The sequence below is a fragment of the Crinia signifera genome, chromosome 3, assembly GCF_055691185.1.
Source record: "Crinia signifera chromosome 3, ASM5569118v1, whole genome shotgun sequence".
Classification (NCBI taxonomy): Eukaryota; Metazoa; Chordata; class Amphibia; order Anura; family Myobatrachidae; genus Crinia; species Crinia signifera.
The window spans coordinates 52,598,933-52,671,021 of NC_139219.1; the positions used below are offsets into that span (position 1 = coordinate 52,598,933).

The 72,089-nt window shown below is 43.7% G+C and overlaps 2 protein-coding genes across 3 annotated transcripts in view; one reads left to right on the forward strand and one right to left on the reverse strand.

The window, feature by feature from the left end:
• The first annotated feature begins 4,852 nt into the window (after positions 1 to 4,852).
• Positions 4,853 to 44,647, forward strand: XPO1 (exportin 1). 2 transcript variants are annotated; one of them, XM_083175810.1, is made up of 25 exons: positions 4,853 to 5,328; positions 14,573 to 14,704; positions 16,076 to 16,177; positions 21,554 to 21,626; positions 22,657 to 22,718; positions 22,824 to 22,868; positions 22,965 to 23,146; positions 23,574 to 23,622; positions 24,156 to 24,275; positions 24,375 to 24,503; positions 25,482 to 25,640; positions 27,077 to 27,274; positions 29,249 to 29,387; positions 32,319 to 32,500; positions 32,797 to 32,953; positions 33,086 to 33,249; positions 34,490 to 34,624; positions 35,697 to 35,880; positions 35,966 to 36,072; positions 36,876 to 37,070; positions 38,990 to 39,158; positions 39,787 to 39,921; positions 40,947 to 41,106; positions 43,194 to 43,290; positions 43,582 to 44,647. In XM_083175810.1, exons 2-25 carry the CDS (start codon positions 14,579 to 14,581, stop codon positions 43,726 to 43,728), a joined length of 3,216 nt encoding a protein of 1,071 aa, XP_083031936.1. In that variant the 5' UTR covers positions 4,853 to 5,328; positions 14,573 to 14,578; the 3' UTR covers positions 43,729 to 44,647. The 2 variants fall into 2 exon arrangements, with proteins under 2 accessions (XP_083031936.1, XP_083031937.1); XM_083175811.1 differs by having other exon boundaries at positions 16,079 to 16,177.
• Positions 44,648 to 62,406: 17,759 nt separating this feature from the next.
• Positions 62,407 to 72,089, reverse strand: part of FBXO48 (F-box protein 48) — a 21,715-nt gene continuing 12,032 nt past the window's right edge. Inside the window, exons 2-3 of the mRNA XM_083175812.1 lie at positions 67,495 to 67,783; positions 62,407 to 63,379 (exon numbers count right to left, since the gene is read on the reverse strand). Of these exons, the coding sequence (XP_083031938.1) occupies positions 63,197 to 63,379; positions 67,495 to 67,758 (447 nt within the window). The 5' untranslated portion in view covers positions 67,759 to 67,783 and the 3' untranslated portion in view covers positions 62,407 to 63,196. The remainder of the gene's footprint in view (positions 63,380 to 67,494; positions 67,784 to 72,089) is intronic.

Sequence of the window (72,089 nt, forward strand, 5' to 3'; positions counted from 1 at the left end):
CTGGCTCCCCATTCCTTTCCGAGTTCTCTTTAAACTCCTCACCACCACCTACAAGGCTCTCTCCTCCTCCACCGCTCCTTACCTCTCTTCACTGATCTCAATCCACACTCCCTCCCTTCCTCTTCGCTCCACCACTGACCGCCGCCTGACCTCTCACCTATTCACCTCCTACCACTCCCGTGTCCAAGAATTCTCTCGCGCTGCCCGCCTGCACTGGAACAACCTCCCACTACCCATCAGGCTTTCTGATTCCCTTACCTCCTTCAGGCGCTCCCTCAAAACTCACTTCTTCCGACTAGCCTATCCCTCCTCCTCCTAACCTCTTTCGCTCCTCCTATCCTGCCTACCCTACCCCTCCATCTGTTCCTACTTATCCTATTGTTTTTTGTTCGTCCCCCCACCCCCTTTTAGTCTGTTAACTCTTAACAGTAGGGCCCTCCTTCCTCACATACTCACCCAACCTCTTTACCTCACCAGCGCTCCTACCCTGTTCTTCCCTTCCTCTACTTCATCTTCAGTCTCCTCGACAATTTCGACACCTACTTCAGAACTGATGCTGATTTTAGTTCTACCAGCTATACCCCTATTTATGCTGTATTTTATCAACACACCCTGTACGTTACCTGGTAATTATTATTTTTTTTGCTATGTACGGCGGTGCGGACACTTTGTGGCGCCTTACAAATAAACAAACTACTACTACTTGACAATCCTGCGGGGAAGCCCGCTCATCCTGTCTTATAACTAGTGCAGCGGCCTCGGAGACGTTGTTGGAGTATTCCATGGGGTCAATCCTATTAACCCCGAAGGGTGCGTTTTGCTGTTCGGGTGCAGTTTTAATGCTGAAAACGGCACCCGATTTAACCCTAACTTGCAGGTAATAACTTATTCTACTTTATTCTACTATATTTCACCGATAACCGGCCAAAGTGGATTATAGATATGCGATGCATCTCGTTTAATCTTGCATATACAACAAAATATCTTCATTGAACATTTTTTGAAAAAGAGAGATTTTTAATAAAGATATATCTTTTATATGGACTTCTGTGTGTTAAACATTATTGGAGATACCAATAGCGGTGTCTAAAGGACTCACAAGTATATGGGGTGCCACCCCACAATTGTGTTGTGCATATATATATATATATACTAGGTGATTCATCGCGCCCTACGGGTGCTCTTCACACCGTCGTAAGGGGCTGCGCCCCCCTAATTTGTGAACGTTTGTATATGAGAAATATGGTTAGAATTGTATGAAAGATGCCCTGTATTGCAACTTAGGTGTCCGCGAATCGCGGGAGGGGGGGGGTCGCGGAGGGTGCCGCGAATTGCAGGAGTGGGGGTCGCGGGGGGTGCCGCGAATTGCAGGAGGGGGGGTTGTGGGGGGGTGGATGCTGCGAATCGCGGGAGGGGAGGGATTGCAGAAAATCGCGGGAGGGGGGTCGCGGGGTGGGTTGCCGCAAATCGCGGGAGGGGGGTGTGTGTGCCGTGAATCGCGAATCATGGTAGGGGGGGTCGCGGGGGGTGTGCCGTGAATCACGGGAGGGGGGGTCACAGGGTGGGGTGCCGAGAATCGCGGGGGGGTGTGTGTGTGCCGTGAATCGCGGGAGTGGGGGTTGCGGGGGGGGTGGGGGGTGTGACGCGAATCGCCACAAGAAAAAATCAACACAGAAAGGTCAACACATGTAAATGTTGACATAAGTGTGGCACTTCATTGGTGTCCATGTCGACACATGAGAATGAATATGAAAACATTCAAAAAATGAAAAAAAAAACGTCAAAAACTCATGTCAACCTTTTTCATTGTCGACCATAGCCATGTCAGTGTTTTCCATGTGCAATTTAATTCTGGTGCTGCCGCGAATCGCTGGGGGGTGCCGCGAATTGCGGGAGGGGGGGTCGCGGGGGTGGGTGCCACGAATCGCGGGAGGGGGGGTTACGGGGCGGGGGTTGCGGCGAATCATGGGAGGGGGGGTCGCGGGGGTGTGCCGTGAATCACGGGAGGGGGGGGTCACGGGGTGGGGTGCCGAGAATCGCGGGGGAGGTGTGTGTGTGTGTGTGCCGTGAATCGCGGGAGTGGGGGTTGTGGGGGGGGTGGGGGGGGGTGTGACGCAAATCGCCACAAGAAAAAAATCAACACAGAAAGGTCAACACATGTAAATGTTGACATAAGTGTGGCACTTCATTGGTGTCCATGTCGACACATGAGAATGAATATGAAAATATTCAAAAAATGAAAAAAAAAAACTTCAAAAACTCATGTCAACCTTTTTCATTGTCGACCATAGCCATGTCAGTGTTTTCCATGTGCAATTTAATTCTGGAGCTGCCGCGAATCACGGGGGGTGCCGCGAATTGCGGGAGGGGGGGGGGGGGGCGCGGGGTTGGGTGCCGCGAATCGCGGGAGGGCGGGGTTCACAGGGGTTCCGGTGGGGGTTGCCGCGAATTGCGGGAGGTGGGGGGTCACGGGGGTGCCGCGAATCGCGGGAGGGGGGGTTGCGGGGGGGTGTGATGCGAATCGCCACAAGAAAAAATCAACACATGTAAATGTTGACATAAATGTGCCACTTCATTGGTATCCATGTTGACACATGACAATGAATATGAAAACATTCAAAAAATGAAATAAATCTTCAAAAACTCATGTCAACCTTTTTCATTGTCGACTATAGCCGTGCCAGTGTTTTGCATGTGCCATTTAATCCTGGGGCTGCCGCGAATCGCGGGGGGTGCCACGATTTGTGGGAGGGGGGGGGGTTGCGGGGGGTGGGTGCCGCGAATCGCGGGAGAGCGGGGTTCATGGGGGTTCCGGTGGGGGGTTGCCGTGAATTGCGGGAGGGGGGTCGCGGGGGGGTGCCGCGAATCGCCGGAGGGGGGGTTGCGGGGGGTGTGACGCGAATCGCCACCATAAAAAAATCAACACAGAAAGGTCAACACATGTAAATGTTGACATAAGTGTGGCACTTCATTGGTGTCCATGTCGACACATGAGAATGAATATGAAAATATTCAAAAAATGACAAAAAAACTTCAAAAACTCATGTCAACCTTTTTCATTGTCGACCATAGCCATGTCAGTGTTTTCCATGTGCAATTTAATTCTGGAGCTGCCGCGAATCACGGGGGGGGGTGCCGCGAATTGCGGGAGGGGGGGTCGCGGGGGTGGGTGCCACGAATCGCGGGAGAGCGGGGTTCACAGGGGTTCCGGTGGGGGGTTGCCGCGAATTGCGGGAGGTGGGGGGTCACGGGGGGTGCCGCGAATCGCGGGAGGGGGGGTGTGACGCGAATCGCCACAAGAAAAAATCAACACAGAAAGGTCAACACATGTAAATGTTGACATAAGTGTGCCACTTCATTGGTGTCCATGTCGACACATGACAATGAATATGAAAAAATTTAAAAAATTAAAAATAAATCTTCAAAAACTCATGTCAACCTTTTTCATTGTCGACCATAGCCATGTCAGTGTTTTGCATGTGCCATTTAATCCTGGGGCTGCTGCGAATTGCGGGGGGGGGGGGGGGGGGGGTGCCGTGAATCGCGGGAGGGGGGTCACAGGGGGGGTGCCGCCAATCGTGCAAGGGGGGGTCGCGGGGGGGTTCTTTTTGCCGCGAATCGCGGGAGGGAGGTCGTGGGGGGGGGGTGTTTTTTCCGCAAATCGGGGGGGGGGGGTCACGGGGGAGGGTTTGCCGCGATTCGCGGGAGGGGGGGGTCGCGGGGTGGTGTTTATGCCGCGAATTGCGGGAGGGGTCGTGGGGGGGTTCTTTTTGCAGCGAATCGCGGGAGGGGGGGTCGCGGGGGTGTTTTTGCTGCGAATCGCGGTAGGGGGGTCGCGGGGGAGCGGGTGTTTTTGCCGCGAATCGCGGGAGGGGGGGGGGCGCGCGGGGGGGGAGGTTTTGCCGCAAATCGCGGGAGGGGGGCGCTCACCTGGTGGCTGTGGAGTAGCAGTGCTGGGCAACATGGGAAGGCAGTGGGAGTCTGGCACTGTCTGTGGGCTCACTGGGCTGGTTCTCTGTCACATACCTCCCAACATGACCCTCTCCAGGAGGGACACAATGCTCTGTTTCTAGACTTCCCCTTAATGTATGATTGCCATTACCTGTTTTAAACAGGTTAATTTCTCAGAAAGGTGTTCAGCACAGATGAAGGCAATCACACATTAAGAGGAAAGTCCAGGAACAGAGCGTTATAGACACAGACACCCACTTTGAGTGACAGATGTAGCCAAATATATAGGAGATATATATATATATATATATATATATATATATATATAGAGATGAGCTACACGTCTGCGGGCTTGTGAGACACGAGGTAGCTGCATGCACTATGGAACAAGATACACTGGGACCTACTATGCTGTGTACGTCTATGCCTTAACCCTCATGAGGGGGGCAATGTTGGGCTAGTGCATGGCTGTTGGGTGGGCATGTTAATGCCAGAGGGTAATAAGGCTCAGTATGGTGCTAATGAGGTAAGTGTTGTATAATAGCACATGTAACACTTGTTAATCACTGGGCGCCAAAGCTCCACATTGGCAGCTGCATACAGCACACACAGCGGCGGGGAAAAGGTTCTGTCTCCACAGTAACCAAACCTTTCCCCCCATGAGTGACAGACCACCACAGCCAACCAGCGGACGGAGCCCACCCCGCACGTCATCGCTGCCTCTTCCACAGTCGCTTCGCGGCAATGAGCTGAAATGAAATAAAAAAAAAAAAACAGAAAAAGCAGAGGGGGCGGTGACCTGTTGTACGTTGACGGGCACTTCCTCCGACCAACCCGCGCCCGGCCCTTTCCGTCCTTGTCCAATCGGCGCACGCCAGGGGCGGAGTTGCCCAGGTTTCCAAACGCTCGGCGGCGTCATGGGCTTGAGAACTCAACGGAGATGGAATGTCCCAGTCTGAACCGGTTTCAGCCGGTTGCGAGTGTGTGGCTGCGCTAGAGCTGAAGCAGCGCCCGTCTCTCGCTCCGCCTCAACCGCGTTCCCGGATCACACAGGCCGCCTCGCCGCCCGGACCATGCGCTAAGTGCCCCGGGGAGATCATCAGCCATTCATTCCCCGAGCCGTGCGCGGGAGTTACAGTGTGTGAGCTGGGCCCAGGGCCTGGAGACTGCCCCCCTCTTTTCTCTGTCTCTATCCCACCCCCATTCATTGGCGTGTTACTCTATATCCTATACCGCAGCACCGGGGCTCCGCGGCCTCGCCACACCGCTCCTCCGGGCGCCGGATCAGGGGAGGGGGGTCTCACCACCGCCGCCGCCACCACCGGCTGTCACCGTACACTACTACTGGCGCTGAGGAAGAGGCAGCTCCCGCTCTCGGTAAGTACCGGGGAGGGGTGTGTGTGTGTGTGTGACTGTCCACACGTGTGGTGCTGGGGGTGTAGTGGGTGTGCAGCCCCCGGGTGTAGCAGCACTCTGCGTGTTACAGGGGGAACAGTGCCCTGCTAGGCCTCAGGCTTCCAGGGCGCTTTCCTGCCGCCGCGCTCCCGCTGGGGGTGCCTGGGAGCCGGGCAGGGGCAGATGGGGCCGGCCCCGTGTTTTGGCGACTTGCTGGCGGAGTGGAAATTTCCAGAAATGTGAATGCGAGGAGGAGAAGCAGGTCCGCCAGCATCACGTGCTGCTGCTGCTGGAAAGGGAGGGAGGGGCGGGGAGGCCGAGGCTCAGGCTACTACTACTGCTGCTGGGTAAGGGCAGGAGGCTTGGGGGGCCTCACCCACCTGCCCGTCAACTACCTGCCCCTCCTGTGTGCTGGTCACAGCAATGTCCCCCTCCCTGCACGCAGGGGTAGAATGCCACTGTATAGCCTTACATACTTCCAGCAGCCAGCCAGCATATCATGTTCTACCAGCATCTCATCTGCAGATGACTTGTATTTGTCACCTTCATAAGGGTAGTAGTACCCTTGGGCTAGGGGTAACAGATGATGCAGCAAGCATACATCTGTCCTACAGCATGTAGTATCTACAATACACACATGCTCTAGTGATTATGAAACCAGCATGGCTTTGTTGGTGTTCTGTATGCAAGAGTAGTTAAAGATCTGACATACGGTGGACCGGAACTGGGGATTGCACTTTTAAAAGATTGCTTTATAGTACAGCTTGAATGACTGTAAACATGTACGCTTTGCACATATTCTTATGTTAGCATGAAATAGCAGAAAGAAAATGTGCAAGTAGCCTTAGTGCTGTACCTGTGGCCCTGTGTACAGCAGGATCTGGCGATTAGTGGTGTAGCTGACTAGTTGTACATGTTACAGTTTTTCGTCTTGGTAAAAAAAAAAAGGGCCTACTGCATGTGCTGATCATGTTTGTCCTTTTGAGTCAAAATGTAACTTAATTATGGTCTATGGTGTTGCTGGTTTGTTCGCGGTGCACCTGTGATTTGCCCACTCCCATTTTTGTTTGTCTTCTGGGCGGCTTTATTGTAGTGTTAATTTGAAGACTGCTAGTATTGCTGTGCTGTCAAATGCAGCATGGCATCCCCTGTCATATGCGCTTGGCGATGCATGGTCTCATTGCTCACCGGTTTTGGTACTGGCCTGGTACACACTGTTCTACCATGTGTTATGCTCGTCTTCTGGTGTCTATTCCATGAAGAGCAACATACTGTTTTGACAGCATTTAAATGCTGGAGACCGCAACCTTCGTTGCCCACACGTTGGTTCCGATACATTTGCTGCCAACGTCTATGCAAATGAGCATCTTTCAGAGCTGTTCAATTGTAGTTCCAGTGGGACGACTATTGGCATGTTACGGGGTTGAAAGCAACAGGTTTCGTAGTGTTCATTCTACCACCTGCTATCTTTGAAAATCCATGCAGTTCCACTTCCCTGCCTGGAGTGTCGCTGTGTACTGTGGTGTTTCTAGCACAGGTCTGGTTTGCATATAAGGGCTGATATACAGACTGCACGGTACTAGAAGCACCACAGCAGACAGCGACACCCCAGGCAGGGAAGAGGAACTGCATGGGTCTTCAAAGATAGCGGGTGCTAGAATGAACACTAGGTTTCGCAGCACAAAGTGGCTAATGTTGCTGCATGGGCATCTAAATGTCTGTTTGGGCACCCATTTTCTTCCACTTACAGCGGCTACATGGAAAAAGTGTGTGTCGTGGGTAAAAGGCACCTTTCGGAGCAACAACGAAATAGCTCCGAAATGAGGTGAGATGGCGCTCCGCAATACAATGGAATACAACGTTGTGCGTTTTATTTTGCAGCCCCATAGTAATATAAAAACAGATTTATCGACTATTATACATGCACTGTACAAGGAGTTGTAAAGAACCTGTGTTGAATCACTATAGATATAGAATTGTATTTCTTTTGTGTTTAAGTCTTATGATTTTATCCTAATTATTAGCCACAGCAATAGTTTTACAGCCGGTTCTGTTAGAGATTTCCTAGTTCGCTGTCAGTACTAAGGACCACGTGTTAGTGATTTGCACTTGCTGACCAGTTTGTCACATGCTGTTGCTTTCTGGTTTAGGATCTCTATGTGAAACCATTGTTTTATTTACTTAATACGTTAGTGGCTGTAAGTTGGTGTGTTGCTAAATTCCACCTGTCAGTCACTGAACTAAGGATATGGTAAGGCTTTATATTTGTTACTAGCTCTGCGTGAAAATATGGGGGCAAATTCTTGGTTTTTAGGGGCAAAATCTCCAGCCACTATAGATCGGGCAATATTTGAGTGTGACAGTAGGCCTTAGAGCAGGCCTGGCCAACCTGTGGCTCTCCAGATGTTGGGAAACGACACAAACCAGCATGCTTTGCCATCGTTCTAGCATTCTATAATAGCAAAACTGTTGCAAGGTATGCTTGCAACATTGCTTTTTGTGCATTTTATGCCAAATAGACCACTCTATTCCTTTTTAAAAATATGGGTGTTCTTCCCAAAATGTGCACAATGCTGGACTTCTAGCGCACTTTTGCTCATCTTCTTAGGAGGGTATTAGCAGAAATAAGCATCAATGGCGTTCATGGTCTATTGGGCAAACGATGGCGTCCGTCTGAGTGCTATTTAAGTAACGAAATAGAAATGCTCTGAAAATGATTTCTTCTTACAGTCTCTATAAGCACATAATGCTCTTGTCCTGGTCAGCTTGGGAGAGAACTTTTTGAAAAGCAATACATGGGATGGTATTCAATGAGGGGTTCGAGCAGTGCCGAAAGCTCGCCGTCCGAGTATTTAACCACTCCCAGTTTCCACCTCGCCTGCTTCCTGAGGCGAGGTGGAAACAGCAAGTGCAGCTGTCAAAACAGCAAGGCTCGCCACTATATGCAGCTGGCTCCCTGCATTTGCGGGGTGCCTCGCGGTTCCGGGAAATCCTTACTACCCTGTGACGGGCGGATGGCTTTTCCTCACTTAAAATTGATTACCGAGGTGGTGTTGTACTACGAAGTGGTTACCTGTTTACCTTGTAAGTGCTGCTGATGGAGTGAATCTGTTATATACAGGTAGGAAGCTGGTAAGGGTGTAGCGGTGTCACTGTCACACCTCGCTGGAGACTTGATTGTTTTATTTGGCCCTGTCCCTCATCTTTAGTGATTGGAGATCTCGGGCGCTCCAGAATATGTATCTCTATGTAAATAATTGGTGATAAATAAGTTGGATTTAGCTGCCTAAACCTGACCGAAGTTACTGGCCATGACAAGTGCTGCGGGGACCTAAAAATAATCCTCATGTTTAACGGAGCACTAACTGAATGCTCTGTTGGGCAGCATCTTTTGGCAGCTGCAGTAAAAATTGAATTGTAGATGGCACCCAACAGAGCAATTCAATTGTTGCTACGCCGTTCAGACACATTTCAGCTTGCATCACCCGTTTTGGTGAGCTAAAGTGTGCAATAAGTGATCCATTTGGTCTTTGAAATGGGTACTTTCCATGTCGTTCCCAGTCCTGTACCTGGGTTTAGCTGTTTCTTGTGTCTTAAGCTGGAGTCCATACACATACAGATTTATTGTCCAATCTGGCTGGTTGGAACAAAAACCTGGTAATGGAGGAAAGTATGACAGTTGATCATTTTCTTTGAACTGCTGACAAGCGGTTACTCAGATATTACCAGGTTTTTGTTCCAGCCAGATCTGACAATAAATCAGTCATGCCTTCCTGTCTGGTCATGATTAATGTAATTCCAAAAACACTTTAATATCATACCCATGGTCTCTGCAGATGGGAGTTTGGGTGTGATAAACGGTTGAATTGCCCGCAATGTATGATGAGGTTTTTCCTGTGTGCTCTAATTGGTGGTGGGAGCATAGACTCTTTAGGGGTTATTCAAATACTCCATGGCTGTCACTAGGGCACAAAATGGAGCAATGAAGTTGTTGCTCCTTTTGGCCGTGCTAAACACACTTTTACTCACAGCCAGCAAAGGTGGCAAGAAGAAACGTTCTGGTGTGGTTTGATCACCCTAACCAGGACTTTAGACAGGTGCGTTAACATAGAAAGGTAACTGATTTGGAGCATCAATTGAATTGCTACAGTTTGAGATGATTACTGACACAGCCAAAAAAAAATATGTGATCACTTGTGAATGGTAATTGTAATCCTGAAATCCGGACATGTCGGGGGTACTTGAGTTGAAAATCCTTGTCCTCGAGTACGTGATGGTTGAGCAGGGCCAAGCCAAAGTTGCCAAATCTTCTCGGCACAATATTAGCTTGCGTTGCATTTCTGGTGCGTCTCTGGTATCGACACTTAAGCTGTAACAGCAGTCACAGGGGAACATTTTTCTTCGATGACAAACTCCCCTTCGTGTTCACATCTCCGAGTGCACTAACACTCCATGAACTAAGAATAGACATTGTTCTTTAGTGCAGTATTACCTGTAAAAAGCTTCACTTATACTGCAATTTAAACGTGGCTCCTGAATGGATATTACTGGCCAGTCTGTGTACCCGTAGTGCTGCCCTATTAGTTGCTGTTCCTCCATTGCGCGTCCCCTTTATTTTGGGATCCTACAAAGCCATTGAATTCCTCCCATATGTGGCTAACCCTAGTGAAGTGTGATTTAGTGATCTCCCATCAGCACAAATAATTGAATACTCTTAAGGTGCTTACACACTGGACGTTTTTGCCCATAAATGATGTCATGAAAATCGCTGAGTGCATACACACTGAGCGATTTATTCACAAGGGTAAACCACTTTCCAAAAAGTGGGTCACTTGTGCTGTAATGCAGGGCACTGGATGGCCCATGCACACTAGGAGATTTTGCGCTCAAAGTAGCTCAAGATGGGAAAAGTGAGCTCCCTTTTTTTTTTTTTTTTTTTTAGCTCAACCTTAGCCTTTAAGCTAAGGGTGAGAGCAAATAATGGGTAACCCCTTAGACTACAGACACAATAACTTGGCTTTTGGCTCTTGCCCTATACTGTAGGGTTGATTACATTCAGCATGCAGTGGATAGCGACCTGAAGAAGCTAACACAGCTATTCAATTCATTGTGCTACCAAGTCAGAGAATGCCAGTACTCTGGACTTAACTGGGTGGTTTACTTGTGAGAACCAGCATTCTTCAACTTAATTGCCCTGTCGCCTTGCTGTTTGCGCAGAGTACAGATGGAGCCCCTATCATTCAGGCAGGGGCTGGTGGTAGATTCGCCAGCCACCGGAAGGAGATGCGCGCGCATGAGACGCACACGCATCCCCTTCAACCGGAGCTCCCCCGGGTCCCTGCTGCCTCGTCGCCGTCCTTCAGTGGGTTGATATTAAAATTTTTACTTCACGTTGAAATTAAATATTTGCTTGGCTTCTTTCAGCCATGTCATCTGATCCTCCTTAAGGGTACATTTATTAAAATCTGGATCTATTTTGAAACATTAAGAAGCCTTCTTTAATTTGACATGAAGTTAAATAAACTTTAACCAGATTTGTACTGTAATTCAATTGTGCTGTGTGCTCCCTGCCGGCAGTCTATAGTAAAGACCGTCTGTCAGAGCAATTCAATTGTTGCTCTGACCAGATGCTTATTAGTACTGAACACGGCCAAAAGCCCCAGGTTTAGCTGCACTGAGCCATCTAATGTTTCCTTTACTGTGCACCTTTCCACCCCCACCGCGCTGACAACACCGCTCAAATTGTCTTAGACTGGCGTGTCAGCACTACCAGAAGCAAAACACCCCCCCCCCCCCCCGCCGCGCTCGGTGTCTGCTCAACCACTCTGCTGAGAGCAGTGTGACAGCTCTTCCAGCATGTAATACTCCCCTGTGGGCAATGAGCATGAAGGTAAGGGGCACTTATGTGTGGTAAGTTGTGTAATGGGCATTACAGTGGTCTACATCCTGCCCTAAAAAAATCCTAGGGTGAACACTATCCTTCCAATTGCTATTCAATGCACGCTGAATTAAATCAACATCCAATATAATTTCTTTCTATAGGCCATATTTTGTGCGCCAAATCTCCCAACTTAAGCGACAAGAGAACCTGGGGCGATTTGCAGTTGATTATTTTTTTCGCACTCGTTTAGCGCTCCTACAGGTAACTTTTCAGCCACTTTCGCCACCCACAAGGGGTTACATTAGACTGGCTCTATTGGGTGCCCTTTATTGGCTGCTGGTGACGCCAACATTTGAATATGGCTCTATGCATCTTTGTGCGTTTTGTCTTTAAAAAAATATATATCTTTTTACATATTATATTCATATATTTTGCCATGCTTGTACTTATTACTATATGGCTGGACACATTTATGCATCTGTATCTTCTAATACCCTTTTCCTGGCACACTTAAACTTCTGGCAGACATCCAGCTTTGTTTTATTGGTTTCGGAAGACTCGCTCTTACTTTATTCCTTTTGTAATGTCTGATAGCGCTGAAGTAATGTTACATAATTCGCTATTTAAGTTAACTAATATTATCCAATGGAATATTCATACAAACGTATTAGTAAAAAGTAAACGGTTTATAGTGAAAACCACCTACTGATTAACCCACATAGTGTTTGAAGTTACCTATTTGCAATAGGGAATATTCTGCTGTTTTATGCAAAAATAAAGACTGTTGTACTTGCACAGCAGTAAAATAGACCAATTGTGTGGGGTTTTTCTTTTTAAATGATCATCTATGTAGTGCCTATGGTTCATGTGTGCCATGGACAAGCTACGCAGTAATGGTACTCAAATGATCAACCCCCCCCTCTTGTTACATGATGAAATATTCCCCTTTCTGATGACAGTAAGTGTCACCTACTAAAAATGAATTGGTTCTCTGTTCACATTTTTTAGGGGGTAATACTGTATCTTTGCAAAAAGGCTTTGGGCCTACTCCATGTAATGGTGACTCACAATCACTGTAGATTGATAATTGGCAAGTCACCTTAGACCGGGCGTGAGGGCAGATTAAAAAAAACAAACGTTGAAATCTCGTCCTTATGGGGGATGCGCTTTCAATTATAAGCAGAAAGATTTAACACCAGAATAAGGGCGCAGAGCTATTGAATTGACTGCCTCGCGCCCATTGGTTCACTGCGACTCATACACAAGGCTTCGTCATGGTTATCTGAAAGTGTACGGTGTGATGCTGTTACCACGTGTGACAAGCACCTAGGCACCTGTTAGCCCAAATTTCTTCTTGCCCATCAGGGTGATGTAATAAAAAAAACTCTAGTCACAGGTTTACACCTTTTTGTATAATTAAATCACCCTAAATAATTGAAAACTTGTTAGTTACCAAATGTAAATACTTCTGTTTTGGTGAAAGTGCATGACCATTGCTCAAACTAGTGAAATGATTAGATGTATGAACTTAGTGTTCATTCTAGCACCGTCCAACTTTGAAAACCCATGCAGTTCCTCTTCCCTGCCTGGGGTGTCGCTGTCTGCTTTGGTGCTTCTAGCACAGTGTGGTCTTTATATCGGCACTAAAATGCAAACCAGACCTGTGCTAGAAACACCACAGCAGACAGCGACACCCCAGGCAGGGAAGAGGAACTGCATGGGTTTTCAAAAGTTGGTGGGTGCTAGAATGAACACTATGAACTGTATCATTTTAAGGTTATATTTAGCACATGAATAGTTTTATTAAAGTATGCATGTATCATATCTTCCACTTAAAGTTGCTGGCAGCATTTCCAGCTTCGTTTCTGACTGCTGTGTGTAGAGAGAGGGGTAACGTACATAACTTTGTCAGATCTCTTATCAGTTACACAGATCTCTTATCAGTTACAAAGTTGCTCCCTGTTATCTGTATATTGGTTGTCTCTAGTTCCGTGTGTATGTATGGAATATTATTCCATCTCTTTGTATTTTGCCAAAAAGTCTAGTTTATGGGCACCCAAACCAGATTAGTCCCATTGTGTGGCTAAAATCGGTCTCTTGGTTTGTGACGTGACAACAAAACCCCATTATCGATCGGACCACGTACACCCAATCCAACGTCTGTTCGTCTGAGGTCCAAAGACCGGCCAGACAATTGTATAGATTTGTACCCAGCTTAAGTGTCACACATAGCTCTTTAAACCAGCACAAATACTGTTCTATAGCTGTTTTATTGCTCCGCAAAGGACTCTTAATCTATTCTCTTAAATAAATTCTGTATTTTCTGCACTGCTGAAGCTAAACTTATGGCGCATCTACTTGTGAAATATTGTTTAATAAAAACTTGTATTTGGGGGTTGAAGGGGTACTCCCTCTTATATCTAGTAACTGACCTCGGGGTGCTCTAACAATTCTCATTTAAGGAAATACAATCTTGATGAACAAACAGTACAAATGCATAGATTTCCTTAAAACCTAACCAGTCAGCTGCTTTGAGGTAAGCGTTTGAAATCCCGTCCCTGAAGTGAACAAGTGGGGCTAGATGGAGTTGCAAAATATCATTATTCTGTAGCAAATGTGCATAATACGTTTCTCTTTGTAATCTATGTAGTTTCAGTATTTGGATCATGTTCCATAGCTTAAAATAGATTAATAATGTAGATAAAGGCAAAGACTTTCTAACAGGTCACGGACAGTGCACTTACTCATGCACCAAAGGAAGCTACCCATTGTTAATCTTGCACTTTGCCAACAGTGTAGAGCAGGGCTGGGCAACACCGGCCCTCCAGATGTTGATGAACTACACATCCCAGGATGCTTTGCATTAGTTTTGCTATGTGGCCATGCCGAAACTGATGCAAAGCATGCTGGGATGTGTAGCTCATCAACATCTGGAGGGCCACAATTGCCCTGCCCTGGGTAATTTGCTGAATAACACTGGTATTTCTTCTGTGTGAAAGGGTCAACCCGGGTCATAAATCCTGTGTCCTCGACCTAGGTCAATTTCAGGGTCGGAGTAACGGGATTTACGACACGGGTGTGCCCTTCCACACAGAAAAAGGACCAGTGTTATTCACAAAATTACCGGGTGGAGCTGCTTCACCCGGCAATTTTTTTGTTTTCGGTCTGAAAGGGGTATTAGTTGCTGGATAGCAGGATGCAGGCAATTTAGAATCACTAATCTAAATATTAGTCTTCAAACATACCCTCCTATATATAGTCTTTCCTGTTACATTTAGGAAGTAATCTTGAATTCCATGTATACAGTATTTCTCTAGTTTAACATGAAATGTGTTATATTTTCAGTAATCTATGCCAGCAATTATGACCATGCTAGCAGACCATGCAGCGCGGCAGCTGCTGGATTTCAGCCAGAAACTGGACATAAACCTATTGGACAATGTGGTGAATTGTTTATACCATGGAGAAGGAGCGCAGGTAACGTATATTTTTTTTTCAAATACGATAACTAAAAACCCTAAATCCCTTGTTTCCAATAAAAATGTGTTTTATTGGAAACAAGATCTAACTATGTATTTTTTGACTGGCTGGACCTAACCTGTTAATATATGGGAAGTATACTCCTTTGTTCAAACCAGCCAACCCTGTTGTGTTACTATAAAGTACTGTACAGGTGACTACTCTGAAGGCAAGCACACACAATTTAGCGCAATATAAATAGTGCCAGGAATGAGGTCCTGAGCTATTCAATTGAGCTCGCTGTTATGCGCGGTCAGCCGGCTTCCTCTGCACCCGTACGGAGTTGGAAACCGAAATCTGACTACACTTAATCCGCAATGACACTTTTGGAGGATGAGTTCTCCTTTTGTATATTTTGTTTAATAGCTTTTCTTGGCCCTTCATTGGCATATATTCAATTGAGGCCGGATCCATTCTGACATTCTTTTGCCCAAATGGAGCCGGCATTCATTATTCAATCCAGCAGCCAAATCCGAATGTCTGATTTGGTTGATGATTGACTCTCACCCACCCGGTGTTCGGACTGGGTGAGGCAGCGGGGACCCGAGACAGAGCCTGGATGGGGCATGGTGAGCTGCTCTTACCTGATACGGTGGTGGGTAGGTACGTGAGGGTGCGAGCAGCGGCTTGAGGCGGCGGCGGACAGGAGGATGGCGCTGTGTAAGCTGCTGCTGCTCACCCGGCGCCATCCTCCCTGCCTCAATCCGGCATCTTATGTCGGATTGAAAATGATGGAAACACAGCCAAAACCTTTCGGTTCCGTCAAAAGCAGGTGGATTAGCGGCTATTCGTCAATCCACCTGCTTTTCGGCATATCAAAACATTTCGACATGCCGAAAATAAACAGCTAGCATTGAACAGATTGGAACCCCTTCCTATATATTCATTTCGAAAACTGCCTCCATTAAGTGGTCAGTGGTTTATAAATAACATAATTGTTTCTAGTTATGGTGGAGAATTCTGTTATACCCCTTTCAAGTTGCACGGACAACCTGGGTAATTGCCGAATTGCTACCTGGCCGACCTGTTGCGGTGCAAAAGCACCACACTGAAAAACCCAGATTGACCAGCCAACTTGGTTATAAGAAGGGTTAAACCCAGGTTGTTCCTGAAAGACACATTGTACTCCCTGGCATCACAAGTTTTTAGTCTTGCTGTCAGCGCCATAGAGGTGCGAGGGGGAAGTTAGTGATTCGTAAATGGCTGATACGCGCAACATCACTTTCAATTGAATCTGAAACATGACCAGGGCGCATGTACAGTATGTCCTGCAGATTTTATCATGTCCACGTGATCTGATCATTTTTGTTTTTCACACCATTTCCACAGCAGAGAATGGCGCAGGAAGTGTTGACACACTTAAAAGAACATCCTGATGCTTGGACAAGAGTTGACACTATTCTCGAGTTTTCGCAGAACATGAACACCAAAGTAAGACCATAAGCTTATTTTAAGATGACTGTTCCTCCCCCACCCCTTTTTCCCCTGTCCCCTCTCCCCTCAACCTGGCTGCTTTGAGGAAGATGAATTAATTGCTTATCTGCAGCTTTATCATTATTTGAAATTTGATTACTTGTATAACGAAGTGATTTTTACTATTTAATAATAGAAAGTTTGTGTAAACAAAGTCGATTAAGTTTTATTTCATTAGTATTGTTCTGAAAGGCTTTCTGATTTTAAGGGAGGGAAAATAGTCTATGATAAGTCCTGGATTCAAGTAGAATTTTCATACCCTGCATTGATCTAGAGCAGCGGTTCTCAAACTGTGGGTCCCGACCTTCTCAGCATGGGGTCACGAATCCATGTTTCTGACCATCAGGCTGATGACTTTTCTAATCTCAGTCAGTGATTCAAGGAGTCTGAAAAATCTGTTGAATTGTCTGTTATTTTACACTCACATCATTGAGTTCCTCCACAATGCTGCCATGTATGTGCTGTCTGCTGACTACACATGTGATCTGATGACCTTCTGCAGTAACTTTCTGGGGTCCCGTAATTTTTATTGTTTGTTTGGGGTCCCAGAGCAAATAGTTTGAGGACCCCAGATCTAGAGGATTTGGGTTCTTATCTTAAAAATCCTCTCCGGTTTGTTTTTTATTCCTCCCCCCCCCCCCCCCTTAAACGGCTTCATCCCTATTAATCCGTTTTCAGAGTATACATATACTACTACCAATAATAATTATAGTATTATACATCTGCACTGCAAAAGGACTGGGTTGTCACCTCTGCAGGCTAGATGCTACACTAGTTTGGGGGTAATTTATGTAAAGGCAAATTTGGTTGCACGGACTGTGATTCTCCACTTTGAACATTGTTCGATTGATAAGAGGTGTAAATAGCTGTACGTGTTGCTATGTTACATGTACAACGTTTTACCAGTCTTCTATGAGGAGTAATGAATGTGAGTTTTCACTTACTGACCTCATCTACTTATCGTGAGTGCGATGTTTCAGTACAAAATGACCTGCCTCTGGCACCACATGGCGATTCCACCTGTAGATGTACAGCGCTAGATCCTGTCTTAGTTCAAGCTTTGTTTATTTATTTTGCCATATCTGCATTAATGCAATATATGCAAATGTTCCTTTGTGTTTCATTTGGAGAAATTTTCATGTCAAATGATGCATATTAAGTCTCGCAGTCTTAACTGCACAAATTTAAAAAGCATTAATTTTCAAGGTGTCTTGTTGGCAAAAACTGATTTTTCTGAACTTCCTCAAAGTGCTGAAGCTTAGTAACGGTATTTGCTTGCCTGGTCTTTTTTCTTTCTTTGCTTGTTACATACTGACAGACGTTACTAATGTTTAAGTTGATTTATCAACAGTATATTTTTTAAAAAATCAAAATTGTCTTGTGAAAAAAATTGACATGATTAGCGGAACAGAAAGAAAGCAACAGGTAAAAAAAATTACACTCTCTTCAATTTACATAAACTGCAAATGATTTGGTGCTAAATTTTCTGCACTATTACATTTGGCTTTTATGCAATTTTTTTAATTATTTTTGTTTGTAAAGCTGTTAACGCTACCTGATATTAATCATAATGTTCCATTATGTTGATTGCTTGTAATAGGAAGAAAAGGGGTGTCTTCCTGTGCAACTGACACAGCTAGGCTTTGACGGCAGGCCTCCACAAGGTCTACCCTTTTCATTCCCTTTAACTGAATTCTGTTCATCAATTGTTTTTTGTTTCGTGGGTTTGTGGGAGGGGGACGGGCATTAAAGGGTGGGGGTGCTAAGGGATCAACGGGTAGAATTCCTTAATAATAAGGGTACATAGAAACTTCAGCCACATGGATCATGTCATTACACACACAATACTTATTTGCTATTACCAAACACGCTCACTTTATTTAGTGCTCCCTGTACCGAGAGGGTGAGATGTATGTAACGTTTTAAGTTACCTTTCGTTTTAGTTATAATAGGTTTACTTGCCAAGGTTCCAGAAGGAAAGCCACTCCTGGGCATTGATGAACAGTGTCTACAAAATAAAAACCCATTTCTTATTCTTTTGATTAGGTTTCTAGTCTAGACGGAAACGTGTTTAACTAAACCTAACAAAAAATTATGGTATTAGGGTTTTAAGCTTTACTTTTTTTGCTGCAAATAAGTTTTTCATATGGTATCTTTTGATATGAGAATCGTTTGAGGCAAAAATGTTCTACAACGGCAAATATACCTTTAAATTATTTGTACAGTGTGTAAAAACTCTTACATGATCCGTTTGGTTGAAGTTGTATTGATCGACTTTGTTGTATATTGACTAACCTTTTTGTTCTAAAAAATTTAAATTACCATGACAACTTTTATCCTTGGTCAAACTGCATATTGAAAGGCAGTCTGAAAAGTTTACCTTTCAGGTATCCGGTTAACAATGGTATTTGGGGTTTTTCTTTCTTAGAGGTTGTTTGAGTACCTTGATTTGGGATCTAATTTTGTAACCAATATTTTTTTTTCCTTCAGTTTTAACATCTACCGCTCAAAACATCCTTGAAAGTCCATAGGATTATGAAAGGAGTGTGTTAATTTTAAAATTAACTTTATCTATACTCTTGACTTTCTGGGAGTGATTCAATTTATGTGTGTCCGTTATAGAAAGTCAATTGTTGCTGTGATAACCTGCCTAATTTGATTGTGTTTAGATGGCATTTCCCACAATTAGCAGCTAAAGTAGTCCCCATATGGCAAAAAGTCCTATTTGGGCTTGAATAAGGGACACTTTGTGCACATTTCTTCTCGCCATTGGGAGACTCAACAGAAATGTTGGCACTAGCGGTTATGGTGTCTGAGTGGCAGAACAATTTAATTTCCACTGTTAGGTGCCTCTTAGCAGCCAGAGCCTGAACTATATATATTATATACACGTATACATACCTGGACATTTTGGGGATAAATCACATCTTCTGGACACCAGGATCATTAAGTGTCATGCTTGCTACCATTAATCAGTTGAAAATAGCTTAACGTGAAGAATCTGCAAAAGTACACCCCATGATGCGGTAGCTTGTAGGGTCACCTTTAGCAGCAATAACTATGTAGGGTCACCTTTAGCAGCAATAACTATCTAGCATCTCTGTCTTGCATTGTATTTGGACAGTGGTTTGGTGTATAGAGATCATGATCTTCATGATTGAGGACTTTAAGTAGTTTGGTGGGAAATGGCTGCATTTTCCCTTCCCCACTGAGATTGGCAGCTACTTATACATTCAAACAGACACTTGTTACACATTCAAACTGTATTAATAGGTATCAATTGTTTTTTCCACGCCCTTTCACGTCTTGTTTCACCTCCAAATTGGGGTGATAGAAGTCTTCTTGATGAGCAGCTCTTAGTTCAAATTACCTTTTTCACATGTTTCAATTAGGCAACTATTAATGGCAGGGAAGGTAAAGGATTGCACAAGAACTTTGGGTGTTTGAGAAATTGGCATGAAGTCTGAGCTTCTCACCCTTTATTCCAAACGTACTGTTCTAATGTGGGCAGATTGCTTCATATTTGTGGCCTGTAGCATATTTTCGGTTTCATTTTTAGATTATACTGTAGGTTGTGTTACAGGTTAAAAAAATTAATTAATTGGTAATCCTATTATTCTCTCATGGCTCACGGTTACCAATTGATTGCATGCTTGTCAAAGAGGGAGGTTCAATTGTTTTTTTTTGGGGGGGGGGGGGGGGGGGGGGGGTGTCCGACCGAGCTATTGAATTGCTACTACGAATATTAGCAGAAGTCTGTCTTTTGGGCACCCAAATTGTAGTTGTACGCCCCACATTGTACTTTAGGCACGTCGCCCTTGACTTGCTGAATGATGGCTGCGTGCAATAGTCAGTGAGTGTTGTTCCATCAAAACTTACTCAGTGGGAAGATAATTAAACTGGGCACAATTTATTTTTTATTTTTTTGTATGCTAGTTTCAATTTAGTCTGATCGGGTGCCCATTATTTATTAAGCCACCATGTTTGGATGTTCATAGAGGGCTAAACCCGACTGAAATAGTGGCTGCACCGCAAAAGTTCCCTTTTCAATTCTCCTGCCACCTCAGGATGCGGTGAGCTAAAATTTTGGAGATGAACACGCCCAAATGGCAAAGAACTTGAATTGCTGTCACTGGGTGCCAACTAGTGGTTTGTACCTTTAAAAAAAAAAAAAAAAAGAAAACCTGCATCACACTACTAAGTTGGTAAAGTAAGAAAATGTACAATATGTCCTTCTCGTTATTGGGCACTGCTCCTTCAATATTGAGTTGTATAAAGTAGACGTGTGAGTTTGGATTTACTCAAATCCAGATCTTATTGCCTAGCCAAAACCATGTAACAGCCGATAGCCATTAAAATCTGGATTTGAGAACTACGTAAAACCAAACCCGCCCATCTCTAGTATAAAGAACTAATTCCAGGTTATGTGATGAATTTTGTCCTTTTATTTTAGCATTGTTTTGGTTACAAGGCAGTCTGTTGAATTGACAGTTGATCATTTGGAGAGTGTCGTAACCAAGCAATTAATAGATATGATAAAGCGAAATTCAGTGGGATAATTGTGAGATGTTGTTTTGAGCGGTTAATGTATTTTTATTTAGTTTCTTGTGAAGTGCAGCATACTCCGTTGCGCTATGTTAAACAATTGTATACACAAATATACCTGAAAGGTAAATAATGGTGACCAGATACTGCAATTTATTTGGTTTGACAGTATAAAAGTTAATCTAAAACCGTGTAAATATTACATATGCTGTGGGGAGGGATTGTATGTGTGGGATGGGGTTTAGTCTATTTGTAGGCTTTTCTACTGAGCTTGTATAGTCACACCAGTTGCCAATGGCAACGTCCTTTTATATTGTGGAGGTTCATGCCACACTAGAACTTGTATTTGCATTTCTAAATATTCTTGTATGGCGACATGTACGAATTCTTGAAAAGTGATCTAACAACGAATCGGCTCCTTCCTGTCATTTAAAACACAGCCTGAGACATGACAGTTAGGAGCTGGTTGTTTATCACTCTCCATTTGATCACTTTTTAAGCTTTGTACATCTAGCCCCCAATCTTTTTTAGTAGCCTCTCCGGCTACAAGTGTGTTACCCAATACATCTTCCTGCTGTGAGCATGACCAAATAGTAGGGATACTTGTTTAAATTAAGAGCAATTATTGTGCATGAAAACTGATGGGATTGTAGCTTATTTACATGTTTTAGTTAAATTGTCTTCAATGTTCTTGTGTGAATGAGTTGGCTGGGAGAGTATTGTGAGTGATTACAGTTGATTGATTTGTGACTATGGAATGCTCACACAGTTCTGTTCTCCGATTTTTAGTATTATGGACTTCAAATCCTGGAAAATGTGATCAAAACTCGATGGAAAATTCTTCCTCGAAATCAGTGTGAAGGTAAATATTCCCTGTATATCTGCATTATATGTAAAACATAGGATACTGGGCTTTTAACATCTTCTGTACACTGCCATCCTTGTGGTATAAAGCAGTTGTGTCGCAACTCTCCTCATGAAATGTGAAGAGTGTTTTCATATCAGATTTCCTGTCTAAAGTGTTGGCGTGCACGGGGTGTTACATATATTTTTTTTGAACTTGTCATACCCAAACATTTTGTTTGGAAGCCCTGCATCAAGCTTGCATCTCCCCCCTACAGTTATTCTTGCCTGAATGGAGCAACAATTGACAGTAGTCAGTGCCACCTTCTGCAAGGCCTCTGATATCAAAATCTGGAAGACCTGTTGATGTTTCAAAATCGCAGGAGCTGATTCCTACTCCATGTTTCTCTGGCTGGAGCCGAACCTTCTCATATAGTTTACATTTAGTCAGTCTTGACCTAGATTGCTATCTGGTCATGCCTACTTACCCATTTGGTTAATCCTGTACCAGGAAAAGTTTCTTGCATGTTTTCAAACCGAAGTCTACATCGGGGTATTTAAGCCAGATTGTTTGACAGTTCTGCCCATCCCGAGAGTCTGGACTGGTTGAGAATACCCCCATCAGTCAATGCACAACTTGGCTTGTTCACTGCAGTGCTGAAGTTCAGTGTGGTCCACCAACGTTGAGCACATGAATTGGTTCTCCATCCTTGGTTTCCAATCCGTTTGTTTGACCAGGGGCCGCTGTGAAAGTTAACTGAGTAGTTGTTGCTGCTGTCCGAGGAAGCGGGTACATTTCCTTTAATAAAGTTAAAACGGAGTACATTCACTGCCTGGGCATTCAATGCATAGTGTCAAACTAAAGAAACTGCAAGAACTTGGAATGTTTGCAGCATTTCATTTAGTGACTATTCCAGCTCCTGATGTACCCCAAAAGTGTATTGCTTTCAATCAATTGTTGATCGACTTTTATTTGTAATATTTTTTGTGTGTGTTTAAAAATTATATCTATCATACTTCAAAATGTATTTCTGAACTTTTCATGTTAGGCATAAAGAAATATGTTGTTGGACTGATAATCAAGACCTCTTCAGATGCAACGTGTGTTGAGGTAAGTCCACACCTGGATCATTACCTAGAAATTGGTACTAAGCGAGTATTGTACAGTTATAACATTGATGGAATCATTACTTGTTTTTTGTTTTTTTTCTTCTAGAAAGAGAATGTGTACATAGGTAAACTGAACATGATCCTCGTTCAGGTGAGTTATTAATGTGTACAAAGATTGGTGTTGTAGGCCTTAACAAAAATGTCATCCACATTAAACGTGCCAAATAAAACGCCATGTAACTTGCAGATTCTGAAACAAGAATGGCCTAAGCACTGGCCCACATTCATCAGCGATATTGTAGGAGCCAGTAAAACCAGCGAGAGTCTCTGCCAGAACAATATGGTCATTTTGAAACTTTTAAGTGAAGAAGTTTTTGACTTTTCCAGTGGACAAATCACCCAAGTAAAAGCAAAACATTTAAAAGACAGGTAAATATGTGAATAAAGTTTTTCCACTTAACTGAAATTCTTAAATAGTGAATGGTGGTTATTCTGCTTGATAATCTCAGTGATTTCATTGCCTATATGGTGCATAAAATGTGATCTAAACCTTGGTTTTATCAGGGTTTCTATTCATTGAATTTATTTGACTTTTTTAACCAAATGTGCTTTACTTTTAAACTATCGGCTAATAAAAAAACAAAAAATTCTAGTTCTGAATTCTTTACTTTGGAATATATATAGATTCCTTTGAATTAATTGAATAGCTTTTTGCTAATTAATGCTGCGACCTCCAAAAATCTGCTGATCTGATATCCTCTTTGAGAGCAGACCATTACAGAATATAGATCTAGCCATTCATTCTGCTTATTCCAATTCTTAATGGCCTTTTTTTTTATGCTTTTTTTTTTTGCAGCATGTGTAATGAATTTTCAAAGATTTTTCAACTTTGCCAGTTTGTAATGGTAAGTGTCTTGACAGTGTAAGTAACCAAATATTTGCTTTTTAATTGTTTAGGAATTCTGGTTCTTCATAACGAACAGTATGTCTTTTGGATCTGAGAATTTAACATACCTTGCATTTAAAATAAATAAATTATGCTCTTGTGGCTGTATTCAGGGTATGGGGAAGGGTTGCAGTGAGAGCTCCCTAATCCGTGTGCTGCTAAATTGGCGAATGCCAGTACTCATGGGTGTTAAGTCACGAGTAGCGGCATTTTCTGGCCAGTGGCGATACTGTTTCTGCCATGCTAGGGCTTAAAACAGCATTGCAGCCCTTGTCAAACTCCCAGGACAGGTTTGAGCAGAAATCCATTAGTCGGCAATTCACAGCACAGATAATAGAACTGAGGTCTATTATTATTACTATTATAGCCAATGTAACTCATGGCTGCATTCATTGTAGCATTTTTTAAATTTTGTAACTAATGGCAATATGGATTTTGGGAAGTGTTTCTGACTCTTGATTTAATGTTATGTTTCCTCTCATTTCTATAAAGGAAAACTCACAAAATGCGCCACTTGTTCATGCAACTTTGGAAACCCTTCTTCGATTTCTTAACTGGATACCACTGGGATACATATTTGAAACCAAACTGATCAGCACACTAATATATAAGGTAAGCTTAATGCTAAAATAAAGATGTGTTTTTTTTAATTTAATGTAAGCTGATTAGAAGTAAACTAATGTGTGTTTTTTTTTTTTTTTCCCCTTTTAGTTTTTAAATGTTCCAATGTTCAGAAACGTGTCTTTAAAGTGTCTCACTGAAATAGCTGGCGTCAGTGTTAGCCAATATGAAGAGCAGTTTGTAACACTTTTTACACTGACCATGATGCAATTAAAGCAGGTAAGACGTGTACATTATCCGTGTAAGCTACTGTAATCAGATTTCCATCCATGAATGATGTAGGTAATGTTTTTAGAGTAAAATACCTTTTTTTATTATGTTTTTATTTAAGAAAATTGCCTAGATAATTAGATTATGAATTTGCCATTTATAGCAAGACTATTTTTACTATTAAGAACCACTTATCCCTCATTTCCCTAAAATACTGGTGGCTCTCAACCTCGGTCCTCAAGTACCCCCAACAGGTCATGTTTGTCAGGTCTCCAAAAAGAATCACAGGTGAAATAATGAGCTCCACCTATGGATCTTTTAAAATGTCAGTGAAGGACTAACAGTCTAGACTAACTTCTCATATTGTTTGGACATGCACATTGATGCGGCTGCCCTGAAGTATTTTCCCTTGCAGAAGATGTGCTGAGAGTACCTGTCCCTGTTGACCGTGTAGTAGCCCTATTTCCCCTTGCTATTTAGAACAGCTAATTGTGAATACTCTTTTTTGCCTTTTTGATACACCAAGTGGTTTAAATGGAGTGAGTACCGGTAAAGACTGCAACAGTATTTCCAGTGAACCCCTAGACTTGGTTGTTTCACACTCCCCTGGAGAAGATCTGGTCCCATATAATTAGGTCTCCACTTTTTAATATTCTCTAGTTGACCTGTGTAAAGTAATCTCCTAGTCTGTCCTTGTTTTTCTTTGTCTATCCTCTTGTCCCCCCCCCTTATTTTAGTGTTCAACTTATTCAGTTTCTCTCAATGCTATGTCCTTTCGCATTCTTTAAATTATGACCTTGTGAAACACTCTTGCATTTATTGTATGTTTTTACATTCATTTTTAAAATCAATGAAAATGTATTTATTAAAAAAAAAAAACAAGACCCACTTAGTCACTTTATTCATACTAATAACTTCTGGAAAGCAATTAAAAATATATATATTTTAACAATTTTGATTGTTGCAACACCTTTTGTTTGTGCTTAGATGCTGCCTTTAAACACAAATATTCGTCTTGCGTATTCCAATGGAAAAGACGATGAGCAGAATTTCATCCAGAACCTCAGCTTGTTCCTCTGTACTTTCCTCAAAGAACATGGACAACTCATTGAAAAGCGTCTCAACTTAAGAGAAACTCTGATGGAGGTCCGTTCGTTTTTGGGAATATTTGTTGTTGATTGTTTTGTTCCAAATTAAGGGCAGCACCTTTATTTTATCTATAACATGGCAAACTATTGGCTGTATACAAATACATGGCTTTCCATTAATGCCTTTGATTATATTATGGTTTTGTACGCTGAAGGGAAACTTTGGGGAGGTTTCTTACAAGGATTAAATGAATTGTGGGTTTTGTATATACAGATGGAGCGTCTCTCAGCCAGCGCTCACCAGAATGCCCCCGCAGGTGATTGCTGGCAGAGAGGCGCCCCATCTGACTGGGACACGCGAGCATCTCTGTTTTCGGGGGACGGGAACCCTGTCCGTCTTTGCTTCAGGGTTAGGGAGGTGGTGGGGACCGGTGGACGGGGACCGACTGTGAGTTCTGTCGGAAGGGGATGCTCCAACCGCCAGACCCCCTCTGAATGAGCCCGGCTCAATCTGTATGATTGATACACTAACTCATATTGCCTGTAGCACACTGATAAAATATGTGGGTTACAATACAACATGTAATCATCTTAAGTCATAATATAACCAAAGACAGTAGCAGAGTAGAGGGAGTAGTGACCAAAACAACAATGGCATGTGGTCCTCATACTGAGAAGACCATTGAGCAAAATGGGGATATGGCATGGTGCTAGGAGGGTTGAATAAGGGAGGAAAATAACACTGCGGGCGTTATTCAATTGCTTATAACCCCATCTCATTTTTAAAGTGTTGGAAGATTGCGTTGTGATGTTCAATTGGTGCTTTTTATCGCGCTGATCGCTCATTGTGGTTGGGTTTTGCTGTGTAAAGCCGCTAAATCTGACTAAAGTAATGGGTGCAACACAAAATATCCATTTGAGGGCTCAAACGGGTCACCTGTGGGGGGTGTGAGCTTAAATGGCAGCGCTGGGAGCCGATCGTGCAACAATTGAATATCACGGGTGCTGGCTGCTGGTGCACTAATAATTGAATAACCTGAAAGTGCAGGTAGATGAATGATCAGAGAAATTAGGTCTTATGTATGCTGAAAATATTGGGTACAGGGTGATGGGAGATCATCATAGTGGAGGTTGGGTGGCAAGTGGGCAGATGTAGGAAGGGAGAGGACAGACTGGGCTTTATAAGTGAACGTGAAGTGTTCACATATTCTGTGGATGATGTGAAACAGTTTATAGAAGGGGAGGAGCCTACAGACCGGCTAATCGGTAATGGCTACTTTTTTTTTGTCTTGGGGGGGGGGGGGGCAGTTAATGGTCAAAGAATGCGAGAGCTATTTGGATGGCATTAACGGTCAGTGCAAGTATAGGTTTGGAAGCTGAATTTCTGATGAGTAGAACTTTTCCACGTACTGTAGTTAATGTGCAGTGTGTTATGCAGAATCATTTTATACTGAAAACCTTTTCTTACTCATGGCTTTCTGCGTCCAAATCCAGGCTCTGCACTACATGCTGCTGGTGTCAGAGGTAGAGGAAACGGAAATCTTTAAAATTTGCCTTGAGTATTGGAACCATCTAGCAGCAGAGTTGTATAGAGAGAGTCCGTTTTCAACATCGACGTCGCCTCTTCTTTCTGGCAGTCAGCATTTCGATGTTCCCCCTAGAAGACAGCTGTACCTGCCAGTTCTGTCAAAGGTATTTTTCTTCCTCCTGGTTTTTCATTCATACTGCTTTCCTATGCTGATACTGTAGATGCACGCAAACAATATATTGCGGAAAGAACAGCTGGTCTGTTTAATCTTTCATTTTCTAGATATAATTTTGACCTAAGGTGCAGAACCATTATTTTTATTTTCTTTAATACACAACTAAACTAAATTGAAATTCAGTTTATTAAATTAAAAGTATATAGATCAATCTCTCCCTCTCTAACTTTATATATCTGCAAAGAAGTAGCAGAGAGCACTCACCAGGCTTGTAGAAATCAAACTCTTTATTCAGACATCTTTAAAAAGTAGGGTATTTGAACAACGTTCCGGTCTAATGGGGAACCTTTTGTCAAGACACCAAAAACAGAAAAGCAGCATACCCATACGGGTGTCTACCCGATCTTTATATACCTGCTGGCGCAATGACCAGCACCTGCCATCAAACTCAACTGAAAATTACATAATTTACCGGCTTTATTATATGTATACAGCACGTGTTTAAAATCCAAACTAAATACTATACACATTACTGATTAGTTCAGTATTTATATACTTTCTTCGTAGCTGCTAAGAAAGCCAATGCTGCAAGGACTGCTACATGGTTCTGTTTATTCTATATCCTTGCTGTACGTTCCGTTACTTTGGAGCGCAAGCACCCGGAAGCGCGTCACACCACCCATTTCCGCCACTGTTAAAACAGCGTTTTCCACATGTCGCCACAATGGAAAGGACTCTCCCTGAAGTAGTGTTCCTTCTAGGAACTGGGCAGGTCAGGGTGGTGCTGCAAGGGGGCAGCATAAAGGGGGCGGACTGGGCCTTTCCAAAGTCGGTGCCAGGGAAGTGCTGGCATCTAAGGCGGTGCTGGGCTTCCCTGTGCACTCCGGTGGGGACAGTCAGCAGGCTGTTCTAGCAGGGCGCCGCCTGAAGGGATCTGGCAGTGCGCTGCACCCCGCTAAAACAGCCTAGCGTGAACACTACGGAAATGCGTCACTCAATCTTCCACTACTACTGTTTTACATGGTTACGGTGTACCAACCTAATGGAACGCATAACAGAACACCATGAACACTGCCATCTAGTGGACTCGTGTAGAAACACAACCACAGTCCCTTTTAGACAACTGTCCCAGCCAGACTTATCAACTTTTAAGGCATATTCACAGATCTTCGGTATGCTGATCTGTTTTAGAATTTTATTATAGCAGTCATGGGCAGAGCAACCATATAAGAGCAATCCAAACCTATAAAACACATATTTAAAACCAGAAGAATACTATACATAACAATACTAAACCAGAAAAAAGTGACCACCATACATGTACCAAAATTATCTGATTAGTCATCGTCAACTGGAGGGGGTGGGCCCAGGGGGGGACCATTTTCCTTAAAGAAATATATTAAGATGATTAGTCCAGTTGGTGAATCCGTTTGCTTCATTTTTTTGGTAGGACCAGTCCCCTATCACCCCCTCTAGCTGCTTTGCACTAATGCAGGCCTCGCATAATCGCCGACTGCCCCTGGTCATCTGCTGGTATTATTACTAACGGATGGACTGCTTTCCATAGCGCCCTGATAGGCAAAGCCGCCCACCCTTGCGAAAATCACTTGGACGTGTGAAAATCGTTCTGTTTGTATCTTTAAGGATGCTGGGAAAGAATTTTGTAACAGTTTGGTGCACAGACTCTCCTAAAAAGGCTATATCCATAGTTCCTGGTTCCCCCTATGGACGCAGACGAAAAAGACAAGCTAAAAATCAGGGGAGCCAGGGGCTGCTGCAGAAGACCAGCGGCAGCAGCTTGAGTGGTATTTCTGGGGCAGAAGAAACCTACTCTGGTAGGTTTCTCCTGCCCCAGGAAAACCCACCACTCAAGGGGTTAAATACATACCAGTCTATTATCTGTACTATTATTGTAATTGGTTTCCACGAAGTTTTTTGACTGTTCACCGTTCCTTTTCTGCAGGTGCGTCTGTTGATGGTTAGTCGAATGGCTAAACCAGAGGAAGTTTTAGTTGTAGAAAATGATCAGGGTGAAGTGGTTCGAGAATTCATGAAGGACACAGATTCTATTAATCTCTATAAGAACATGAGGGAAACGCTGGGTAACTATTTTTCAGTCTGTGTTTTCTTTGTTTTTGTTTTTTTTACTGCAAATTTGCATAAGAGCAATGTTGGTGGTTTTTTTTTTTTTGCAACACCTTATGCAAAAGTGCTAACCATGGGCCTGATTCAGACCTGACTTCTAATTTATAGAATTTGCAAATTGAGCAGCAGCGCATGTGTACCGTTCGCATGACACATACAGACATATAAGCCACAGAATATGCATTTGGATTGTAAACGCAATGTGGCCGGACTCTGAAGGGAAGCCAGAGTTTGGTAACCTGCCATTTTCCCAGATGTATATGGAAAGAAAAGCGCTGTTTTTGAGTATGGTCTGTAACATCAGCGATGACCGCGGTCTTAGTTACAGATTAGTGGAAGCCTCAGGCCTACTCACAATTGCACAGATGGCAAAACTGTGCGTTGTTTCCGGTATTGCGTATGGATTCGTGAGTGGATTCGCCATTTCATTCTCAATTCTCACCCGAGAATTAGTTCAGGCCCTATATACATTATTGTTTTCAATCAGTATTTTGAGAATTGAAACAAGTCCAGGTTATAGATCATTGTCTACATTTGTTGCAAAGAATTGTATTTTATTAGTAGGACCCTGTACTAACTTGGGGGTATGGATTATTGTGTCGGCTCTCTAATTAGATTGGCAGTCAGTAGCTCGACATGGCATAGGTTAACTGTGCTGAAAGATCTACAGGGTCATTTAGGTAGACGTGGAAATCGATAGACAAGTGATAAGGTCGACATGGAAATGTTTATTGAAGAATCGTTTTATCGTTGCCCTTTGTAACTAAGCCACATGTGACCACAATTAGTGTCCCGCATTACTCGCATCCCTAGTCAGGCTTCAGGCAAGGTGCTATGATCCAGCTAGTGGTGTGCTTGGCTCAGGTTACTGTTCCAGATCATAGTCCGCATGTACGGTAATGGATAAAAGGTTGGAGGTAAAACCCAAACCACTTGTGTTGACCTAAACAGGGTCGTCCTATTATTTTCAAACTTTCAGTTTGTTTTTCCACTTGAACTTCTATTCCTTTAAGCAGCTGGGTGTGCATCTAGATGCCTTTTGAATTACCCAACAAGTAATGTTCACTAACTTGCCACTAGACATCCCAATAAGCTGGCAGGGGAGCCGAGGGGGTATTTTGCTGTGACTACTAATGGTTTTCAGAACCTCCGGTGCTGTCCCGCATACTGTTACCCTGAAGTGGTTGCTCATTGCCCAAGGTATGTTGCATGCTCGTTGCCCAGGTGTCTGGACTCGCTGCTCTGGGTTGAGCAGGGTGTCGGCTCTTCCAGCTGCATCCCGTCTCCTGCTGCACAGACCGGCCACTCATTACCTCTGCTGAGTGTGGCAGTCAGCTCTTCCAGCTGCTCTCAGCAGAGCACTGGACTTCAAAAGCACGGTGGAGGGTTGCACAGTAAAACAGGCTTGAGAGGTAAAATAACAAACAAAAAACGGGCAGGGTGCAGCGCCCTGTCAAACCAACCTAGAGTCAACACAAATACAGTTGTAAGCAAAAGAAGTGGTAGATGCTATATTAAGTATTGTGCTAAAACTGTGTACGGTCGCATCTCACTCGAGGCTAGAGCCTTGTTTAATTGTGTACACTGAACCTTGGGCAGTATAAGCAGACTTTCCAGGAATTATTAGAAGTCTGTCTTAAATATTCAGTTTGCACAGAAAAGCTGTAGATGTATCTTTCATTTTGTAGCGGGTGGTGGATGGCCCTGTCATGAAGGTGTCTGTAAGCTCAAGTATACATTTTCAATTTGTTTTCTTTTTTTTTCGGTTTAATTGCCCATACACTAGTAAGATTTATCTTGAGATCTGGCTGGTTGGAACAAAAACATGGTTATGGATGAGTCAGTTTTCCAGCATTTCCAAGCAAATGGTCATCTGTCATGTGCTCTCATCCATAACCATGTTTTTGTTCCAACCAGACAGATCTGCAGATAAATCTGCATGTGTATGGCCACCTTTAGAGTTTGAAGCTCTTAATCCTCTTCTAACCCTTATGTTGGCACCAAGCTACTAGGAGTAGGGTGCTGTCTACTAGTGTGGCATTTGTCGCATTCTTTTATTTCACTTCTGCCACCTTGTGGCCAGCAGCTTTCATACAATGTCGTTTTTTTTTTTTTTTTTTAATATATAGTAAATTTTGTTGAAGGTTTAGTATTTATCCGATATTCTAAAAAGAATACATTTTGCTCATGTGACTGACAATCTTCTAGTTATCATTTATAAAATCGTACAAATCAATTATCTATACTTTTTTTTTTTTTTTTTGGTTGATCCATTAGAACCTGGGCCTTCTGTCTAAAACTTTTTGCTGCGAGTCATGCCTGTGCAACCTCCATAGTTTGTGTGGTTTTTTTTTTTTTTTTTTCCTCCAATGACTCGTTTTGACTTGACTTCTATTTAGTCTTGTGAGGGTGTAGTAGGGGAGTGATCAGTTACCTGATAGCGCTGACTTACTCAGTATGGTATCTCTTAGAGCAGGCATATCTAAACTGTGGCCCTCCAGATGTTGTGAAACTACACACCCCAGCATGCCTTGCCAGTCTTTGCATTCCCTAATAGCAAAACTGTGTCAAGGCATGATGGAACTTGTAGTTTCACAACAGCTGGAGGGCCGTAGTTATGACATGCCTGTCTTAGAGGTTTCCATTGGTCTCGAGAGTCTTGCAAATAGGTGGCCTTTTGATTCATTATGTCTTCAAGAAAGGTTGGCCTTCAACTTGGCACATTGTAGCATGATGGGTTTCTTAAGTCATTGAATAGGGTTCCTTTTATGCTCCGCAGGAACCTACCTGGTACAGACTAGTTGCAGCTCATTATTCTGTGCATTTGCCAGCCTTAATATGTTATGCGTTGCTAATCGCTTTTGTTCATGTGAAATGTTTTCTTCCAGTATACCTTACTCACCTGGATTATGCAGACACAGAAAGAATTATGACCGAGAAACTTCACAACCAAGTTAATGGGACAGAATGGTCTTGGAAGAATCTGAACACCTTGTGTTGGGCTATCGGGTCTATTAGCGGAGCCATGCACGAAGAGGACGAGAAGAGGTTTCTGGTGACAGTTATCAAGGTAAGGACTCTATTATTTCAGGGGGTAGGAAAGGGCAAACTACAAAGGGTAAATAGCCCAATGAGTTTATTCTATTTACCTGAACTTATGCAAAGCACAATGAAATCTGTGAATGAATGGACTGATAAGATACCGTGGAGACCACCCATATTTACTTATCTGCTTATTTCAGAATTAAAATAACCATTTTGGTAGAGGGTCAATCACTTTTTAGAGTCAGAATGTAGCTATCAAATCAAACTACTTTGTAGATGACATTCGAGGAATTGTATCACAATATAGGTCTTTTATTGCAGGATCTACTTGGTCTCTGTGAGCAGAAGCGTGGAAAGGACAATAAAGCCATTATTGCATCCAACATTATGTACATCGTGGGCCAATATCCAAGGTTTTTGAGAGCCCATTGGAAATTCCTGAAGACGGTTGTCAACAAGCTGTTTGAATTCATGCATGGTATGCTGACTCGTTTATAGGAACACTGCGGATTATCCTGTATGGGTTTTTGTTCTTTTGTGTCCTAGTTGTAGGTTCAAATGTTTTTTTTTTGTTTAAATGTCGATGTTAAAGCTGCGCCATTCTTTTCAGAGACCCACGATGGAGTGCAGGACATGGCCTGTGATACCTTCATTAAGATTGCACAGAAATGTCGCAGGCATTTTGTTCAGGTGCAAGTAGGAGAAGTAATGCCATTCATCGATGAAATCTTAAACAACATCAATACGATTATATGTGATCTCCAACCGCAGCAGGTAAAATTAAGCTGGTTATCTAATGCGAAACTGGGGAACCTCTCGATTAGGAACAGATTGCAGTCATTCATTTGGTTGTGGCTAATGGGTTTTTCTTTTGACCAAGGTAGTCACAGACTCTTCAGCAAATGTCTCCAAGACTATTTTGTTAAATATTTTAACAAAAGGAATTTGAGGGAATAGATCCGTGTTATAGATGTGCTTTACAGGAAAGTATCCGTCCAGATCCATTGGCCTAAATGGATAAACTGCTGTGCATGGATATGAAAAATGGTTTATCCATACAGTCCAATCGGCCACATAATGCTGTTGTAGGGATTGTGCTGTGGATCATACATAGGAATTATTAACTTCAAGTTGTGCTCACAGTTCTAAATGACATGTGATGTCCGATGCCAATGAAATCGCAACATCTAGTCATGTCTGTAGCATCGGATTTCCAGATTCTGTGACTTTGTCTATTGTGAAATGCTCAACGAGGAAACCTGTCACTCTGAAATTCTATTGCTGTAGTTCCAGATAAACCTTTATGCATACAAGGGAAACATACATTAATGTGGATGGTATAATGTGTTAGGCTATTATCCTTGCAGCTGTTTTATTTGCTATATAGGTGGTTATTCATGTATTTTAAAACTTTTGGTCTGAGCTGGTGTTTTTGTTCCTTCCTTCCTTCGCCTTTGTTGGTACCCAAATTGAAATGCATTTGATTAAAGAGCCTACTTACAAGTACCTCGGAGCTTCTTCACTTTCTGTATTGTCAGAATGTTCACTTCTGGCTCCTCCTGCTTTGGTCTAACCACAGCACATGTTTTTTTTAACAAAAATTAGGCGATTGCCGCACTGCTCCAATTTTGGCGATTTTTATGCTCAATTTTGGGCCTATATATTAAGCCTTGAAGAGGTATAAAGCACCAACCTCTCCACTCCTAACTGCAATGTTACAGGTTGTGTCTGAATGATTGCTACTTTTTATCTCTCCAAAACTTGGCTCATAGGACCCTTAGTTGGTTGCAAAATAAACCGACATTCCAATGACTAATTGGGTATTAAGATGGGGAAGAGCCATGGTTCCAGCTAAAACTTTGACTGCCCAAGCTCTATCACAGCGTTCCAATGTCACCCATGGAAGCACGGGAAAGGACTGAATAACTACAAAAATCCATATTCTACAGTATAACATTTTAGTTTATACTAGAAGTACTGTATTTTACTTATATCTGACTTTCCACTGATTTAGGTGCACACGTTCTATGAAGCAGTCGGGTATATGATTGGAGCCCAGACGGATCAACCTGTACAAGAGCATTTGATAGAGAAATACATGTTGCTTCCTAATCAAGTGTGGGACAGTATTATTCAGCAGGCGACTAAGGTAGGTAATGCTGCAACACTTGTTAGCTCTGTTTTGCCCTTAGGTGAATACGCTTTGAAGCTAATTTATGTAACCTGTTTATTGGAAAGAAAAATTTACAGATTGGCCATAGTTATATTGCCATGTAAACAGTACCTTTTTCTGGTTTTGGCCTCAAGCTGACATTAAACGGTCATCATGTACATAGTTGACAGATGAAAAGGTGACGTGAAAATAATCAACATTAGTTTTTCGTGTTGGTTTTGGTGTCGGTTTAATCACAATGACCCCTAGTTGGTGTACAGCGTTCCCTCCCACGACACACTTTGTGGAAGGTGTCTCACCACTTCTATCACGGTCTGCACATTTGACACACTATGTAGATAAAGGTGACTGGACACCCTTGTGTAAGCAAAATGGATTTACAAAAATGTTAACTTTCCAAATCCGATGGACGTGTTGGGCAGTTGCCAGGAGAATGTCTGTATAAAGGCTCATACACACTGGGTGACTTTTGAACTAAAAAAAAAAGCTCCATTTGTCTTTTGAGCTGCTTTCAGCTCAAGTCGTCCAGGGTGTATGGGCCAGTGATGAGCAATGATGCGCACTTCCGCATCATCACTGGGCACCTCATTTACTTGTATTAGCAGGATGCTATGGAAAGCATAAAAACGCTAAAGCGGGTAAATCGCTCAGTGTGTATGCACCTTAACTGTATGACATCTGACATCAGTGACTGATCTTGCCACAAGTGAAGATCACTTGAATTATTGGAGGCAGATGAAGTTCTTTAACTTAACTTCTACCTTGAGGCTTCCAGAGTGCAGGACACCGCAGGCCTAAATTTGAGTTCTAAAAAAGGGTTCCACTGCTGAACTGACAGGAACCACTTTTGTAGATCATAAATTACCTTACGGAGTGTACAGATAATGTTGCTGTTTAGGGTTTATTTTTTTTTTTTTTTTGGTTAAATGGCAAACCTATCGTTCGGGATGCTGAAATTCATATAATTGTGATCCGGGACCATACCTTGAATATAGTGTATGGGATTAAAACTACAGTACATTATTTATTTTTCTTACGATCTTTACAGAATGTGGATATATTGAAAGATCCAGAAACGGTGAAGCAGCTTGGCAGCATTTTAAAAACCAATGTGAGAGCGTGTAAAGCTGTTGGTCATCCATTTGTAATTCAGCTCGGAAGAATTTACTTGGATATGTTAAATGTGTATAAGTGCCTAAGCGAGAATATCTCTGCAGCTATTCAGGCGAATGGTAAGTGTGGCGGATTTTCTCCCCTCTGATAGGTATTTTATAGCACAAACATGCTAATCCTCTTTTTTTTTTTTTTTTTTTTTAGGGGAAATGGTCACAAAGCAACCTCTGATTCGCAGTATGAGAACAGTTAAAAAGGAAACCTTAAAATTAATTTCGGGTTGGGTGAGCAGGTCTAATGACCCACAAATGGTAAGAACATAATCTTCATGTTGGGATGATAACTCCAGAAAAAAATTCAGAGGGTTGTTTGCTGCACATTACGGCTTCCATTAAATTGTCCTGCGAGCCACCCGGCATCTACCCAAGATGCTCAATTACAATTTGGCACTTGATGGGTGGTTGAAGAGCAGTGGGGCGGATGAACGATGCACTGAGGAGCAGAGAGATGGGCAGCAGCGGCCGGTGATCAGTGTGGCAGCTATTAGAATTTTTAAATGTGTCAAATGACTGGTCGGACGCCGATTGCTCTCAGCCAATCAGCGGCCTCCCTTCTGGCGGATCGGAGGCCAGCCAGTCATTTGACACACCATTTTAAAATTGTAATAGCCTCCCGCTGCCGGAGGTCGGATGTCATCGTACTTGCTGCGCGTCCGACCTCCTAGTCCGGTCCAATGCGTGCGGTACCGTGCATTGGATCAAATGTCACACATGCGATAGTGTATGGGCACCTTAAGGAATAAGGCACAAGCTGACTTCTAAAAGTTCCCATACTGTTTCCAGTATAGGTCGTTTCTTTCCAAATTAGGTGGTTTTATATAAACCTGTAATTGGTCCCTGTAGTAAAAATCTAATACAATCTCTAACACCGGTTTAGATATCTGATCTTGAGGATAATGCAGTTGCCACATTCTTCTGGTTTTAGATCATACTGGTTTATGTTTTTATAAATCTTAAATGCTTCTGTAATACAATGTGTTTTTATTTCTCCCCCTTGTGTGGCTTTTAGGTAGATTTTAAACAAAAAATAAAATAAATGTTCTATTTTATTTAAGGTTGGAGAGAATTTTGTCCCTCCATTGTTGGATGCGGTTCTAATTGATTACCAGAGAAATGTACCAGCCGCCAGAGAGCCAGAAGTTCTTAGCACAATGGCCACCATTGTAAACAAGCTGGGAGGCCATATTACAGCTGAAATACCTCAAATATTTGATGCTGTATTTGAATGCACATTAAACATGATAAACAAGGTATGTGACAAATCTGGATAAACTGATATTTGTATACCAAACACGTTGATAACACGCTGACTGGATGCCTTTTGATAAAAGTCCATAATGTTCCATCTGACCAATTCAGCTGCTGAAAGCAACTTTACAAACGAACAATTTGCTTAGCGGCCTTCTTTTTCACATACAAATACTCTTTGGCCTAATCGCCTACAATCATGCTTATAAAGTACCACTATGGGGGGTATTCAAGGTCAGGGGCACGGCTGTCGAGCTAGCGCGACAGCCGTGCCCCTGTTTCGTTCTCGGTCAGCTCGCCTGGAGCTTGGCATTAGGGATTCAATGTCCCGGCCACCGAGCGGCGAGAAGGGGGCGTGGCCGCGAGTTGATGACGGAAATAGACGAGCTCCGGCCGGGAGCTCGCCTATTTCCGGCTTTTCTCGGCAGAACGAGCCCGACAACTTGTGATGTCGGGCTCGTTCTGCGCAAAACCCCTGTTCAATGCTGTCGGGGAAGACAGCAGTGAATAGGGCCCCGCAGCCATCTCCCCCGTCGGGAGATGGCTGCGGGAGCTCGAATGACATTGCATACCCCCCTAAATGTCAACGTTGCCGTGTGCCTCTGTTGCAGTCTGTAGTTTTAGCTATGAAGGTGTTTCTTGTACTAGTCCCAGTATTAATATATCATCTGTGATGTGGGGACTGCTCTGTTGCTTTATTATACATTCACATGACCTGCATTGCCAAGTACCAGACTTCTGTCTCCTAAAATTAGACTATTGTAACATTACCAGTCATGTTGGTACACTTGGTTTCTCTTTTTCAGTAATTAACATGTCAACTTTCAGCATTCCTTCAAACTATTTGACACGCGTGATATCAGGCTCTCTGTAATTTTCATCGGTGACATTAAATATTTACATTTTGCGGACCTTCGCTGGAACCGCAAAGCGCCATGTTAAACTACTTTTCTTTTATAGTAGTAGCGCCCTCTAGAGAACAGGTGGGATGGATGGGAAAACCGTGATAAGATTGGGCCATATTCAGTAATGTTCATTCTAGCACCTGATCAGTGAGGAGGGCATGTTTTTTTAATTTTGGGGGGCAGAATTTAAGACTTGATGTTTTGCTACTGTACAGTAGCTGTCAAACCTATAATGTTGCCATTCAACATTTAAAATATTCCGTCCTGCTTATTGTATGTATTGTTTATGTAAAAAGTCACTCAAATGTTGTTTAATTTTATTTTTAATATTCCTTCCTTACTGATTAAGGACTGAGTGCTAAAATGAACATTATTTGAGTATTTTTATTTATTAAAAATTATTTTTTTTTTACTGCTTAACATAACTCTGGCCCTCACTAGAGGTTGCCCCAAAGAAGCTATTTAAATGTCTCCTTTCGAGCATGTCTGGTTGCTGGCAACGGCATTTAGTCTCGCACCTCCTGGGGGTGGCAAGCTCAAATCAGCAGGAAGTCACCCCTTTGAGCACTCACGTAGGACTTTTTGCATTACAGCCAATAGTTTGGTTGTTTTTTGATGTTATGCATGATTAAATCTTACCATAATGAGTTTGACCAATGAGGAAAAAATAATAATTTGCATATCGCCCCATTTTGGACGGGAGATTGAGTGTGATGTGACAATTGAATACAGCCCTAAGCATTTAGTACTTATGATTGATGTCGTCTGGCACGTGTGCTTTACCAATAGTAAGCTAGTCTAGTCCTAAATTTGTCCTGAGGTACAGCAATAATATATGATGTTCTTGGTTATTGAGGCTCAACATGTTGCATAGTATTTCTGATGTTGTAATCTAAGATGCAGAATACCTATTTTCCTTGTGCTAAATCCGTTAATACCATTACGTTATGGAGTGCCTCTGGTTGAAGGCACCCGGTCACAGCCCTCCTATTATACCTCTACCACTTTCTTTACAGGACTTTGAAGAGTATCCCGACCACAGGACAAACTTTTTCTTGCTTCTCCAAGCTGTAAATTCACACTGTTTCCCTGCGTTCTTGGCCATACCTCCTGCACAGTTTAAATTGGTTTTGGACTCTATAATCTGGGCTTTTAAACACACAATGCGAAATGTTGCAGACACAGGTAAAATCATCATTTTTTTACAATACGCTTATTCTAGCCCTACAGTAATGCTCTGCTCATCTATGAAACGGATTTTGTTCATGGGTTCCGTGTCTTTAATTTTATTTTTATATTTTAAAAATTATGGTGAGCAGACTACGGTTTCAGAATTCTGATATAATTTGACTATAGACCTGAATGGAAGCACGAAGAGACTAAGACTTTAAATTTTGTCTCATTATAATCCTAAAACATTTTGGTGGTTTTCGGGGGAAGTCTGTTTCTTCAGTATTCATTATTACACTAGTTACCAGAGTCCTTCAAAATAACGGAGCAACATAGCAGTGATGTCAGCACGGGGCTGCTGTACGTGCCCAAATGGATCTACACTAGAATTGCTCCTAGCGCCATCTAGTGGCCGGTGGTGCACAAAACACTCAGAATTTCCACAATAGAGATGAAATGCAGCATGGTCTCGCTTGCTATATGGATACTTACCATTGGAATGCCGCTGTCCTGGTCAACTTGCCATTAGTCTTTCATAATGTTTAAATCTAGATTTAATATTAGCAGTTTATTACCTTTTTGTTTGCTGCCTTGCATCTGTACCGCCATATTTTACCCAATCTCTGTTGTGTATCTGTTTCAGGATTACAGATTCTGTACACGTTATTACAGAACGTTGCTCAGGAGGAAGCCGCAGCACAGAGTTTTTATCAAACATACTTTTGCGACATACTTCAGCACATCTTTTCTGTAGTGACAGATACCTCACACACAGCTGGTACGTGATTCTACTCATTGTCTCTACGTTATAGGGTAAAGGTGTATTGTATAGACTTGTCTGCAAATTATTTGTGGGGCTGTCCAACCTGGCATTGGCTAGGTCAGATTGTAGAATCTGCAATCCCTGGATAGGAGGGGCCATGAGGCACTTGTTGATGAAGCTGGATATATGTGCAATGGCATTAATTTATTTAGGCAAATGTAGTCTGTACTGTAATGACTGGAACCTACCTAGTTATTGATTATTTAAGTTTGACCAACCTCTAGAACCTATCTAGCATTCTTGCAGACCAATTAAAATTTTATTACAAATCTAATTTGCGCAAGTGTCATTGACATCCATAAAACCAGTGCAAACCTCCAAATCTGTTAAGATAAGTTTCTGTGTTTGTCACGTTAATCATGCCCCAAATATTTATGTAGACTTATGACTATTTGACATTCTCAATAAAGGTAACTGGCTGTACATAACCCCCAAACATCCATTTCACATGCCCATCATTTAGTATATATCCTAAGTGTGTTCATAAAATATGCACTCTATGGGTGGTATTCAATTGTTTTTGTTTTTATCGCACCCACTCTCCCGTCTAAAATGACGACAGATGGTAGGGCGAAATTCAATTTTTTTTGAGCATATCACGCTCATTATTGTTGGGTTTAGCCATGCATTCGTGCGTATCAGCTCACCCACACGTGGGATAGTTGAAATGTTGGAGAAAAACAATTGAATAAAAAAAAAAATATATATATATATTGAAAAAAGTTGTGAGAAATGCAACTGAAACGTTGTCTCAAACCACTGTTGTTGGTATATTTATTTTGCATCATCGCGCTGAGTGCCGCACCTACACCGGACATATATATAATTTTTTTTTATAGAACGGCCCGGGGTTTGCACAAAAGTTAGGATCCCTATGGGGCAGCTGCCATAATGACTCACACCTGCAAGATCTTGTGTAATTGGATTGACCCCTTTGTCTTGTACTTGAAACTAATTTTATTTTTTGTCCCTTTTTATAGGTTTAACAATGCATGCTTCAATTCTGGCATACATGTTTAATCTAGTAGAAGAAGGAAAGATAAATGCTCCTCTGAATCCTGCAAATCCACCCAATAACCAACCATTTATTCAAGAATATGTGGCTAATCTTCTAAAGGCTGCATTTCCTCACCTGCAAGAGTAAGTTAGCCAATGCCAAACGGCCTGTCTGTGAATTGATTGTTAGAATTCAAAATAATCCTCCGTTGTGTTCTGGTGTATAAACTTGTCTTGACAAATTAGTTAGCACAGTCTTGGGTGTCTTGGATTATTATAATTTTATTTATAAGGCGCCACAAGTGTTTCGCTGCGCCGTACAAAGGAACAGTACAGGGAGACAAAGCTTGGCATAACATTAAATAAATAACAAAAATACAGTACAAATAAAGAGCGCCACAGATCAATACACATTACAGCTTAAATGTAAGTAGTGAGGACTCCATCAACATACAACTAGTGGCTTGAGGCCAATGATGGAGATGAGTATGCAGACGAAGATGGTCACTGAGTGTTGGAGAGCTGTGAGTGAAATGTGAAGAGAAGTGGGCTTTGACAACAGGAGGGAAGAGGGCCCTACTCGGAGGAGCTTACAATCTAAATACAATCTAAAATTGGATACATTGTTTTGTAACTACAAAGCATTGTGGCCCTTTTACGACATTAGCAGTGATGTTCTCCCGGCTAACTAATGCCAGGCACCATTCACTGCTTGGTGTACTGAGGCTGGATGTATAAGGACACATCTATATAGTGTACAGATATCACACTGCATGGTGCACTGAGGCTGGATGTATGAGGGCACATCTGTATACTGTACAGGCATCACAATACATGGTGTACTGAGGCTGGATGTATGAGGACACATCTATATAGTGTACAGATATCACACTGCATGGTGCATTGAGGCTGGATGTATGAGGGCACATCTGTATACTGTACAGGTATCACACTGCATGGTGCACTGAGGCTGGATGTATGAGGGCACAGCTGTATACTGTACAGAGGCTGGATGTACAAGGGCACATGTTATACTGTACAGGCATCTCTCGCTGCATGGTGTACTGAGGCTGGATGTATGAGGGCACATCTATATAGTGTACAGATATCACACTGCATGGTGTACTGAGGCTGGATGTATGAAATTACATCTTTATATTGTACAGACATCACACTGCATGGTGTACTGAGGGTGGGTGGATGTATGAGGATATATCTTTATATTGTACAGGCATCACACTGCATGGTTTACTGAGGCTGTATGTACGAGGGCACATCTTATACTGTACAGGCATCTCTCGCTGCATGGTGTACTGAGGCTGGATGTATGAGGGCACATCTATATAGTGTACAGATATCACACTGCATGGTGTACTGAGGCTGGATGTATGAAATTACATCTTTATATTGTACAGACATCACACTGCATGGTGTACTGAGGGTGGGTGGATGTATGAGGATACATCTTTATATTGTACAGGCATCACACTGCATGGTTTACTGAGGCTGTATGTACGAGGGCACATCTTATACTGTACAGGCATCTCTCGCTGCATGGTGTACTGAGGCTGGATGTATGAGGGCACATCTATATAGTGTACAGATATCACACTGCATGGTGTACTGAGGCTGGATGTATGAAATTACATCTTTATATTGTACAGACATCACACTGCATGGTGTACTGAGGGTGGGTGGATGTATGAGGATACATCTTTATATTGTACAGGCATCAGGATACATCTTTATATTGTACAGGCATCACACTGCATGGTTTACTGAGGCTGTATGTACGAGGGCACATCTTATACTGTACAGGCATCTCTCGCTGCATGGTGTACTGAGGCTTGATTTAGGAAGTTTCATCTCTGTTGGCTTTTAAATAAAGTAGTGCTCATTCTAGAATCCTGCACCTTTGAAAATGTGCGCTATTTCTTGTCTGGGGTGTCGCTGTTTGCTGTGGTGCTTCTAGGGCACTCTGGTCTTAACTTTTTAAAATGACCAAATTTTTTTTTTTTTTTTTTTTTTTTACATGATTCATTATTGCTTTAATTATCATTAGCAAAGTGTCTGGAAAGCTGTTGATCTTGCATATTAGATGACCAAATAGGTTCTGTACATTTATTTGTACACAAATATATATTAAAGTCCCATTAACAATTAAAGTGTGTATTTTTAAACTCCCATATGTATGGTTGGAGGACTAATACACAGATGTTTTTCTCTTTCAGTGCTCAAGTTAAACTTTTTGTGACTGGCCTCTTCAGTTTAAACCAGGATATTCCTGCTTTTAAAGAACACCTTAGGGACTTCCTTGTACAGATAAAGGTAAGGTTTCATTCTGTTATCTGTTGTAGTAACCTTTTACAATACATGCAGTGCTAAAATGCTTTATAAATAATTATTGATCATGAATTATCCTATAATCTTCCTTGTTTCTACAGTTTGGTTAAAAGGAAAATGTTACTCTATTCTTTTTTTTTTTTTTTTTTTTTTTTTTTTTTTTTTTTTGCAAACCGTTGCTATTCTTTTATTTTCAAGCTCTTTAAAAATAATGAAGCCCAGATTTAAACATTTCGGAGATAAAAAAGTGCTTTTTTTGTATGTGTCATTGTACAGGAGTATGCCGGAGAAGACACTTCAGACCTATTCCTTGAAGAAAGAGAAACAGCCCTCCGGCAAGCCCAGGAAGAGAAACACAAACTTCAGATGTCCGTTCCAGGCATACTTAATCCACACGAGATTCCTGAAGAAATGTGTGATTAGTTTTTAGAAGCCAAGTTATGCCGTAACTTTCCCTCCTCCTGTTGAACATCAATTTTGTTCAGGAAAACATCACTTTGATTATTGTTGACCAAAATGATGCCAATTTGTAAATTATAATGTCACCTAGTGGCCCTTTTTTCTTATTATGCGTTTTTTGTATAAGAAATTTTCTGTGAAATCTTCCATTGTTTAAAGCTACGGTCATCTTTAGGTTTGCATGACATTGAGATTTAATTTTTTTTTTTCCTCTCCCTTTTTTTTTTTTTTTTCCCCCCTTCTACCCATTTTGTGGCAGTGGGGTCAAGGACAGTCCCATTTTATTTAAAACCATTTATAGCTGCATAAATCATCTTCACCCCAATAGAAAAATTCATATATATATTTTTTTTAAGTGAGTGTTTTCGTTGTTGTCGAAATTGCAGCATAGAAGGAAATGAATGACAATGGCAAAACTACTTTTGCAGAAAAGTGTGTCACTGCTGCATTCTCTGAACAATGACCGGTTTGTTTCGAGTTGAGGTGGGCACCGCATACGTACTTGCAGGTTTCATAGACTTTTGCAGCAAGATCATGTGCATATCATCCCATTGTAAAGCAACGTAAAGTATGGGAACACAGTACAGTTATTTTTACACATTTTTTTTTCGTTTGTTTTCTTTTTTGTTTTGTGTGTGTGCTGTCGCTTTGTCGACAACAGCTTTTTGTTTTCCTCAATGAGGAGTGTTGCTCATTTGTGAGCCTTCATTAACGAGAAGTGAAATGGTTAAAATATTTATCCTGTTAGAGTAGGCTTGCATCTTTTTAACAACTCATAAAACTGGCTTTTGAGATGACTTGTACTAATTTACATTGTTTACCATGCTGTAGTGCTTTAAGAACACTACTACTTAAAAAGCAAAATAAACTTGGTTTACATTTATATGTCTGGTTTCTGAAAGTATTGTTTATGACTATTTTGTAAGATTAAGCGAACGCTCGTCCACTTGATCGAAAAATGTAAAATCCAGTCTGGTTGTGCCCTCCTGGAATTTTTGTATGTATGTTGGTGCATATATACACATTTGTGTGTCAGGCAGGTATTTATATAGAAGGGCTCTATGTATGTATGTTTGTCTGTTCTCTCTGAAGATATGTATGGCATAAGGAAACATCGGGTTTCTAAGTAATCTTTGTTGGCACTTGTTAAATACAGAGTTATTTTGATCCAATACCTGGAGTGCCGTTCTTTCCTTTTTCACGATGGCGCACACACACATGCATATTGTGACAGTCCAGAGAATGCTTTCACTGGGGTTTTTTTTTTTAATCTTTTTTATTTGTCAGTTTAACAGACAACATTATTTTTTTTTTTTTTTAAACAGGATAATGTTTATTGAAAGCTTTTTTCATAAACTGTAATGAATGGAAAGGGTAAAGACAAAATGATGGGGAGGGCAGGGAAAGGGAATAAAAGGATTTTACTAGAATAGTATTGTATCAGTCAATATATGAATAAATAAAAATGCCTAATGGGGGGGGGGGGGGGGGGGAGAAGTATCAATGAATCTATTACTAGACTAACAACCAATAGCACTCTCAAACTCAATGGGTACAATTGTAGTTTAACCCTTTGAGTGCCAACATCTGTGAGATGTACAAAATATCGGCTAAAAATGCCGGCGGCTCTCATTTGTTATATAAATTGAACGAAGTGTAAAAAAAAAAAAACTACATTTGCTATAGCAGGTAAGCATTGCAAGTCTAGGATGAATAAAAAGGTTTGCTTGGTAATTTTCACACCAATTTTGACATTCACTTGGCACTCAAAGGGTTAAAATAAAGTATAGCTGTACAAGAAACGAAATACTAAATGATTAAATTAATCAAAACCATACATCATTGGGAGGGGAACACCATGATATGTTAGCCAGGAGACCTGGTTAAAGTACAGCTTATTTATCCACTATACTGGATACATATTCCATTTGATCCCCATATAGCAGGGATTATAGAGGGTATTGACTGACTTCCAATGCCAGGCAATTTCACACTTCACTGCATTGTAATGTGCCAAATAATTTTCTGTATGGGTCTGTCCATTCCTGGGATATAATGATGGAGATGCCAGAACATTGACACCTATAACACCAGTAATAAAGTCCTTGTGTGGCCTTCCAGATCGGGGTAAGTTTTTTGGTAGTGGATCTACACAATGGTCCTCAAGTACCCCCAAAAGTTCACGCTTTCCAGGTCACCTTGCAGGTGCACTAGTGTGCTAATTATTCACTTCCACATTTTAAAAGATGGAGAGGAGGATGTCCATGTCCTCCTAGGGACATATGACCTGCCTAATGCTGAAGCATTTCTGGTTCGAGGAATAAAATAGCCGATACTTTTTGTCTATGTTGGTGTGCTGGCCCACTTACTCTGTTCCCTGTTGGTTTCAGCTGGGATACTCTGCAAGTAACTTTAGATAGATTCTATTTTGAACCCCAGTAGTGCAGTAAGTGGCAGATGGTGGCGCAAGTAGAAATTATTTCTTAGTGGTATTATAAGTGCGCACCAAAACTGGGTGTCGCCATGGGTCATGAGGGGCATGGTCTTATGAAACTAGACAAGTGGTTACATGACAATAGGGGCCAGGCCACATTATGCCACACACCATAATCTTACACATTATACCACATGCCATAATGCCCATTACACATCATGCCCCCACACGGCAATGCCCATTACACATTCTGTCCCACTTCACATTATGCCCCATACTGTAATGACCATTGCACATGACACAACTCACTGTGATGCCCGTTACATATAATGCCACATAAGTGCCACTTACTTATTGCTAGGGGTTTCTTTCAATGCTGAGGGTTTAATGCTTGTAGCTATGGGGGATTACATGCTCATTGCCACAGGGGATTACATGCTCTGCCAAGGGTGGTTGATGCTTGTTGCTATGTGGGAGTGAGGCTCACTGACAGCTGCGAGCCCGGCAGAATGGAAGCGATGTGGGCTGCCCGGCTATTTGAAATATTGTGCTGACTCGCCAGCCAATTGGAGCTTGCAGCCAATTAGGAGCGGCTCCTATTGGCTGGCAACCCGGCACAATGTTTAAAATAGCCTTGATCTGCTCAAAAGACATCTGGGCAGCCCACCGCGCTTTGCCTGGCTGTAAACATCGCTTTGTTTTGCTGGGTGAGCCTGCGTGCAAAAGCAGAGGTTGGGGGGGGGGGGGAGGGGGAGTTGTACGGCCTACATGCAGTTTATTTCTCACAGGTAAGCCGTACCCCCTTACTTGCACCACTGGGTAGATATGTACACATCCAGGCATCACTAGTGATGCCCAGTAGAACATCCTACTGAAGTGAATTCTGCCCTTGGACTAGCCAGTTTTTGCATTTTGAACCACCCAAAGGAAGAAATACTTTCTTTACCACCTAGCTCCACCCCAACTCTAAATATTGATTTTGACTCGTGTACCTTAGCATCACCAAGTCATACAAATTACTTGAAAGCACACCCATATTGTTTTGTGTGAATATGATATAATGGTACATGATTACGTTTCCAGGATAAGTCACATTTTCTCCAATACAGCAGCTTAACATTGATATCCTGGGAAGCTATTTATAGCTTCAGACTGGCTTTCTGCCCTATCTCTAATTTATGACAGCACCAAATACGAACCTATAGTTGAGGCATCTGTTTAAATGAAAACCTACTGCTTAAATCTGCACCTTGTAGGATTGGTGATAAGCTTAAGAGCAGGTCACAGAACCTGGAACTCACTTCTGCTTCATCAAATCAAAACCGCTTTAATGTCTTCATACAAATTGTGTGATTAGTTCTCTAAATATCCTATTTAGCAACAAGTATAAGAAAATACTATATATAGGCTGATCTTCAACTACCTCGGGGGTTTAGCCGCAGCTTATATTTTGCAATTATCACAGGCAAATAAGAGTCCTATAATAACCGATCCACATTGGGGAGAGAGGACATGTTTTTGGATAGTCTAAAAATGTATCAATTGCATTAAAGCTTTATCTCCCTTATGGGAAGCTGCACAGAGCATAATGGATCACTGGTCTGTAATTTGCATAGCCAGGATTGGAACATTTTCATTGCTGCACAGAGCCAGTGCCCAGAAGCTGTTTAACATTCTATAGACGTCTGCACTCCCCCCTGTTTCGACAATCTGTCTTTAGCTGTATTGTACCTACTGAGGCAAAAGTGCTTTCCAACAATGGACCTGTTTGGTAACCAACACTTCTGTAGGAGGTAGAAGAACATCTTCTGATGCAGAAAAATGGTATATCTGCACTAAACCCCACAAAACAATGTCCCTCAGATAAATAACCTTTTGGTGTGGACCATATACTCTTCTGTGTATGTATAGCTCTTTCCTAAAATATATATACACCCACAGTAGGTTCAAGCAGCGTCTGTAGTGGGAAAATGCCTATTTCCCAAAGATGCAAAGAAACAAAACCAAGAAATACATGTAACGCACTAGAAACTGTATACAAATAAATTATTTATTTATTATCCCTAATCTCACTGGCCAGTGATAATGAACACAGTTAATAACCAACTAGGTGATTCATCGCGCCCTACGGGCGCTCTTCACACCGTCGTAAGGGGCTGCGCCCCCTTAATTTGTGAACATTTGCATATGAGAAAGATGGTTAGAATTGTATGAAAGATGCCTGTATTGCAACTTGAGTTATAGGTGAAATGTGTTAAATAGAGAGCATATGATGTGGAAGGGGGTGTGTATTGTTTTGTTTAATTAAAAAGCGGTTACAGAGTAAGATGTACATTGATAGTGTGGATGGTACAGTGACATTTGTGGGTGTGGGGGGGCTGTGTGTGCATGTTGTTTAGGTGTGTGTGTGCAATAGTATAGTAGGGTGTTTCTAAATCAGCGGCTCCCCACTGGCGGAGGTCACGACACAGGAAAACAGGAGGCTGGGTAGTGATAGGGGTGTGTGGGCATAAGGGGGACTAAAGAGTGGGGTGGGAGATACTGTGCAGCTTCTGCCAGTGGGTGAGGGTCCAGCGTGGCAGTACAGGATGGTGGCCCTTAGTCAGTGTCTCCTCCTACTGGGTGGGAGTTCGGGTGCATGAGAGCAGGAGGCTGGGCTATGAGGCATGATAGGGGCATGTGGGCAAAACAGCGTCAGCGAACTCCCCAGTGGTGGAAGTTACGGTTCAGGAGAGCAGGAAGCTGGGTAGTGATAGGGGTGTATACGGGGGACTAAAGAGGGGCTTAGGGGTGCCGTGAATTGCGGGAGGGGCGCGGGGGTGCCGTGAATCAAGGGAGGGGGGGTGCAGGTGTCGGCGAATCGTGGGAGAGGGCGGGGGTCCGCAAAGCTTGGGAGGGGGAGTGAATTGTGCGAGGGGGGGTTTGCGAATCGCGGGAGGGGGGTGCGCGGGGGGTCCGTGAATTGCGGGAGAGGGGGGGCACGGGGCGCGATGAATCACCTAGTTGGTTATATATTCTTGTGGAAGGATGGTAGGATGTTGCTGTCATTCAGAATGCATTTACATAAACAGTAATAGTAGCAGTAAAAGTGGGTGGGTGCCGCGAATTGTGGGAGGGGGGGGCGCAGGGGGTTGCAGTGAATCGCGGGAGGGTGGGTCGCGGGGCGGGGGGTTGCCGCAATGACAGGAGGGGGGGTCAGGGGTGGGGAATCGTGGTAGGGGGGGTCGTGGGGGGCACTGTGAACCGCAGGAGAGGGGGCCCGGTGGGTTGGCGCGAATCGTGGGAGGGGGTCGCGGGGTGCCGCGAATCGCAGGAGGGGGGTGTGTCACGGGGTGGGGCCACGAATCGCGGGAGTCACCGGGGGTGCCGCAAATTGCGGGGGGTGTCCTGCAAATCGCGGGGGGTGCCGCGAATTGCCACAAGAAAAAATCAACACAGAAAGTTCAACACATGTAAATGTTGACATAAGTGTGGCACTTCATCGGTGTCCATGTCGACACATGAGAATGAATATGAAAACATTCAAAAAAAGAAAAATAAATCTTCAAAAACTCATGTCAACCTTTTTCATTGTCGACCATAGCCGTGCCAGTGTTTTGCATGTGCCATTTAATCCTGGGGTTGCCGTGAATCGCGCACGGGGGTGGGGGGGGGGAGGAGGTGAGGGGTGTCCGCGAATCATGGGAGGAGGGGTCGTGGGTGGATGCTGTGAATTGCGGGAGGGGGGGTCGCGGGGGGGGGTGTGGGTGCCGCGAATTGTGGGAGGGGGGGGCGCGGGGGGGGGGTTGCAGTGAATCGCGGGAGGGTGGGTGGCGGGGGCGTGGGGTTGCCGCAATGACAGGAGGGGGGGTCAGGGGTGGGGAATCGCGGTAGGGGGGGTCGTGGGGGGCACCGTGAACCGCAGGAGGGGGGGCCCGGGGGGGTTGGCGCGAATCGTGGGAGGGGGGGTCGCGGGGTGCCGCGAATCGCAGGAGGGGGGGGTGTGTCACGGGGTGGGGCCGCGAATCGCGGGAGTCACCGGGGGTGCCGCGAATTGCGGGGGGTGTGCTGCAAATCGCGGGAGGGGGGTCGCGGGGGGTGCCGCGAATCGCCACAAGAAAAAATCAACACAGAAAGGTCAACACATGTAAATGTTGACATAAGTGTGGCACTTCATTGGTGTCCATGTCGACACATGAGAATGAATATGAAAACATTGAAAAAGTGAAAAATAAATCTTGTCAACCTTTTTCATTGTCGACCATAGCCATGTCAGTGTTTTGCATGTGCCATTTAATCGTGGGGATGCCGTGAATGGGGGGGGGGGGGGGGAGAGGGGGGGAGGGGGGGAGGGAGGGAGGTGCATACCTCCCAACATGACCCTCTCCAGGAGGGACACATTGCTCTGTTTCTGGACTTTCTTCTTAATTTATGGATTACCATCACCTGTGCTTAAACACCTTTCTTATCAATTACCCTGTTTAAAACAGGTGATGACAATCATAAATTAAGATGGAAGTCCACAACCCAGCGTTACAGCTCCAGACACACTTTGAGTGACAGATGTAGCCAAATATATAAGAGATGCATTCAATTAAATAATAAAACTATTTAATATAGGTATTAATCTGCATCAGAACATTATTATAAAAAAGCCTGTGTCAGAATTTTGTATATCAAAGTCCTAGCAATTGTATATAGGGACCGTTTCCTATTCCTAGGAAAGAGGTGATGTTTCAAGTCCACTAGGGGTAAGACATGGGCCCTTATTCTGATCGGTGCGGATATTCCCGCATTCTTACGGTGCGGTCCGCACGCCACGGTGTTTTGCCGCGTGCGGCCATCGTCCGTAGAAACGCCCACGTGTCCTCCGCATTCGGACGGACTCACTCTTTAAGAACAGGGCGTGTTTACGGACGACATACAAAGCATGCGTGTGCGGGAGAAACACTCCGATTCGGCACGGTATTACAGAGTATTACAGAGTATGCTCGGGAATACCGCATCCGAACGGGAGCCAAGCGGTGCTACCGCACGTAAGCGGAGTATTTACGCCAAACAACCCACTATGAAGTATCTTCTGCTATACATCACATGACCCACTTATTCAATTACCTATCCTCATAAAAAACTTCTTATTTTGAATTGGAATCAATTAGATGCCAATATATCCTTACAAGCATGCCTAACACATGCATTGCACACATTACCCCTTACAGCAATTGAAGTGCAATGGTTTCAATTAAAGCACTGACAAGCGTCCTATTAGTGAGTAATGAGTAAAGGAGTAGATTCTATTGGGTTCAGGTGTTAATGGTTGTAGTCATTAGGCGTACGTTCGCCTACCGCATGAACGAGTGGTGTCCGCAAAGCAATAGTACACTTGTGGACACCGCACATTTCTGGCCTTTTTGATCGCGTGCATTCGGAGTGGTTTCCGAATGTACGCCCCCCAACATAAGTGTACTCCCCCGTGTCCGCCCATGTTTCCGCCCCGTTTTGCCCACTTTGAAACTACGCCCATGTGTCATTCCGCATGACGCCCATAATACGCCCCTATTTCCCGAATGATAGCGGTGAACAGTTCTGGACGGGATCTGGCCGAACTGGTACCGAGTCAAGGCGTGGCACATGCGCGTTGCGTTCTCCACGCATGCGCAGACGCCGTAAACACGCGATCCGAAAGTATGCGGTAAAGTCCGCGTCAATCAGAATAAGGGCCATGGAGTCTAAGGGCCTGATTCAGATCCGTTCGGTACTGCGTGCATTCGCACGCAGTACCGATGTTGTGCGCAGGCGTATGGTGCGTGCACCCACGGCAAACTTTCGGGTTGCCGGGTGCACGCACCCATGCCAGCGTGGGGGGGGGGGGCAGAGATGGGCGGGGTGCACCGGGCTGCCCCATTACCATATGGGAACGCCCAGCGTTCCATGGGCGTTCCCATGGAAATGAGGCAGTGACGCGGGTGTGGGGGGCAGGTAGCTGACATCACCGGATGTCAGCTGCCCGGCCGTATCCACGCCAGCGTGCACGCATATATACACAACTGAAAAGTCACATATATGCGTGCACGCTAAACATTCGATGGTCGGTGACCATCGAAAGATGTGGGTGGTTACCCGAGCCATGCGAATGGATGTTTATGCAAAACATCCATTCGCAGCTGTTCGGGCGAAGCCGCACTTTGAGGGGGCGGCAGGGGGGGCGGTCGTTCGCCGGGTGGGGTTTGGTGAACTCGCAAGGCTGCGAATTCGCAGCCTTGCGAATCAACCCTAAAACCCCCTTAGGATGTTATCTATCCAGACATATTGAAAAAATTTGTTAGCGTCCTCCCTGTACCTGCTTTGAAATGCTGAGTTTTGTAGTCCTTTTTGGCTGTAGTCGGGGATCAGTATTGGCTGTAGAGTCTTAATAGCTTGAGCTCCTTGCCCCAATAAGGCTCCAGCGGTTCCAAATACAGTCCACAGTGTGCAGGTAGCTGGGTAAGGTCTCCTATCTTCCAGAGAACGCGAACAGTCAGAAAAAATGCTCAAATAACGCGTTTCCCCGCCACCGTGGGGACTCGACGGCTTCTTCAGATAATGAGCTCATTACAAAATTCTGACATACAGGCTTTTTTATAATAATGTTCTGATGCAGATTAATACCTATATTAATTGTTTTATTTCATTTTATGCATTTGTTATTAACTGTGTTCAATATCACTGGCCAGTGAGATTTAGGATAATTAATAAATAATTTATTTTTATACATTGTTTCTAGTGTGTTACATTTATTTCTTTGTTTTGTTTCTTTGCATCTTCTGATGCAGTGTCTGCTTTGCAATATGCTTAGAACATGTCTGCAAGGAAATTACTTGAGAAGCCGCACTTATGTGTTTCTCTGCTGCAAGCACTAGAAGATTAATAGGGTGCCAGTGTAGGCGCCCTTAAATCTTGGCCACCAATCAAATGAACAGACCTTCAATTGGCACCTTTGTTTTGTTAGAACAGAACATAATAATTGTTCGTATCAAGTTTGTTTCAACTATCCCAAGACCATTTGTCCTCAAACTATTTTCTCAAGACAAATGTAAAATGAGCGCTAATGTAAATGAGACATAAGGGAAGTAAAAGCAAAGTAAAAAAGTATGAAAAAGCCCCATAAAAATAAAAAGTGGTTAATAATAGGTTTACAGCTCTTTTGAGCTTGGTAAGTGTCCGTGGGTACTGCGCTATCCCTACCTCTATTAGCACAGGGCGTGGTTGCAGACCGGGGATTGCTGGATGCGGCTGGGAACAGTGTCGTTCGTCTCATGCGCTGCCCGGTCTCAGCTGGTGATGTCACCAGGTTCAGTGGCTGCGGCTTCTGCTCCGATGTCTGTGATCGTTCCGGCTGTGGTGGGTTTCATGCTAACAAGCACTTTTTCAAGAATGGCTTTTGCTGGTTATTTTCCTCTTTTATATTTGAAAAAAACGGAAATGGTAATAAAAAGCAGTGGGAACCGCATGGTAAAGGTGTCCATATTGTGTTGCACACAGGATAATGTGTGTAATAAAAGTTCTCATGAAAAAAAATATATATTTTGATTGAATTTTTCTTTTTACCACTTGGTCTTGCTCAGGGTAACTTGAGAGTTTTTTGAGTAAAGAATTGCATTCTTCATTCTCTTCAACTATTGCATCCTTTTTTCCTTGTTCAAACGATGTTCTTGCCAATCTTTTGGAATGTGTTGAATATTCTAAATTTAATTTTGTAGTATGCTTGGTATGCTCATTTTGTTGAGGTGGGTGTGTTCTTGATTAAGGGTTCTCTTCTTATATGCTGTGTGTTTGGTTGTGTGGTTCTTTGTTGATTGAATTAAAATAATCTACAACAAAGCAAGAAACCTGCGTCAAGAACTTGTTTCCAGTTTTATCAAATCTGACACCAACAAAAGTGAAAAACTGACTAGTGGCTTTCACTACTGTCTCAAATGCAAATCATGCAAAAAATCATGCAAAAATCAACATAAAACTGCAACAAAACCAACAATCACCTTTTCATCAAACATCCCAAAAAAGGAATATACCATAAAAGAACACATTTCATGTGAATCTGAAAGAATCATATATCTTCTGTGTTGCCCTTGTGGACAGCAATATATCGGACAAACAAAAAGACAATAAAAAATAAGGCTCTTGGAGCACATTTACAACAATAAAAGAGGCTTTATCACACACAGCCTATCAAACCATTTCCTACAAGTCCATAACAAAAATCCAACAGGTTTGCAGTTCATTGGAATAAAAAAAGTCAGCCAACATTGGAGAGGAACTCCAGACACTATTCCCCAAAGGAATGAACATTGATTTTGAACTTAATGCTTTTTTATAGTTCCTTTTTTTTTCTTCTAGCTAACTATTCTTTTCTATGAACAAGCTCCTTTTAAATAACTTTTTTTTTTTTAAAGAGTTTTTTATAAAAAAAAAAAAAAAAAATCCCACACATCACTGTGTGCAATCCAATATGGACACCTTTACCATGCGATTCCCACCGCTTTTTATTACCATTTCCGTTCTTTCAATAAAGTTTGGTACTTGTTTCCTAGCACAGCGCCCAGATTTGCTGCATAGTACTAGCATGCAATGCGATGCGATTTTCACGTTCCCGCTCCCTGTTAATCCCGCCCCCTGACACATCCTGACAGAAATCACTCTGAGGTGTAGAGAAAGGAAGCATAACAGAGCTGGTGATATTTGGAGTGTTACGACTGATTTATTGCTGTTATTATCGAGATGGCTGGATCGATTACTATGTTTTCGCTGCCGCAGACCGAGGAGGCTGTGGTGTTTTTCCAAGCCCACGGTCTTTTTCCTGTGGCGACTTTCTTTGAAGGAATCAATGTGGCGCTGCCATATCCGAGTGTGTCAGCTGAAGCTGAGCCTGAGAGCGGCACTCTGGTTTCCAGGGTGCCGCTTGTCATTTGTGACAATGCTGCGGTTTATATACTCGTGGGCACAGGAGCTCACCTCTATTGAGTACTACAGCCAGCAGCTGGACATCTCTAAAAAAAACATTGTCCTCTATAACCGGTGGATGCATGAGGCATGCGCTCTGGATATAATGGCGCAGCCCCAGCGGCGGATTGGAGGACCGGGCCTAATAGTGGAAGTGGATGAGACACTCTTCGTGAAGAGGAAGAACAACGCTGGCTGCATTCTTCCACAGCAGTGGGTATTTGGAGGTATATGCCGGAAGATAGGCCAGTGTTTTATGCAAATGGTGCCCAGGCGGGATGCCACTACCTTGATGGACTGCATCCAGGAGAATGTAGAGCCGGGCACGACAATCTATAGAGCATCAAAATATTTTCAAGGCAACCCTAGGAAAAATGCTTCTTATTGAGAAATTAAGAAAAAAAATATTGAATTAAGTGCATTGTGTTTATATGTCACAGTTATGTGGTGAGGGACAGGATTTGCTTCTGTTTGTCCACATATATTATGATTGGCAGCCACCAGCACTGATTTTGCCTGTTACATTGACCATAAATAATATGAATTGATCTCGGTCCACCAACCCAAGGCACCCCTGCAAGTGTCCTGAGGCACCCCAGGGTGCCTAGGCACACAGTTTGGGAACCACTGGCTTAGGAATTAGAGGGGGGCTTATAGTTAGATAGTGTGGTGCATAAGTTAGGTTTAAATTGCTAGAAGGGTTAGCAGAGTAGACAGGTGGAAGGAAAGTATACTTACCTAACCCCTGTCGGGATTCCCTCCTTTGGAATGCCGACATTGATATTCTGACCGCTAGTCATCCATATGTATCCCCTTTGCAAGGATCTTCTTATGCCTATTCCAAGCATGTTAAAACTGTCTTTGCCTCTACCACCTCTGATCGGAGGCTATTCCACTTATCCACCACACTTTCTGTGAAGTACTAAATTGCAGAATACGATATATACTATCCATGGATTAAAAGGTTGTAACGACCAAAGAGCTTCAAAGGTCAAACATTGGAATACCACCTCAAATAAATAAGAGTATCAAGCTTATGTACTGTAGATAATGCAGAGATCAGTATAGTGTTGTACAGCAGATGCTCAGTAGATGGCTCCAAAGCACTGGGAAGTAAGCCTACACAGGTACAACGGAACAGAAGACAAATAGATAGATAGAAGATAGAATTCCTTTATTCGTCTCACAATGGAGAATTTTGCAATTGTTACAGCAAGGTTCAAGTATATAATAAAGGTTTCTATTAAGCTGTTACATTGCTGGCCATGAGTGGTACTGAAGCCATAAAAAAGAAAATCTTCTTAGAATCTTTCAGGACAAAGATATCCTGGGTTTGGGGTATACTTGCCTACTTTTGAAAACTAGTTTCAGGGAAATTACAGTTGGTATTAGAATTTTGCATGGCTCCCCGTTGAGGGTGTGTGTCATGCATCACCTAAAAGGTGTGTCTAGCTCCATATATGGGACCAGAATCAGATTAAGTGGGGGGCACTTAATTTGGGTGTAAGCAGTTAGGGGGGGTACACACCAGAACGATTAGGGCTCAATTCCATCAATCTGGATCCAATTCCGACCGATTGGATGCAGATTGTATGTAGATTGGGCATGTTTAGGTCCAATTCCGATCCGATTCCAATCCGATGCGCGTCCCCGCTGTCGTTTGGTCATTTTACAGATCCTACCTGCTGCAAGTAGGATCTGTAAAAGATCCATTCAACTGGATACAGACTCAGATCGGATTGGGATCAGATTGGATGCAGATCGTGTGCTCCAACAGATCATGCGACCATCACATAATCTGCTAACGATCTACTAACAATCAGGATCGTTCTGGTGTGTACCAGGCCTTAGTAAGATGTTGAAGAGAAGACAATGATACATGTAAGGACTTGTTCATGTATTGTGTCTTAAGGGGTGTACACACAGGGAGATTTTGGCTAATGGACAATTTTAACTAAGCAATTTTGAGAGAGATTTTGGCTAGATGCACTGGAGATTCAGGGCGGGATGTACTAAAGGGAAAATGCGGTAAAACCGGGGTTTTACCGCATTTTCCTATGTACCAATACCCGTCCGCCCCGTCCTGGCAGGGTATCGCCATGGCTTCTATCGCCGCCCGCCGTCCGCGCGCCCCCCTCCCGTCCTCCATTGATCTCCTGCTCCCCCAGCAGGTGTCACAGCCGTGAGGACATCCGGCTGCAGGGGGAAGGAGGAGACGCAGGGGGACACTGACAGCCGCCGGGATGTGACGGAGACCCCCGCAGACACAGGTATCGCAGGGGTCTCCGTCACCGCAACCCGATGCTAGTACATATGCGGCAGCATCGCGAAGGGCGGCGATGTATATTAATACATCCCGCCCTCAGACTAAGCGATTTTGTCTAAGTAATGATAGCCTATGATCTAGTCAAAATTGCCTTGCCTGCACAGTCAATCTATGCTAAACAATATTAACTAAGCAGGAGAAAAATAAGGAGATTTTGGCTAACCTTCTAGGAGATCTTGACTATCTAGTCAAAATCTACTGACAAAATCTCACCGTGTGTACACCCCTTTACACGTGGTTCCATATACAGTAAATGGCCACGAGAAACCTTATTTAATATGCATGTACCCAGAGGGATTATTGTACCTTATAAAAACCAATGCAGGGAAATAATCATGAGGATTCAATTCGAATGTATATTTCTTGCATTTCTTTATTTTTTCTCCCCCCAAAAATGTAACCGTTGTGTAATGTGGGTTTTGTGAAATCAGGGAGATTGCTACAGCTTTCAGGGAGAGAGGGAGATTGCTGCTATTTCAGGGAGTCTCCTGCAGAATGCAGGAGGGGAGGCAACTATGTCATTATGGCAGCATGATGATCACCAGATAGACACCAGGTGGCCACATAGTTGGCCATAAATCACCAGTATAGAAATTTTATTTCTATTTACACATTTACTCAATTTTGTACTTATTAGGGAGACATTGCCGCTCATAGTGTATGGGTTGTAGATGCCTAAATGGCATTGGCCTCACCTTCTCCACTTTCATTATAAGCCATTTAATATTTTCAGCTCCAGAACCATTAGGCCCTTAATCCAGCCCTGTGAACATAGATTTGTACAGTAAAAATGTATAATTTAAATTGTTTGGGATATTTTTTTATTATTATTATATTTTTATTAATTTTAAAGTCAGCCAACAGCAGACACATGAAAAATCAAGAAGAATACAAAATATACATATGACAAACTGAAGACTTACATAGTCCACTGATACAAATAGACAAAACCATAAACATTGCTTAGAAGAGCGGACCACCTCAGGTTCCATTTCAAATTAATATCAAATAGAAAGCACCAAAACCAGAAAAACAAGAAAATCAGAGTATTAAGATAAGAAAAAACAACAACACATACACACACAGTAAACAAGAGAAGGGGGGAGAGATCGGAAGGGAAGCGATAGGGAGGAAAGGTAAGGAGTTCACTATCCAGATGACCAAAACTCAAGCTAATGCATTTATATATTCAGCAGAGGATTTAAAATCTATCCAAAGAAATCACGTGGTGGTGAAGACCATATGTTTCTCTACTCCAAAGTGTAGGTCTTCCATATCCATATATAGGTCTATTCCAGTGGTTCCCAAACTGTGTGCCGTGGCTCCCTGGGGTGCCTCGGGACACTTGCAGGGGTGCCCTGGGTTGGTGGTCCAGGATCAATTCAACTTATTTATGGTTAATTATTTATGGGCAAAACCAGTGCTTGTGGCTGCCAATCATAAAATGTGTACAAACAGAAGCAAATCCTGCCCTTTACCACATAACTGACCCTAGGAATCGCATATAAACCCAATCTAATTCATTGTTTTTGGGCCTAGGGGTGCCGCGAAAAAAAATCCGATACACTAGGGTGCCGTGATTCAAAAAAGTTTGGGAACCCCTGGTCTATTCTATTAAAGCATTCCTTCAAGGAAGGAGGGGTCAGTTATTTCCACCGAACTGGGATAACCGCTTTTGCTGCACTATTAATGAATTTAAGCAGTGTTTTTTTTTTTTTTTTTTTATAAAACGCTAGTGGACCACTGCCCAAGATTACTGCTGAGAGGGAAACAACTTTCTCCTAAAAAGGGAAGCAAAACCGGACAATGCCAATTAAACATTTTAGTCAATACTTGGGGGCATCTATACCAGCGGGTGATTACTTTATAATGAGTCTCAAGTGCCGAATAACTAATAGAGCTAGCAAATGAGTATTCAAAAATCTTAAGCCGGTCCTGTGGGGTAAAGGAGACCTGTCATGTTCCCAGTCATCTTAAAATTTGGGAGGTTCTGGGTAAGCGTTCTCAATCAGTAATCAAAAGCACACCGAGAGGAGATGGGGAGGGTGAGAAGCAGCCATACACAGGCCCTCAAAAGTGATTGGTGGTCTACTGCAGGCCAAATGCACATCCCGGCATTGCACAAAATGTTTGAATTGAAGATATCGCCAAATCTCTATGGACGGCAGAGCCCATTTTGGCTGAAGGGTATCAAAAGGCTAAATCTTTCCAGATTCCACCAGCTGGCCGACTCTAGAGACTCCCTGTTCTGTCTAGTTGTGAAACAAGGAATCAGGGTTATCGAATAAGGGAGTCAAGGAAGAAAAAGGGGAAGAAATCCAAGGATGCTTTCTTAGTTTATTCCACCTGGTCAAAGTGGGACCTATTGCAGGGTGAGTCAGAAGAGGCACTTTGGAACGCCATAGATTGCATGCTGGATCCTATGGGCCCCCCAAGCCCCGGGCCCCATAGCAGATGCATCCCCTCCACCCTCCATTTTTCCGCCACTATAATACAGTATCTGTCACATAACAACTCTAAATAAAAGCCATAATGACATAATAATGGAGGGAATACAGAAACATAATACAATGCATGTAGTATAAGCTACAGGAGACCATGTATTAATGAAATACGGTCACTAGGTCGACTTAATGAAGGTTGACATACATTGGGTCAACCACTGTAGTGTTGTAGTGGTATCCAAGGATGATGTGATCAACGTTGCACATATAACACAAGATGACAGAGGTATGTGATTAGGTGACTGTGTGTATAACTTAAAATAGTGACTCTAAAGTGTCGTAAAGTGATGGACGTACCCTCATGCCCGATCTTCATCAATCTCTGATGGACGGATGGATCTTTGCGCCAGACAGTGTCTTCTCGATAATGCGTCTTCTTCTGCTATTTCTTTGAGATGTTTGCGGTCCTTTTATGTCCATGTAGTCTAGTATTTTGAGAATAATTTCTGGAGGTAAATGATGAATATAATCGCGGTCATTGTTCTGTCCAGCAACCAACTTGTTTCTTCTGCTCTCTGTTCTCTCCATTCCAGCCAATATGGTGCTCAGATACCTAAAGATACAAAGGTGCCATAAAATCCTGAAATGCTCCTCAATGCTGTATTTATTTACAAACAGAAATACATGTACAGTACACCAACCTTACCTGAGAAGGATTTCTAGTACAAGAGAACACCTTTACCCTGCTATAGAAAGGGCTTGGATACAATTCAAATAGCTCAGGGATGAGGCGTGTTTCCGGGTGTCTACAGCACACGCAGCCCAGTGCAATTGGAAAGATGGTGGAGGTGCTCCTGCCTTCACAGCCAGATTACCGATTGCTGCAAATCAGGTGATTACTGCCATCCGATCGCAATTAGCTTGTGAGGGTGGACCGTGGGGGTTATTCTGGTTCACTCGCAAAGGAAAATTCCTTCTCAAATGGACAAAACTATGTGCACTGCGGGGGGGGGGGGGGGGGGGGCAAATGTAACTTGTGCAGAGAGAATTAGATTTGGGTGGGGTTTTACTTCAAACTGATATCTATCTTACAGTGTAAAAATAAAGCAGTAAGTATTTTCTCTGCACAGAAACAAAATAACTACTTACTTTGCACTTTGTCTTATTTCACTAGGTGAAGGTGGTTCATTTTGGGTTGTGGGAAGGGACAAAGCATATTTTGTCAACATTTACATCAACATGTTCATATTGTTTTTGTTTTTTTTTGTTTAAATGCCAGCCCAGCAATGTGTTTTACTGTAAGTGTGCTTCTGTCCCTATCGCTAACCCTAATGGAAATGTCACTATTATGAAGATTAGAAGCATAATGACTGCATACTGTGGGAAGGAGGTTTGGGGGTCGGCTTTACTACTTGTATTTTCTTGTACATAGATAGTAGAGTCTTTCCTGATGGAACCTCCTGCAGTTGGTGCACAGGTTGCGGTTCCAGATTTGAGGAACTGGGTAAATCTGGCGAATAATTTTAAGTGCACCCTTGGTACTTGCAGCCTGATTCAGGCTTGTTCAGAAGGGGCTGAACCACTATTGGTCAACAGGCCATAGGTCAACACATGAAAAAGTTCGACATACCTTAGGTCGACATGGCCAAAAGGTTGGCACATGCAGTATGTCAACATGGGAAATGTCGACATATTGTCTTCGACCTATTGACTGTCAACCTTCTTAATGTTGAGCCTATGACCCATAAACCATAAAAAAGATCTTTTTAAGAGATCAAAAAACCCTTCTCCAACAATCTAACTTCTCTACATACAGATCCCACATCATTTATCCCATTATTGAGCTTTTTAGAGAACATCACCTAAAAACTAACATATCTTCAGTGGCATAATTACGGTATTTATGCCCCTTCATGTACATGATTTATCATTGGGAGTGGTGCACCGGGGATTCTGCACTGCGCCCTGACATTTTTCCATTACTATAAAGACCGTCCAATGGTTTTCACCGGCTGAGGGGGCTGGGCACCAAAACCCACAAATCCTTAGGAAATGTACCGCTCCCATCGGGAGTTTACCATGTGAACAGCTCATAGGACCCGACTCACACCCAAATGGATTGTACAGGATTTGCCGGTCATCCGCCCATGACTTTATGGAAATGCTGCCACAAAGCCCTTCCCTGGTGCACATACGTGTAACTGATGTGTAAGGACCGATTCGCTCACTGTCAGCGTCCATAGGGGATAAATTACTGTTGGGCGCATCTTGAGATGCCACAATCGAACTTGAACCTGCCCTATGGGAAGTGTTATTTTACTGTCAGAGATTGGAGCAATTACTCAGAATGATCATAAAAAATATTTTATTACAGAACATAATAAATATTAAATAGTAACAATACATTTCTATTATAATGAAAATAATAATCACATATAAATGGATATATTAAATAAAAACAATTGGTAATATATAATATAGTTATTTTAATTTATTACAATCTACTTTAAAAAAGGTCTATAAATTATGTGTTCTCATAGCCCAGGCATTCCCAACCTCGATCCTCAAGGCACACTAATACCACTGTTCCTTTAAAAAACCATAGTCTGTCCCAGGATTTTGGACACTGTTTCAACCCGGGTCAGACCATGTTTATACCACTTTTACACCAAAATGCCGGGTCAATTCTGGGTTTTTGGATGCAGCTTCAACCTGGGTTCCACCCTGGTCAGAACCTGGGTAGGATTCCCGAGAAAATGGACCCCTTTTTAAACCAACACTGTGAACCAACACAGTGAAATTAAACCAACACTGACCCCCGACCACAAGGGTTTGCCACAAGGGTTTTTGCCTCAGGTCTGAACTGCATGTCCCCCACATACACTCCTTTGAGGTGAGCCTCTGCATACACAGCCAATCAGTAGCTTTTAAGCATAACCTGGGTCGGAAAACATGGGTCGAGCTGTTTATACTCCATCCTTAACTGGGTCCAACTCTGGTAGACACTAGGGTCGGATTCCCAAGTCACCCTAGCATGTCACCTGTACTCAAGCATGGATGTCACAAAAACCTGGGATGTTAGAGCAGGATGTACTAAGGGACAAATGCAGTAAAACCCCCATTTTCGGAGGGTTTACCGCATTTTCAAATGTACTAAGACCCGGTTGCCCCATCTTCGCCATTTAACATCTATGGCTTTGATGTTACACATCCATTCAGTACATAAAATGTTAATATAATAAAACACTACACGATGAACTACAGTATCTACTAAATATGTCTTTGTGCATCTCTTCTGAGTTCTGCATCAAGTATGTCTCCCCAGGAGCTGACATTCATCGGACACATGCTATTAGTCATCTGCGGCTCTGAATAGGAAGCGATGTTACTGAATCTCCCCTCCATCCAATGCTGCTTGATAATGCCTTTCCGGTAGTTCCTTCGCAAAGTTTCCTACAAAGATAATATAAATAAATAAATACATAGAATGTCATCTGTTCCAATACCTTTTACTGGCAATGATAATACTAGATTTCTATTGTTATTTTTTTACCATAAAGTCATTAGATTTAGTACTCAAGTTATGTCTCACGTGTACAGGGTGTTTAAAAAAAAAAAAAAAAAAAACTTTGTCCATCACACGCCCAACATTGTCATTTCTCGTAGTGCTGCGTGCTGAATGTCATTTGTTATAGCCACAGACATTGTTTGCCGGAGCTATTTTACCCAAGACAGGATACTGTAGTTTTTAGCAGTGCAGGTGCCTGAAAATTGTCCTGTAACCCAGTTGTTAGGTATGTGATGGAACGCCCTCCATTCTATCCTGTCCCGAAACTTCTGAAATAATGTTCACGCACTCTGGGCCTTATTTTGGTTCATTCTTTCTGACAAAATCCTTCTTAGATGGGCAAAACCATGTGCACTGCAGGTGGGGCAGGTGTTACTTGTGCAGAGAGAATTAGATTTGGGTGGGGTTTTACTTCAAAGTGAGATCTATATTGCAGTGTAAAAATAAAGCAGTCAGTATTTTCCCTGCACAGAAACAAAATTACTCACCCAAATCTAATTCTCTCTGCACATGTTACATCTGCCCCCCTGCAGTGCACATGGTTTTGTCCATCTAAGAAGGATTTTGTCAGAAAGAATGAACCAAAATAAGGCCTTCTGTTATAGCATCTATTCCAGTAGACAGGGCGGCTGGGTGCATAGCCAACAGCTCACACAGCTGCAGGAGCAGCGAAAATGGGGCATTACATGATTTGCAGGTCACGCCACCTGGCCGCTAGGCCACATCCTCAAAATTTGGCCACGCAGCTCCGGAATGTGCAGGGGTCCCACCGTCTGACCACCCAATGCGAAGAAAACCATCATTGGCTTTTCTTTGCAACCTGTACACTGACTGGATGACAGGCGGTTGGTGTTTGGAGGAGGGACCCGGCAATATGAAGGAGTGTCTGGGAAAACGCAGACGGTACCCAGGCGTTTAATGGGAGGGCCTCTGATGTCAGCTCCGGCCCCGAACTGTCAAGGTTCTATCGCAGCGCCGAGTAAGTTTGTTGCTACTTAGGCTGGTTTCACACACTCCGGCTCCTGCCGGATGGTGAAATCCCGCACGGCCAGGGAGCCGTGCCGCACACATTAGTTGTGAATGGACAATATTGTGTCCATTCACACGGGACGGCCATGGCCCGGCCGCACGGCTGCAGCCGGATCCCGCCACTGGAAGGGACGGCTGCCGGGCTGTGGCCATCCCCTCCATGATAAACTAGTGTGTGTGGCACGGCTTCCTGGCCGTACGGGTTTTAGCCGTCCGGCAGGAGCCGGATTGTGTGAAACCAGCCTTAGGCCGCTGCACACATGGGGGAATCCATTCAATGGTAAAGCGATGCCAATGGATTTGCTGTTCTTCGCATGGCTGCGATGCCATAGTTACACCCAGGGGCGTAGCTAAAGGTTCATGGGCCCTGGTGCGAACAGTCAGCTTGGGGCCCCCCTACATACAACAAAATTAAAATCTCGCCGCACAGTGATGCCAATTACACAATAAGCCACACACCGTGATGCCCATTACACCGCACACCATGATGCCCATTACGCTGCACACCGTTATGTCAATTACACAATACGCTGCACACCGTGATGCCCATTACACCACACACCGTGATGCCAATTACACAATACGCTGCACACCGTGATGCTCATTACACCGCACACCATGATGCCCATTACACGGCACACTGTGATGGTAATTATTTAATACACAATATTCCCCATACCATAATGCTGCCCATTACACCGCACACCATGATGCCCATTATGCCACACACCCTGATGCCAATTACACAATACTCCGCACACCGTGATGCCCATTACACTGCACACCATGATGCCCATTACACCCCACAGTGTGATGGAAATTATTTAATACACAATTCTCCCCATACCATAATGCTGCCCATTACACCCCACACCATGATGCCCATTACACTCACCTATGCCCCCATAGTGCCAGACATTGATATTGTGTGCCCCGGCCCCACAGTGCCAGATATGCCCCAGACATATACCCGACACCATGATGCCCATTACACTCACATATGCCCCCATAGTGCCAGACACTGATACTGTATGCCCCCGCCCTACAGTGCCAGATATGATATGCCCCCACACAGTGCCAGACATATACCCGACACCATGATGCCCATTGGGCCATTACACTCACATATGCCCCATAGTGCGAGACAGACACTGATATCATACTGTATGCCCCCACAGTGCCAGAAGCCTCACCTGCTGCAGTGACCACTGCTTCCCTTAGTCCTCCTTTACTGATCCCTTCTATCCAGCATCATATACTGGCCAATACTTCCACCAGTACTCTTCTACTGACCCCTGCTTTCCCTAATCTACCTCTACTGACCACTGCTTACCTTAGTACTGCTCTACTGACTCCATCTATCCTGCATCATCCAGCGCCCCCCCTCCCCTTCGAGTGACGTCACAGGCTGCCTGCGCGCCCAAACAAGGTGGTCCCTCCCTCCGTCCCCTGGGGTGGCCAATCCCCACAATCGGCCGCCAGCCGCCCAGCCTCCCTTAGCAATGCGCCCGGGCCGCACCGCACCGCACACACAGCAGGGGGAGAGGGGGGCGGGTCGGCATAGCATGATGCTCAGTGCGCATCATGCTATGCCGACCCGCCCCCCTCTCCCCCTGTGTGTGCGGTGCGGCCCGGGTGCTCAACTGACATCATGCTGAGTGAGTGTGTTGCATGCTGGGACTTGTAGTCCCGCCCCCCCTCCCGGTCTGTGCACCGCCGCAGTCGCACACAGCCTGCTGCCCTGGCCTGGCTGTCACTGAGAGTGACTGACAGCCAGGGCCGGGACAGAGAACACCGGCCAACTCAGAGCTCTGGGTGTCACCCCAGAGACTGGTGACACCCGGTGCGGCCCGCACCCCCCGCACCTGGCTAGTGACGCCACTGGTCTTGTGGTCTGCGGCCCATCCAGAGGGGGACCTGCTGCTATCGGCCCCCCTGGCTCAGGGGCCCGGTTGCAGGTGCGACCGCTGCGACCCCTGTAGCTATGCCACTGGTTACACCATTGTCCTTATATGTTGTAATGCAGTATCTGTCACATCCAGTGGGGCTGAGATGGGGCGGGCTACTTTTTACCCGGGCCCGGGTCTGCTGGAGGGGCATGGGTCCCGCTCCCCCATTGCAAGCAGCCGGGCAATGGGAGAGAGATGACGTGCTGACGTTGCAGCACAGCCTCTATCCCCAGATCAGCACACGCTGCTCACTGCTGAGCTGTGGAGAGAGAGAGGCAGCTGTAGCCTGTCCTCTCTCTCTGTAGTGGTGTTCAATGCCACCCGCACTCCCACAGGTGCCTGCCCATCCAAACAGTTTTGATATTTTTTTGTCTTCAAAGGGGAGAGACCACACCTCCCAGTGACCTTGCCCCCCTCATGGAGGCCACACCCCTTCATTGTACCAAAGCCCGGCCAACCTGTCAGTGCCCCCGGTCACATCTGTGTAGCGTAGTTTATTTTCATTGCCCTGTGCAAGTTTAGCAATGTTATATACTGACACATAACAAAGCAAACAACCCTAAAGAAAAGCCAAGACAAAATAATAATGGAGGGAATACAGAAACATAAAACAATGCATGTAGTATAAGCAACAGGAGACCATGGGGGTTATTCTAGTTCACTCTTTCTGACAAAATCTTTCTTAGATGGACAAAACCATGTGCACTGCAGGTGGAGCAGATGTGACATGTGCAGAGAGAATTAGATTTGGGTGGGGTTTTACTTCAAAGTGAGATCTATATTGCAGTGTAAAAATAAAGCAGCCAGTATTTACCCTGCACAGAAACAAAATAACTAACCCAAATCAAATTCTCTCTGCACATTTTACATCTGCCCCCCTGCAGTGCACATGGTTTTGTCCATCTAAGAAGGAATTTGTCAGAAAGAGTGAACTAGAATAACCCCCCATGTAGCAACAATACATAAGAGTTGAAGGCACAGCTTCCCTTCTGCAGGAACACATAATCCTCAATAATAATGACCTGCCAGGTATAGCCTCTTGTCCGATCTTCGTCAATCTCTGATGGACAGACGGATCTTTGCGCCAGACAGTGTCTTCTCCATAACACGTCCTCTTCAGCTATTTCTTTGAGATGTTTGCAGGTCGTTTTAATCGTACACAAGCTCTTTATGTCCATGTAGTCTAGTATTTTGAAAATAATTTCTGGAGGTAAATGATGAATATAATCACGGAAATTGTTCTGTCCAGCAACCAACTTGTTACTTCTGCTCTCTGTTCTCTCCATTCCAGCCAATATGGTGCTCAGCTACCTAAAGATACAAAGGTGATATACTGTAAAATCCTGAAATGCTGTATTTATTTACAGACAGAAATACATATACAAATCTGGGACACCGACCTTACCTGAGAAGGATTTCTAGTACAAGACAAAACCTTTATCCTGCTATAGAGAGGGCTTAGATAAAATTCAAATAGCTCAAGGGTGATTGATTCTTGATCTACCTGAATAGCGAATAAAGAGCCTTAATTAGTACGGGACGCAGGTCTGAAAATCAGAACCGGGCTTCTATGCAGCCGTCGCAGAGCACATATTCACTCAAACTTTCAAAGTGCGATCGCATCTCAGAAGATTTTTTGGGGAAAAGTCCAGACAATCCAGGCATGTTTCATGACACTTAGGGCGAGATGTATCAAATGGAAAATGTGGTAAAACCCCGGATTTACCGCATTTTCCAATGTATCAAAAATGATACCGCAGTGTAGGGTATCGCCACCTTTGGGTGGCGATACCCTATAAAAGCCTATGGGCTTCTTTTCGCCGCCTGCCGACGCAAACCCGCCGCCTCGCCGACCCCCCCCTCTCACTTACCTTCCTGAAGGGTCCTCCTGGACCCTGGAAGGTAAACCCCTCCTCCCCCTAGTGACGCAGCCGGACTTCCGTCCGGCTGCAGGGGGGAGGAGGAGGCGCCGGGGACAGCATACTTAGCTGTCCCCGGCGTGAGGGATGCAGGAGCCGGCTGGGAGGTGACGGAGAACCCCCGCACACCACATTCCAGGTATCGCGGGGGGCCTCCGTCACCGCATCGCGATGCCAGCGGCATATGTTAGTACATATGCGGCGGCATCGGGGCGGGGGGGGGGGCGCGAAGGGCGGCGATGTATTTTAATACATCCCGCCCTTAGACAGTGCAAAGGGAAAGATGGCGGAGGTGCAGGGTTAAGGTGCGTACCCACGGTACGATTTATGTTCCGTATGATATTGTATAAGATTTCCCAGGAAAGTCCCAGTGGTCAAAAGCATAAGATTTGTGCTTAAAATAACGTACAATGTGCATAAGATATCATATACGATATGACATCACAGCTGTACTACACTATACTATCTTATGCTTTCTAGCCAGATTGAGTTGCATGCTCACCCGAGCAGCTCCCTGTCAGACGACCGGCGGGAGCGCGCATCGTACGTCGGATTGTGCGTACACACGGTAAGATATAGTGCATTATCTAGCATGCTATTCGAAACTAGGTAGATAGTGTGCTAGATTTTGCACTATATCTTACCGCACCTTTAGACCCTAATCGCTGCAATTGCTGTGATTCCTGCAATGCAATTATTTACAACTAGATTGTGAGGGCGGACCTTATGTTACTGGTCGGCCCCCAGCATGTGACCGCAAGCAGTTGCTGTTTTGCGATTTTAGCAGAACTGAAATTGATACTGAATAAGGGGTGTGGATCGTTTTATCGACCACACTTAGGTCGACAGTCATTAGGTCGACACCGTTTGGTGGCAATGTCGACTTGGTGTCTAGGTCGACATAGGTGAAGGTCGACAGGTGTCTAGGTCGACATGGGTTTAGGTCGACATAGCGTTAGGTCGACAGGTCGGAAGGTCAACATGTTTTTTTTAACAGTTTTTTTACCTGAATGTGGACACAGTCGACATGGACACAGTTGAAAGTCAACCGCAGCCCCTCGCATCTCTCTGCGCTCAGCACACTATTTTATTCTCCCATCACGCCCTAGTGGATGGTAGGGCATGAAATACCGCCTGTCGGCACATGTCGGCTCAAAAAACAGTAAAAAAAAAAAACCATGTCGACCTAGCCCTATGTCAACCTAAACCCATGTCGACATTGTCCTATGTCGACCTTGCCACCTGTCGACCCCACGGTGTCAACCTAATGACTGTCGACCTAAGTGGTGTCGACAATATGACCGTATCCCTGAATAAGGCCCAAAGATAGGTTCTATGAAGGTGACTGCTGAATTTCCTGATACTTACTTTGCACTGTCTTATTTTTCACTAGTATGAAGGTGGTTCTTTTTGGGTTGTGGGAAGGGGTGACGCACATTTTGTAGACATTTACAGCTTGACATGTTTATAATGTTGTTTTTGTTTAAATGCCGGCAATGTGCTTTAAGTGTGCTTCTGTCCCTAACGCTAACCCTAATGGAAATGTGAACATGATGATGATCGGAAGCGGTAGCGGAACTTGTGGGTAGTGGGCCTAGGTGCCAAAATGTAATGTGGGTCCCCCTCCTTCACCCTAACCCAAGTTCACAATATGCAACACAGCAGTGGGTGACAGAGAGAGGCTAAGGGTGGCAGGGAAAGGCTGAGAGTGGCAGAGAGAGGGAGAGTGTGACAGGAAAAAAGAGTGGTTGACAGCAGCGGCAGTGGGCCCCTTAGTCCTCAGGGGCCCCGGTGCAATGCACCTCCTACGCCAATGGTAGTTCTGCCTCTGATCGGAAGAATAATGACTTAATACTGTGGGAAGGGGGTTTGGGGGTCGGCTTTACTACTTCTTGTACATTGATAGTAAAGATTCTTTCCTGGTGGAAGCTTCTGCAGGAGATGCAAAGGTTGCGGTTCCAGATTTGAAGAACTGGGTAAATCTGGCGTCTAATTCTGAGTGCACCCTTGGTACTTGATTCCAAATTGTATGTAGCTCTGGATGTGGATGGATCACTTGTTTTATTTTCATACTGTGCATGCAGCCGGTATAGGCATCTTTGTGTATCTATGAACGATGTTGTGTGTGGGTGTTTTTGCAGTACAGGAAATGCTGACAACTGGGCGCATGTACAGAAGAACCGGTGATGCCAAAAGTTGTGCCCAGCATATGGTAGGTGTAAATGCCCACTGAGTGTTGACGGACGCGTTTCCAAGCCGAGTTACTTGGGTGATGCATACACAAAGAGGCGCATGGCTCAGATTACTGCCATTGACTCGCATTAGCATAGCGTTTGTATATAAAACAATATTTCAGACTGAGAAATTTTAATAAGATTCATTTATTCACAAAGATGGAAGTTTTATTGAAGATGCATCAGAATATACTTCTTATTTTTTGACCACCTTCTAGAATATAATATAATCTGATTGGTGGTTGCCCATAGCAACATCCTATCTTCTCCCATCTTAGTAAATAAATCCCAACGTTTGGGGATTTAAGGAAGTGTTCCTCGTTAATTTGAGATGCAACATAACATCTTTCGCCTACATAATGACTGATACTGTATTTACAGGTGCGCTGGAGGTGCCGGTATCCAGGGGCAAAATGTATGATTAAGTGGATGTGCCGGGGATTGGAAAACGATAGGATCCCCCGCAGATTGCTGGGGAGTTTCTGCACAGAACCACAGTATTTACTAAGGTAGGTTGTTTGGCATTCTAAACAATACCTGCCAATTTGGGTTGGATTTAGGGCCTCATGAGCCTGGAGCTGGAAATGATCAAGGGCTTATTATCATACCCTCCAACATCTCTGAGAAGCAAACCGGTACAGTACAGATGAGGGGAAGAGGGCGTGGTCATGTGCAAAGGGGTGTGGCATTGCAACGCTGCTATAGCAACCAGGAGAGACTGTACATGGTGCTGCCTCTGTTTTGGCTGGAATAGACCATAAAAAATGGCACTGTGCCGGCTAAAACGGTACAGTTAGAGGGCTTGTAATGAAGTGGGGGATGTGAGGGCAATGCCATGTAGAACCCGTACACTATAAGCCCCATTGTCTCCCTAAATATACTGTATAGAAAAGTACTAAAATTGTATAATTATGTGGAAAATAGAAACGCTATTTCAATACTTATAATTTATAGTCAACCATGAGGCCAGCTGGTGTCGGTCTGGTGATCATTATGCTGTGATGCATGTGTGTTTTTACATATATTTTTGGGATACAGGGGCTCTCTTACTAGGGATGGCCATCGTTGCCTTTGCCATTGATGGCAAAAATGCAACAGACCATCGATAGTGTATTTTTATTCAATGGATGACCATCAATGTTTTTACATATCGATGGTCATCCATTTTCTTTGATTGATTGGCCTGTGGGGGTGGGACTTTGCGGGTGTCAGGGCGGAGCTTAGCTCCGTGTCCCAGCTCCTTAGTGAAAAAGCTTAAAGGGAACTATTCGTTTAAGCTTGACATCGATGGTGGGAAACCATCTGGTTCTCCCCCATTGATGGCAAAACTATTCAACATCAGCCATGTACCATCGATGATTTCTAATCATCGATGGTCGATGGCCATCCCTATCTCTTACACCCAGCCCAGGAGTCAGCTCCTACCTTTTGCACCACATGGGAATATTTTATGTGGTTCTTTCA

Excerpts from the sequence above, each read along its gene's own strand:
- XPO1 (XM_083175810.1), top strand. The coding sequence starts at position 14,579 with ATGCCAGCAATTATGACCATGCTAGCAGACCATGCAGCGCGGCAGCTG. Across the intron at positions 24,504-25,481 it reads CCATGATGCAATTAAAGCAG|ATGCTGCCTTTAAACACAAA; the intron begins GTAAGACGTGTA and ends GTTTGTGCTTAG. Across the intron at positions 33,250-34,489 it reads GTGATCTCCAACCGCAGCAG|GTGCACACGTTCTATGAAGC; the intron begins GTAAAATTAAGC and ends CCACTGATTTAG.